General features: G+C 49.3%; 3 protein-coding genes across 6 annotated transcripts; 2 read left to right on the forward strand and 1 right to left on the reverse strand.

Annotated features, from left to right (window-relative positions):
- The first annotated feature begins 1,012 nt into the window (after positions 1 to 1,012).
- GAA (alpha glucosidase) lies at positions 1,013 to 19,652 on the forward strand. 4 transcript variants are annotated; one of them, XM_053567849.1, is made up of 20 exons: positions 1,013 to 1,038; positions 3,018 to 3,576; positions 4,219 to 4,364; positions 5,380 to 5,545; positions 5,624 to 5,720; positions 6,115 to 6,234; positions 6,320 to 6,438; positions 6,523 to 6,654; positions 7,747 to 7,857; positions 8,584 to 8,697; positions 8,791 to 8,875; positions 9,792 to 9,909; positions 10,291 to 10,424; positions 10,618 to 10,769; positions 10,905 to 11,053; positions 14,850 to 14,991; positions 15,460 to 15,609; positions 15,959 to 16,123; positions 16,360 to 16,512; positions 16,886 to 19,652. In XM_053567849.1, exons 2-20 carry the CDS (start codon positions 3,049 to 3,051, stop codon positions 16,943 to 16,945), a joined length of 2,841 nt encoding a protein of 946 aa, XP_053423824.1. In that variant the 5' UTR covers positions 1,013 to 1,038; positions 3,018 to 3,048; the 3' UTR covers positions 16,946 to 19,652. The 4 variants fall into 4 exon arrangements, with proteins under 4 accessions (XP_053423824.1, XP_053423823.1, XP_053423825.1 ...); XM_053567848.1 differs by lacking the exon at positions 1,013 to 1,038 and adding an exon at positions 1,045 to 1,191; XM_053567850.1 differs by lacking the exon at positions 1,013 to 1,038 and adding an exon at positions 1,117 to 1,226.
- Positions 19,653 to 24,471: 4,819 nt separating this feature from the next.
- Positions 24,472 to 49,601, reverse strand: EIF4A3 (eukaryotic translation initiation factor 4A3). Its single transcript, XM_053567853.1, has 12 exons — positions 49,399 to 49,601; positions 47,364 to 47,436; positions 46,760 to 46,826; positions 45,417 to 45,479; positions 44,391 to 44,523; positions 44,104 to 44,184; positions 40,468 to 40,609; positions 39,683 to 39,821; positions 37,979 to 38,094; positions 25,015 to 25,122; positions 24,794 to 24,921; positions 24,472 to 24,689 (listed from the first exon to the last, which is right to left on the reverse strand). The coding sequence occupies exons 1-12, from the start codon at positions 49,565 to 49,567 to the stop codon at positions 24,673 to 24,675; spliced, it is 1,236 nt and encodes a 411-aa protein (XP_053423828.1). The 5' UTR covers positions 49,568 to 49,601; the 3' UTR covers positions 24,472 to 24,672.
- Positions 31,390 to 33,139, forward strand: LOC128569621 (elongation factor 1-alpha 1-like). Its single transcript, XM_053567851.1, has one exon. The coding sequence runs from the start codon at positions 31,454 to 31,456 to the stop codon at positions 32,840 to 32,842; it is 1,389 nt and encodes a 462-aa protein (XP_053423826.1). The 5' UTR covers positions 31,390 to 31,453; the 3' UTR covers positions 32,843 to 33,139.
- Positions 49,602 to 51,418: the final 1,817 nt, after the last annotated feature.

The following is a 51,418-nucleotide window of genomic DNA, read 5'->3' on the forward strand; positions in this document are numbered from 1 at the left end:
GATTATTAGTCTCCCTTATTATAACTATAGAGAAAAGCAGGATAGAGGTAAGTGGTCCTTTTGCTTACCACACAGATCCTCTATCCCTGTACAGGCCACTAAAATACGATACCGGAATTTCATCTTCAGTAGATTCTTGGTCTAGGTCAGCAGTTCTCAACCGGTGGGTCGAGACCCACAGGAACTGTATTAAAGGGCCCGGCATTAGGAAGGTTGAGAACCACTGGTCTAGGCGATTGGAAGAATGAATCAAGGGACCACAGATCAGTGGTAAGACTGGCTTTATTTTACAGAAAAGAATACAAAAACACCAAAGCTCCTGGCAGAGAGAAACAACCCAAGTGGGGAGAAGGGTGGGAAGCTCTCTCTCTGTCTCTCCGGGCTCTTTGTCCAGGAGTGTATAGCAATGAATGGATTTGATCTCTTTGGTTCCCAGGCCTAAGAAACCTACATGAAATTGACCAGGCCAGGGAAAGCGGGGTTCCCTGCTCAGCTGCAAGTGCCAGAGGAGGAAGACACTAAGGTGCAGGTGTCTCCCCAGCAGCTGTCTGGCCCCTCTGACTACTGCAGTCTCCTGCTGCCCCCCGCCCATGGCCCCCTACCCTCCAGCCCGCTGGTTCCTCGCCTGGCTGCAGCTGCACCAACACCACCAGGGCGAAGGCCGCAGGTCCTCCCCTCAGCTCGGCAGAGCTGGCTGGGGCGCCACCTGTCCTCTACCACCACGGCTCACTTCCGGCTCCCAAGGAAACGAGACCCAGTAGGACCGCGCCAGCAGGCGACACATCGACCCATCTCCCGGATGGGGGGCTGGGGAGGCCCTGAGTCCGCGCCAGGACCCGCCGAAAGCTCCGACTCGCTATGCGGCAGCCGCCACGAGGGGGCGCAGGAGGGCCGCACACTCTCGCCCGGGGCCCCAGCGCTGGCGGCCAAGTCACGTGATCCTCCGTGGCCCCGCCCCGGCCCCGCCCCGGCGTGCGCCCTGCGGTCACGTGTGCGACCCCGGAGTCTTTCGGACTGGCTGGGCGCGCGGGAGTGGAGGTGAGCGGAGCGAGGACTGCCGGGCCGCGCCGACCCGGCCTCTGGCCCTGGGTCGTTCCGTTGTCGGCGGCTTCCTGATCAGAAGTTGAGCAAGTTATAGCCGAAGCCGCACGGCGGCGGGGGAGGGGTCCCACTGGACGAGGCCTCGACAGGGTAGGGATCCCAGTACCGCGGAGGGTCCCAGAAACGTAGGTTCTCGGGCATCCGCGCAGGCCTCAGTGAGGAATGCTCTCTGTACGTTCCGCATCTCACGGGGAAGGGGAAACTGAGGCCCGGGAGGAGACACCTGACCTCTGCCGGGGCTGCCAGTGGGCACCCCAGAAACGGGGCCGAACCCGCGTGTTGGCGCCGTCCTGCGCCTGGGCAGAGAGGACTGGAGCCCTTCCCTGACCTTCAGCCCTTTCCCACTTCTCTGGGTGGTCAATTGAGCTTGGTCTGAGCTGGGAACCGCCCCGCGTAGGGCTGGAGGCGCCTGTTCCCCATTTCTAGGATCTCTTTTTCTTTTCAGAGGGGCTATGTAGAGGTCAGTCCTGGCCATGACCCTTGCCCCCTGATGCTCTGACGAGGTGCCTGGACCCCGCCCTATCCTGGGTCTGAACCCGTAGCGTGGGTAGCTCCACATCCCAGGTGTGGACTCTGGGACTAGCCCTGACCTCTGTCTGTATTCGGTCTTGGTCCCCGTTAGTGAAACCTTTGAAACTGAGTGAGGAGAGTGCCTTTTGTTGGCTAATGACATGGCCTTGTCTAGGTCACCTAGGAAGACCAAAGACCAAGGCCTGAATAGAGGGTTGGGACTCCCACCCCACCTCCAGGGAGGGTGAGGGTCTGCAGATTGCCTTAATCGCCAATGGCGATCCTTCTTGCCTGTGACCGGAACACAGGGGTCAGAGAGCTTCCAGGGTGGTGAACAGGGGACAGGAAGGGAATGGAGGCGCTGCCCACACACCTGCCTCATGTACCTCTGTCATCTAGAGTCCTGTCCTTTGTAATAAACCAGCAAATGTAAGAAAAGCACTTGCTGCGGTTCTAGGAACCCCTAAATTTATAGCAGGTCATCAGAAGTACAAGCGACAACCTGGGACTTGTGACTAGCATCTGTAGTGGGGGCAGTCTGTGGGACTAAGCACTGAAAGGTGGGGCTTGTGCTAAATCCAGGTAGTGCTGAACTGAATTGAGTTGTAGGACACCCAGCCTACCCTGGGGATATGGAAAATCGGTTGGTGTGAGGCAGAAAACCCTGCACATCTGGTGTCAGAAGTGTTGAGAGTGTCACCTGGAGCCCAGGTCTGTATAATCCAGTGTCACCTGGGCTCTACTGCTGAGCAGAACACTCCCACCCCCACCTTTTGTGACAAAAGCAGATCAGACCCCCTCAGGGCCCTGCGTTCCTGTCTAGTGTGTGACTTTTCCCCAGTACTTAAGCCCCGTCTTGTCTTATGGGAACCTCACATCCTTGCACCTGCACCTGCCGGGCTCCAGGTGCAGCTACTGTAACAGGTCTGTTTCTCCCTCTGTTCCACAGGCTAGGAGGGTCTCAAGTCCTTTCTGTTACTTGGTTTTGCCACCATGTGCTGCTCGTCAGCAGAAAAGGGTCTGAGGGAAGGTGGAAGGTGCATAAGTGTCTGCAGTTGCCAGAATCACTTTCACTTACACCTGTTGGCCAAAACTTAACTACAGCCACAACCTTTATGCAGAGGTGGGGCTCCTCCATCTGCTGTTGTGATTGGTCCTTTCCTTCGTCAGCCTGTCCTGCTGAGCATTGTAGAGCACTTTAGAAGCCGCCTTAGTTCGAGTATTCTGCAGTCTCCTATTTGGGGTTTTCTCTCTTTGCCTTTTGCTTCATGCCCCCCACCACCACTCTAATCCGGCTGCTGCACCCTGCCCATCTCATTCCACCTTAGGCACTGTGAAGTGAGCAGGTGAGCGGCTTTGAGTGAGGCCCCACCTGCCCGCCAGTTGAACCTGCTTCCTTCTTGCAGGCCCCCAGCTGCGGTCCTTGCTGCCCTGGCCATGCATGTGAGGTGGCTGCCCCATGCCTGCACCCTCATCTGTTTGACCACCGCTGCCCTCCTGGGCCACATCCTGCTTCATGATTTCCTAGTGGTCCCTCAAGAGCTGGACAGCTTCTCCCCTGACCTGGGGGAGACTCAACGAGCTGCCCAACAGGGAGCCAGCTGGCCAGGGCCCCGACAAGCCCAGGGGCCTCTAGGAGATCCTGCAGCAGCACTCCCACAGTGCGATGTGCCTCCTGACAGCCGCTTCGACTGTGCCCCCGACAAGGCCATCACCCAGGAGGAGTGTGATGCCCGTGACTGCTGCTACATCCCCACAAGGCAGAACCCACGGGGCACCCAGATGGGGCAGCCCTGGTGCTTCTTCCCATCCAACTACCCCAGTTACAAGCTGGAGAACCTGAGCTCCTCTGAGATGGGCTACACGGCCACGCTGACCCGGTCCAGCCCCACCTTCTTCCCAAAGGATGTGCTGACCTTGCGGCTGGACGTGCGGATGGAGACGGAAAGCCGCCTCCACTTCACGGTGGGCAGGGGGGGCACTTCACCAGGGGTGTGCCTGGACCTTCCTGGGGCGGAGGGGTGAGCAGACCCAGTGGCTCCCTCAGGGAGGTGGAGACACACCAGGACAGGTGCTCCAGAAGGCAGGAAGGACTTGGGCTCACTTATTTTTATGGAAAGGTAGATTAGGGAGAATGGGGTGTTGCCAAATGTAGCAAATAAAAGGACATGCCTGTAAATCTGAATTCCAGATAAACAAGGAATTTTTTTTATTATTGGAGAAGATTCATTGAGAGTACAAATGTTATACTGAATAATAAAGTTCCTATTATAATTGCGTCCCGCCCCCAAGAGGTATACCATACACTGTGACCCCCCCTATATCCCCTCTCTTCTCTCTCTGTTCCCTTGAAATTATTTTTTATTATAGAAGGTATAGTTATTGGGAACATACTTAAGCTACAAAACTATTTTTTGTTGATTTGAAACTCAAAAGTTGCTGTACTTTACCTGCAACCCAGTGGAGGGTCCTTCTAACTCAGCAGATGAGGAAACTGAGGCCCAGTGTGGGTGGCTGCTCCAGGCCTGCCCTGGGTGCTGGGGCAGGATGCGCTCTAGAGGGGGAGGCAGGGCGGGCTGGGGGCACTGGTACAGCTCTCTCTCCTAGATCAAAGATCCCGCCAAGAGGCGCTACGAGGTGCCCTTGGAGACCCCACGTGTCCACAGCCAAGTGCCGTCCCGGATCTACAGCATCGAGTTCTCAGAGGATCCCTTTGGGGTGATTGTGCGCCGGAAGCTGGATGGACGGGTTCTGTGAGTGCACATCTGTATATTCTCCCTCAGTTGGAGTGGTCCCCACCCATCACAGACCACACTCCCCCTCAGGGCCTCCTAGCTGTGCCAGGACTCCCAGCTCATGCCCACCTGGAGCGGTCCCCACCCCATCACAATCCACCCTCTCCCTCGGGGCCTCCTAGCTGTGCCAGGACTCCCAGCACATGCCCACCTGCTACATTTGGGAAAATCTGGCAGTGTCAGGAGGCGTTTCTTTGTGGCCTAAGGGTATTAGTAGCACCCAGGTCTGAGACTGGGGTGCTGCTGGACATGCTCCAATGGCCAGGGCAGCCCCCGCAGAGGGTGGTCCATGGTGCTGCAGCTGAGAAACTGGCTGTTCTTTTGGTTGGCACAGATAATTAAGAAACAAAAAGAAACTCTGGCCCAGTCTAAAGTGTACCCCAGTCTAGGTGTCCTGATCTCATTTGGTTTTATTTTCTTTATCAAACGTCTACATAGCACTTTTTACACACTGGGCAGTGTAATTATTAACTTAATCCCTGTGACAACTCAGAAGTGGGTGCTATTGCCACCTCATTTTACAGACAAGGAAACTGAGGCACAGGGCCACAGGTGGCTCCAGCATCCCTGCTGGGCTGGCATCTGTGTCCTGTTGGCCTGTGTGGATCAGTGCTTACCTGGGCTGCAGCAGGAACCCCATTTCCCTCACTCCTGACTGCAGCCGTGAGCCCTGGATCACACCCTCACCTCCAGGGCAGTGTGGTCCCTGCCTTGCCCTGCCCCAGCATTGGGTGCAGCTGAGCGTCCTGGAGTGACACCCATCTGGGACAGCATGGCCAGCCAGGCACTGCCTCTGAACGTGGCCTTGGTGCCTTCCACACCTGGTTTAAGGTGCCAGGCTTATTAGACCTGGTGTGGCTTCCGGGCCCAGGGTCAGCATGTCAGAGCCAGCCAGGCCACATCAGCCTCCCAGAACGCAAGGGCCTGGCTGCTGTCAGGGAGGCCGTGAGGGAGCCTGGCTTCTGCCCTGCAGGCTGAACACCACTGTGGCGCCCCTCTTCTTCGCTGACCAGTTCCTGCAGCTCTCCACTTCCCTGCCCTCCCAGTACCTGACGGGGCTGGCTGAGCACCTGGGGCCCCTGATGCTCAGCCCCAACTGGGCCACAATCACACTCTGGAACCAGGACATTGCCCCCAAGGTACAGGAGTGACAGCCACAGACGGGTTGCAGGGTCTGGGATCACAGGGGCTGAGGCACCGTCTCCCATGTGTCCTAGCCCGGCGCGAACCTCTACGGGTCCCACCCTTTCTACCTGGCCCTGGAGGATGGAGGGTTGGCACACGGGGTGTTCCTCCTGAACAGCAATGCCATGGGTGAGCTGCTGCCACTGGGAGAGCCCAGGTGGGGGGGCTGTCTGCCTGCCTGGGGTGGGAGGTCATCCTGGGCACAGGCTGGGCCTCCTGTTCTCAGGGAAATGGGTTCCATGGGTTTAGACTTCTCTGTGCCCTTCGGTGCCCCAAAAAGGGTTCTGGGACCCTGCTTTGGAGGTCAGCAGAGGCCGGGAAAGAGAGTCTCAGGTCCAGCTGCTCCATCTGTGTCTTGGAGCAAGTCCAAGTCGGGCTTGGCAGAGCTGTGCTCTCCCCACCCCATCAGGCCACACCTGCTCCCTGTAGGGGAGCCTCACTCTCTCCCCACAGGTGGCCCTTTGGTGAGTGCCAGGTCTCCGGGTGGGGTGTTTGTCCCTGAGCCTCAGGGCTGTCTCCCCAGATGTGGTCCTGCAGCCAAGCCCAGCCCTCAGCTGGAGGTCAACAGGCGGGATCCTGGACGTCTACGTCTTCCTGGGCCCAGACCCCAAGAGCGTGGTGCGGCAGTACCTGGACATCGTGGGTAGGGCCTGCCTCTGCCCAGCCCCCACCCGGCCCTCACCTGCCGCTGGTTCCCTGTCCTTCACAACAGTGTCCCTGACCTGCAGGGTACCCGTTCATGCCGCCATACTGGGGCCTGGGCTTCCACCTCTGCCGCTGGGGCTACTCCTCCACCGCCATCACCCGCCAGGTGGTGGCCAACATGACCCGGGCCCACTTCCCCTTGGTGAGTGGGGGGAGGGCAGGAGAGGCAGTGGGCTGAGGGGCACGGCTCCCAGGCCCCAGCAGCAACCCCTGTGCCCTGGTGCAGGATGTCCAGTGGAATGATGTGGACTACATGGATGCCCGGAGGGACTTCACCTTCAACAACGACACCTTCAGAGACTTCCCGGCCATGGTGCGCGAGCTGCACCAGGGCGGGCGGCACTACGTGATGATTGTGGTGAGCACTCTCCCTCCTGAGCAGTGGGGCCTTCGTGTTGGTCTTCCTCACACCTGCGTGGTCCTTGGCAACGATTTCTGAGGGTCTTTTTTATATCGAAGGAATACCTGCCAAAAACAGGCGGGGGAGGGCGGCACCTGTGGCTCAAGGGAATAGGGTGCCAGCCTCATGCCAGAGGTGGCAGGTTCAAACCCAGCCCCGGCCAAAAACTGCAAAAAAAAAAAAAAGAAGGAATACCAAGAAGTTTTCGGGTTTGGCCCCTGCTGTCCATGGAGGCTCAGTTCAAGGGTCCCTGGAAACGTCTTTTTCTCAGGCTTTGTTACTTGTAGGTTACTCGAATTGCCTTAAAGCAAAAGGCAGGCGCACAATAAGCTGATGTCACTCAGCACTGGAAAGTACCAGGGTTGTAGGGACAGCTGGGACTGTAGAGCAGGCCTGGAGCAGCCACCCACACTGGGCCTCAGTTTCCTCATCTGCTGAGTTAGATGGCTCCATCTGGCCTGGCCTGGCTTCATCTGCCCTCAGGCCAGCTCTGTCCCCGTGGAAAGGAGGGCATTTCTGGCTGACAGCTCTGTGCTGGCACCATGTAGCTGAGAACTCTTCCCACCCAGTCCCATAGTGGGACTAGAGTTGCCCAGCAGAAAACAGAAGCTTCCCTGGGCCAGCCCCCAGCCAGGAAGATACGGTTTCCAGCTTGGTCCTGTGCTAAGGCTCCACTTTTCTGTCATCACTCCCCTCTAAGAGCCGCAAACATGGGTGACTACTCAGCAGGGAGGGGGAACACAGACCTTTTCTTTTTCACATTTTTTTTATTATGAAAGAAATAACTGATCACTATAGAACCTTCATGAAACTCCAGAAACTTAAAGGGGAATTCTCACACGCTGGCTCTCCCGTTAGCCACTGGTCCTTCCCTGCGGGCCCTCCAAGCATAGGGTGACATGTTCAGGGACACGCAGGGGCTCCCTGTGTACTGCCTGCCCCGCACCTGGCTCTCACTAGCATTGCCTTGAGGGCATTTCCCTCGTCCCAGTGATGGTGCCAAGGCTTGGGGCCACATCCTTCCCCCCAACGGGTTTCTCCCACCCCCAGGATCCTGGCATCAGCAGCTCAGGCCCCCCAGGGAGCTATAGACCCTATGACGAGGGTCTGCGGAGAGGGGTTTTCATCACCAATGAAACTGGGCAGCCGCTGATCGGAAAGGTAGGTGGGGAGGCTAGGGGACAGATGGTCAGTAAGCAGAGGCCTCTGGCCAGTGGGGGCGGGCTGGGGGACAGACGGTCAATAAGCAGAGGCCTCTGGCCAGTGAGGACAGGATAATTGTTCAGGAAGAGGGCAGAATTTCAGAAGCCTTCATGTAGGGAGGGACAGATTGGGAGATGTATTTGCAGTTGGGTGATGGTGGTTACTGACATGGAGGGCCATCTTGAACTCTTCTATCTCAGGGCTGTGGTTTCATGGGCAAGGGGCCCAGACCAGGCCTGAGCTCTGCAGACCCTCAGTGAAGCCCTGAGGCCCTCCCGTCTTCCTGGCCCCCAGGTCTCCTGACAGCTCCCAAGACCTTTCTGTTGGGGGTTCATCAGTTACACCACCCACCCCCCGCCAGGGTGCAGGATGTGAGACTTAGTGCCAGGACTTGGGTGAGGTCCTCCTCCTGACATCTCTCTGGCTCTGTAGTCTAGCGCCTGCCTGGGTGGACATGTCGGGGTGGCCCCTTGCTTTCCCAGGGCCGAGGCCCCTCCAGCCCCATGTCAGTGCTGGGGGGGAAACTGGTCACTGCCCCCATGGCCAAGTCTCAGGTTTACCAGTTTAGGCATTGACAAAGAGCAGGGCTGCTCTGTTGCTTACGGCTGGGACATGCAGGGCCTCGGTGCATGCTCAGTTGGGGGTAGGCCTGGGATCTTCCCTTTCTGGTCTCTAATCGTCCAGGTGTGGCCTGGATTCACTGCCTTTCCTGACTTCACCAACCCCGAGACCCTGGACTGGTGGCAGGACATGGTGGCAGAGTTCCACGCCCAGGTGCCCTTTGACGGCATGTGGATTGTAAGAGCAGATCCCCACCCTGGGCATCCTGCCCCCACCCCCACCACCACCATGCTCTGGTCAGGGATGCCCACTTCAGGGCTTCTCTTATAGGACATGAATGAACCTTCCAACTTTGTGAGGGGCTCTGTGGACAGCTGTCCTATCAATGAACTGGAAAGCCCACCCTATGTGCCAGGTGAGTCCTGCAGCCTGCCCGGGGTACTGTTGGCTCAAGTCAGGGCTTTCCATACCTGGTTTGAAAGGCTCAGCACTCGAATTCCTGAGAGGAGAGCAAGGGGACTCCCCCCTCCCCCAGGAGGAAGGTGCAGGTTGGGGATATGCTAACTAACAATGCAGACATGTGCAGGCACAAGCCTTGCTCAAGAAAACTGTCTAGTGGTGCAGCAGGGGGGCAGGGACCCCTGCCATGGTCTGGGCGGTGGGAGAGAGAGAGGGCTCAACACTGGCAAGTGGGAATTTATAGCTGAGGAGTGGTGGGGTCAGTGGGTGGGAAATTACCCAGAAGAGCCATTGGAGTTGAGGACTCTGGCAAAACAGGCCAACAAGAGTTTTCACTGAGACAGCCCAGGGTGATCAGATATTCCTTGGGGTGTAGTGAAGGGTGAGGAAGCTGATACATGGAGGAGGCGTGGACATTGAGAACAAGGACTTCCTGCTGACCTGACTTACCGGGTTCTCTGCTAAAACCAATTTTATGAGGATGTGCACAGACGGGTGGGGGCCAGGAGCCTGAGACGCCACGGCCATACAGATGTGGGGGTTTTAGGGTTGGCTAAACAGGCAGGGGAATGCTTGAGGTGGGTCCATAGATGGTGTGACATCTGGGGTCTGCAGGGCCACCCTCGGTGCCTGCCTCGAGCTTGTCTTTAGGAACAGTGGAGACTGCACAAGGAAATGCCTGAAGTCCAAGGGTGATGCCATGAGCAGAAAAACTTGGCTTGACAGGCGTGGGGAGCAGCTTCAGGACACACCTCCAGGGACTGAGGGCCTAGCCAGAGGAGACGGCCGCTGGCAGAGGGGTTCCTGGGGTTTGGAGGTTACAGCAGGACTGCTGGGAGGGAGCTCCTCAGAAACCAGCCCCTGTCTTTCAGGTGTGATTGGTGGTAGTCTCCAGGTGGCCACCATCTGTGCCTCCAGCCACCAGTTCCTGTCTACACACTACAACCTGCACAACCTCTATGGTCTAACAGAAGCCATCGCCTCCCACAGGTGAGGCCCTGCCCAGCCTGCCAGGCTGTTCCCCCTTCCCCTCCCCTTCCCCACACCCTGACCAGGCTAGAGCCCTCCTTTCCACTTCATGCCTGGCACCTTCAGGGGAAGAATCCTAATGTTGCCAGACAAGGGAGTCTGCACCAGCGGGGCATGTGACCCCTGCAAGGGTAGGGGACACAGCTCATCTGCAAGTGTAGTCAGGGTGGTCCAGGTAGCACTGACATGCCCAGGAGACAGTGGCAGGGATCTGGCCGCCTTCTGCCCCATCTTCTGTCTCAGCCAGTTCCTACTCCCAACTCCACCAGCTGCTCCACCCAGGCATGTGGTGACAGGATTCTTGGGTGGCCCCACTCACTCAGGTGTCCCCTGTTTGCCCAGGGCCCTGGTGGAGACTCGAGGGAAACGCCCCTTTGTGATATCACGCTCAACTTTTGCTGGCCATGGCCAGTATGCTGGCCACTGGACAGGGGACGTGTCGAGCACCTGGGATCACCTTTCCTACTCAGTACCAGGTGAGCGGCTGCCAGGAACGGTCTCACTGAGACAGCCCAGGGTGACCAGATATTCCCTGGGGTGTGGTGAAGGGTGAGGAAGCTTATCAGATATGGAGGACATACCATCAGATGTGGAGGTGTGGACAGAGCAGATGTGCCCCGAGGCTGGCCCTGCTCCAGCCTGAGGCCCGGTCTGACTCTGCTCTCCCAGAAATCCTGCTGTTTAACCTGCTGGGGGTACCCCTGGTTGGGGCTGACATCTGTGGCTTCCTGGGCAACACATCAGAGGAGCTGTGTGTGCGCTGGACCCAGCTGGGCGCCTTCTACCCCTTCATGCGCAACCACAATGACCTATACAGCCTGGTAGGCCGGGGCGGGAGGGCAGAATGGGCTCCCCCAGACCCTTCCCCAAGAAACCCCATCCCCATACTGGGTGGCCAAGGAGTGCCAAGTCTGCAGGGTGGAGACTCCAGGATCCCTCTTTGCCACCGGCCACAGCCCCAGGAGCCCTACAGGTTCAGCGAGCCAGCCCAGCAGGCCATGAGGAAGGCCTTCACTCTGCGCTACGCGCTGCTACCCTACCTCTACACACTGTTCTACAAGGCCCATGTCAGCGGGGAGACCGTGGCCCGGCCCCTCTTCCTGGAGTGAGTGACCTGTGTAAGGGAGGGTTGGCCCCACGTGCCCTGGGAGATGGGCTGATCATGAGCCCATGACACCCAGGGTGGCCTGTTCTGCTGCAGATTGCAGCTGAGTGAAACCCGACCAAGACTTGGCCCTCCCCACCAAGGTGCCCCTGCACTCCCAGTCCTTTGGGGGCCAGGGCTGGGGCTGGGGCATTTGAGGTGTGGGAAAACCCAAGATGGGATAACCGAGTATGCACCAGGCCTTCTCAACAGTAAAGCAAGTGCTAGAACCCTTGAGATTGAGTCTGCAGGGAAAGGAGGGTGAAAGAAACCTCACGGTCTCCCTCCAACAGGACCTAGTACACAGAGCACTTGTGTGCTAAAAGTGACACCTCAGGTCAGTGGTGTAAGGGAGAGGATGCTCCAGTAGTAAGGTAATTCAATAACCGTCAGCAATAATTAACTTATTTTCCTTTTGTGCCATACACATGTAAGTTCTAGGTGGATTAAATAGTTACATGTCAAAAAGTAAGCTGTAGAAAATCCCACAGAAGGGACTGGGGACCACATCTCTACCACGCTCTGGCAGGAGGTGTCTTTCTAGAATCAAAGCAAAAAGAAAAGGGAAGAGATTTAATTTAGAAAAAAGGTAAAACTTTGAAAATTATAGAAAAAATGGAAAATTTGTGAGTATGAAAAACAAAAATATTAAATCTGCTTCCAACGTAGCTTGTAATGGTAAACAAATTAGAGAAGGCCTTGTCAGTAAAATGACGAATAGCCACTCTTCCTAATATATATAAAGAATGTGTGCTGTATCTGTAAGACTAAGAAACAAATAGTCTGGGTGCCTGTGATCTTAGCACTCTGGGAGACCAAGGTGGGAGGATCCCTTGAGCTCAGGAGTTCAGACTGGCCTAACAGGAGTGAGACCCCATCTACTAAAAATAGAAAAACTAGCCAGGCATGGAGTCAAGGCTGTAGTCCTGGCTACTCAGGAGGCTGAACCAGGAGGATCTGTTCGAGGTTGCAGTGAGCTACAATAATGCCACTGGGGCATTCTAGCTGGAGCAACAGAGCAGGACTCTGTCTCCAAAAGGAAAAAAAAAAAAATGCAATCTGTGTACTATTTTAATTACTTTGTAATTTCCTTTACCTATATTTTTTAGTATTTTTTTTAGTGGTTGCGCCAGGCATTATAATTAATATCTTAATTTATAACAGCCCAGTTAGAACTAATACCAACTTAATTTCAATAGTATAAAAAAAACTTTACTCCCTATATCTATATTCCCCTTCTCCTTTGTGCTGTTAGTGTCATCAAATCCTATCTTTAGGCTCGGCACCAGCCACATACACCAACGCTGGTGGGTTCAGATCCAGCCTGGCCCAGCTAAACAATAATGACAACTGCAATAAAAAATAGCTGGGCATTGTGGCAGGCTCCTGTAGTCCCAGGTACTTGGGAGGCCGAGGTAAGAGAATCGCTTATGCCCAAGAGTCTGAGGTTGCTGTGAGCTGTGACGCTACGTTACTCTACCGAGGGTGACATAGTGACACTCGGTCTCAAAAAAAGGAAAAAAAATTTTATATGTTACGTGCCCATCCACATGGATTTATAATGACTTTTAAATAGAACGGAAGGGTTTATAAACAGAAAGACTTTTTATATGTCTTTTATATTTACTTAGTAGTTACTACCTTTACCAGCACTTTTAAATTTTCTTTATGTGGATTTTAGTTACTAACATCCCTTCGTTTAGACCAGGACTCCCTTTCTTGTAAAGCAGGCTGGTCTGCTGGTGATGAATGAATTCTCCTAGTTTTTGTTGATCTGGCAGTTTCTTGGTTTCCCCTTCATTTCTGAAAGATTTGCTCAGTGTAGAATCCGTGATAGGCAGTCACTTTGTTTTGGCACTTTGAGAACGTCATCCCACAGCCATCATAGTTTCAGATGAGTAGCTTCTGCCCCAATTCTTTGAGGTCCTTATCTTTGGCGTTCCAAGGTTTCATTGTGCTGTGTCTAGGTGTAGGTCTCTTTGAGTTTATCTTACCTCAGGTAGTTGAGCTTGAATGTATACATTAAATTTTCATTGAATTTGGGGAGTTTTCAGCTATTATTTAAAATTGGTTGTCTGCCCTTTACTCCCTTCTGCTTCTGGGTTCCTGTTACGCATGTGTTAGTATGTTTGATGGTGCCCCACAGGTCTCTGAATCTCTGGTCAGTTCTTCACGTTTTCTTTCTGTTCCTCACATTGGGTAGTCTCACTTGTCTTCAAGTTCACCGTTTCTTCCTTCCACCTATTCTATACTGCTGTTGAGCCATTCTAGTGAATTTTTTCATTTCAATTGTAGATTTTTCAACTCCAGAATTTCTATTTCATTCTTTTAAAGTGTTGTATCTCATGGATAGTCCCTATTTAGTGAGTCATGTTGTCACACTTCCCTTAGTTCTTTAGATATGGTTTCCTTTAGTTCTTTGAACATATTTAAAGTAGCTGATATAAAGTATTAGTCTAGTAAGTCCATCATCTGGGCTTCCTCATGGACAATTTTATTAATTAGTTTTTTCCTGTATGTAAGCCATACTATTCTTGTTTCTTTGCATATCTCATGAAGTTCTGCTTTACACTAGACATTTTCAGTGTGGCAACACTGGTAATCAGATTCTTGATCCTCCTGGAGCTTTGTTGTTGCTCTTTTTTGCTGTTGCTGGTTGGTTGTTTAGTGACTTCTCCTGAACTAATTCTATCAAGTCTATGTTCTTTGTTGTGTGGCCACTGAAGTCTCTGTTTGGTTAACTTAGCCAACAGCTAATCATTGCACAGAGATGCTCTTAAATATCTAGAATCAGTCAGTCTCCCAGCCTTTGCCAAGTGGCTGTGTGTTGGAGCACGTCTTCAGCCTATAGGTGGGTGTTTTTGCTGTTCTTACAGAGATTCTGCTGTTTTTCTTAAGTAAATGCAAGATTTACTTGCAGATTGTTGCAAGCCTTTCGTTAGTTTATAGGGTCCTAAAAAAGTTGATTTCTCACTATTTTTGCCTATGTTCTTGCTGCCTTTACAGAGAAGATTTTCAGAGGTCCTTATTCCACCATATTTATTAACATCAGTCCACTTGAAACAGACAACATTTATTTTGCCTGCAAATTAGAATGTATTTTAGAAAATGATAATAACCCCCTGTGGCAAGCATGCATCCTAACAGGGGGTTGGGATACTGCAAACTGGCACCTTCGTGAAAACCAACAGTACCTATCAGTGATGTTTTTGACACTCTTACACTGACATGTTAATTTCACAAATAGGAATATGGCCTAAAGAAGTCATCTGAAAAGACAGAAAAGGTTCATAAATGTATCCATTGCCATGATAATAGCCCAGAATTGGAAGCTACCTATGTGTGCAGGGATAAGGAAACAGGCATGTATAAAGTCCCAGCGACAAGACAATCACAGACCAAGAAATAATTGAAAGACAGTCAGATGTTAATAATTTAATAATAGGGGGTTGTGTTTTTCTAAGTATGTGAATGATGACTACTTTGGTCATCAGAAAATAAGTGAGAAAACAAAGTCAAGGGCTGGCCCCTCTCCGATGCCCAGGCACAGGCTCCCCACAGCGTCAGACAGGGAGGAGGTCATTTCGGTGCTGTGTTGACTTCAGTCCACTGGAACCTGCCCTGAGGTGTTAGCCCAAGTCCTCTGATGCCCTGAGCTCCCAGGGGGTGGGGATTCCACTCTTTGTGAGCCTCCAGCCAGTGAGTGTGCCTGCCTCAGCTCGTCACCAGGCCCATCTCCCACCCCTCCCATTTGAAGGTTCCCCGAGGACCTCCGCACCTGGACTGTGGACCGCCAGCTCCTGTGGGGGGCAGCTCTTCTCATCACCCCAGTGCTTGAGGCTGGGAAGACTGAAGTGACAGGTTACTTCCCCTCAGGCACATGGTACGACCTGCAGACGGTGAGTCTGGGGACCCTAAACTCTGGCTAGAGAAACCAGGGCTGTCCCCCCTCTTGCCCTATTGCTCTGAGCAGGTGGTGGAAAGAGGGGTGTCTGTTGAGTCCTGGCCACATGCCAGGCCCTCACCTGGGTGCTCCCCACACATCATCCCTTCAGTTCCTTGCAGCATTCCCATTTTCCAGACAAGGAAACTGAGCAGGTAACCTGCCACAGCTGTCACTGAGGCTAAGCCGTGCTGGCGCGCTCTGCCCTGACCCCCCACCCTGGACCTTCTCCAGACTCTGTCCCCACTGAGCGGCTGGGTGGGTCCCTGCAGTGAGCCCTGAGTCTGTCCTGAGGTCACAGCCCTGCTTGTCTGTGCCAGGATTCCTGAGCTTACACAGACTGGGAAACCGGAGAATGTGGCTCCCAAGGACGTTGGGGTTTGCTGCTGCCTAGGACCTTTCTCAAGGCCATATCTCCTTCCAGGTGGCAGTAGAGGCCCTTGGTAGCCTCCCCACTCCACCTCCAGCATCCCGCAGGCCAGCCATCTACAGCCAGGGGCAGTGGGTGACGCTGCCGGCCCCACTGGACACCATCAACCTCCACCTCCAGGCAGGGCACATTGTCCCCCTGCAGGTACCCAGGCTGGGCACTGTAGTAGAGGTGTGGAAGGCACAGTAGGGTGCTAGGGAGGGGCCCCAGGTGGGAGGAGGCCAAGGCCCTCAAGGGCAGAGCACAGCCTGGCAGTCACTCAGCAGATCTGTGTGTTGGATGCTCTGCCAGGGCCTGTCCTCCAGTAGCTGTGGGTGGCACTTGAAGTGGGGAGGGTTTGGGGCCCACCTGATGGGCATCAGCAGAGTAATCACCACAGGCATGCAGCCCACTGGGAGGTAGCTGGTTCTACAAATCCTGGCTTCCCTTAGCTGGGGCCGTCCCACCCTAGCATTCCCCACCCCCCAGCCCAGGCATCCATGTCCCTTTCCAGGGCCCTGGCCTCACAACCACAGAGTCCCGCAAGCAGCCTATGGCCCTGGTCACGGCCCTGACCGACAGTGGGGAAGCCCAAGGGGAGCTGTTCTGGGATGATGGGGAGAGCCTGGGAGTGCTGGAACGTGGGGCCTACACGCTGGTCACCTTCCAGGCCAGGAACGTAAGTCCTAGGACCGCCCAGGCTGACAGGGTGGGGACATCTAGGGTGACTGTCCTCATCTTGTGAGGGGAGCCAGGTGCTCTGCTGGGCAGGCAGGCCAACATCCTGTTGTCACCTCTGGGCCACATATCTCTGCCCTCTGATCTGCACAGAGGGAGGCCTGTCCCTGATCTCACGGCCAATTCTGAGCCACCTGCTGACACCTCCCCACTCTTCCACCCCTCTGCTCTGGCCAGAATACAATCATGAATGAACTGGTGCACGTGAGCACAGAGGGAGCTGGCCTGCAGCTGCAGAAGGTGACAGTCCTGGGGGTGGCCACGGCCCCTCAGCAGGTCCTCTCCAATGGAGTCCGTGTGTCCAACTTCACCTACAGCCCCAACACTAAGGCAAGAAGGGCCTCGTTCCAGGGTGGCCAAGGGGCAGGGGCACTGGGACCTCAGAGGGCAGAGAGGATTGTGCTGGTCAGGGAGGAGCAGGAAGGGTCAGGCCACACAAACTGAGCCTGTCCTCTCCCATTGGCCTCTGGCGGGTGATGGGGCCATGACGATGACCCACCAGCTGTGTCCCAGCAGCACCACATTACCAAACCCCAGGAAGGCAGCTGATGTCAAGAGCAAGGGTCCCCATGCCTGCCGGGAAGGAGCAGGGCAGCAGCCTCCCAGGGCCAGCAGCCCCTCTCACACCCATCTGTCTCCCGAGCACCCAGGGGTCTCTCACTGGGTGGTGTTTGGTGATCACTGCTGCTTCCTTCTTTTCCAGATTCTGGACGTCCCTGTCTCGCTGTCCATGGGGGAGCAGTTTCTCATCAGTTGGTCCTAGCTGGGTGGCAGCAGGGTGACCCTCACGGGGGAGGCTGATTTCCCCGTGAGGCAGAGCCTAGCACTTTATGGCACCTATGTGTCTCCCTTGGGTCCCCTGAGCCTGGCACCTGCTGTCCCCTGAACCTCCTGGGGTTGGGACTTTGGTCTCCTGACACATCTTTGAAATGTTCTCCCCAGATACCATGGCTGCCCCAGGGGGTGCTCTGTTGCCTGCCCCAGCCTGTCAGTGGCAGGTGTCCCTGGCACCAGAGATACCAAGGTGGGGAGTGTTGCCTCTGCACCCGAGGTCATGCCCCGGCCTGCTGTGGCAAATGCGAGGATGGTGCTCTGTGGCCCCCACAGCTCCTCAGGGAAAGCTGCCCACTAGGCCAGCCAGAGTGAGCCTTGAGAATTCACAGGCTTGAGACTTCCTTGATCTGCTGGAGTGCAGTTAGATACAGTAAAGAGGCATTCGGAATGACGCCTCCGCTGATCCTTGTGGCTGGGGGTGAGGGGGGTGTGCGTCTAAGGGAAGGCAGCCCCTCAACAAGCCCTGGATGTTCCCAGGGATGTCTGTCCTCCACCTCTCAAGCCAGAATCCTTGATGTCCCCATGTCATGCACATTGCACCATGTCCTCATGTTATTCCACGTCCCCACCTCACCCCATGTCCCTAGGTCACACAACCCCATCTCATGTCCCTACCTCACCCCACCGCCCCCAAATTGCCATGTTACATCACATCCCCACCTCTAGCATCCCAACTTCATCCCACATCACCTGCGTCCCTCATCACCCTGTCCCCATCTCTGTCAGCCACGTCATGTCCCCACCACCCCACATCCTCAACTCACCCATGCCCCTTTGGGCCTCATGGCCCCACATCACCAATCTAAGCTGACTAAAGGATGTCCACCTGGGCCTGATGTCATAGACAGAAATGACAGGCCTGCATGGACCTGAGGACCTCAGTAGGCACCTAGGCAGAGGCAAGACACCTGTCCCCAAGTGATGTGCTTAGAGATGGGCTCTGGCCCAGGCTCTGCTAGCAAACCCTGGAAAGGGACAGAGGGCCATTTTATTGGGGAGGTAATTGTGCCAGTCCAAGTCACTGTTAGCTGGCCAGACCCTTCATCTTACCAGAGTTGATGGGACTAGAGTAGGGTCCAACCTCCAGTCCCCTGATAATGGGCTATTTTGTCGCCTTCCTGAAAACCAGGAGCAGAGGGCACAAGGACGTGCCCCCACCAGCATCCCCCGTTTTCAGGGTCAGGTGCACAGGCTAGGCCCAGGTCCTACAAGCCACTTACACTGTCCCAGTGGGCATGGTCAGTCCCATGACACCCCAAACTCACCTGTGGGGTGGACATGGTGGTGATGGCAATAGTAGGTATTGACTCATGCCTCGTCCTAGTTCCCTGCAGGGCTGAGCAGTAGAGGCATTTTCATGAGGCCAGTCCAGCTGGACAGCATGGAGGGGCAAAGTGGAGCAGGTTTGAGGGGCCCAACCCATGCTTCCTGGGAAGCCACGTGGAGCAGGTGATACACAGGAAGAACATGGGAGCTGCCCTGTGTGGCAGCCTGGGCCTCAGTGCTGAAGGTGTCCTGCCCCTAATACCTTGCCAGTGATCAGGGAGGGCTGACAGAGCATGGTGGCCTCTGCTAGGCCAGACTGGCTATCTGGGTGCTCATCTTTTGTGCCATTGCCCAGCCCAGAAGGGCTGCCGTGGCCTCTGCCTCTCAGGATCTGTCCTTGGCTGTGGCACCACCACCCTGGGCCTGGCAAGTTCACACACAGCTTCTCACAGGTCTGGAGGCTGCAATGCCAAGGTCAGGGCAGACACCGTCCCCGGTGAGGGCTGCGCTCCACCCTGTAGATGGTGCCTGCGGTGGAGGGGGCGAACAAGCTCCCTGCCCTAATCTCCCCACTGACCCCACCTCTCACCACCACCCCACTAGAGACCAGGTGTCAACACAGGAAATGGGACACAGCCTCAGCCCCGGCACAGGGTAACAGAACTGGGCAAGGAATTTGCTTGGTGTGGGACAGTACCCACCAGGGGCAGGGAAAGGAGTCAGCTCCCTCTGCTAAGGAAACGGGGGTCCACCCCCTCAGATTCCACATGGCACAGCCACACATAGGACACCAACACCTCCAGGCAGCATCGTTTTCCACCCAGTGCAAGGTGCAGTTTATCAAACACAGGTAAAGACTCCAGCAATGTGGGCATGACCACCAGGGAGACATCCTGGTGCCCAGGGGCACTCCACCTGCCACCCCGTGTCCCAGGTCTCTCGGCTCAGCCCTGGCTCTATGCTTCTTGACCCCAGTGGCCAAAGTTCCAGGCAACGAGTTAGTGCCTGTGGCTACCTAATTCCACTTACCTCCCTCCCTAAAAAACCCTTATGGCATCACTCTTCACTTCTGCCAATTCTGCACCCCACCCCCAGCTTCTGGAAACCACTACTTTGCTATCCATGGGCTCCACCTGGAAATTCCATGTGACTGGAATCTGATCACGTGTGGCCTTTTTGGGCTGCTTTCACCTGCTGTTATTTCCAGGGTTTGTTCATGTTGTACCAGGTGTCAGCACTTCATTCCTTTTCATTCCCAAATAGTATTCACTGTATGGACTGACCGGAACACATTTTGACCCGTTCCACCAGCTGATAGACATTCGGGTTGTGTCCACTTTCCAGCTGTTATTATACTGCCATGAACATTTCAGGTTTTATGTGGTTTTTTATTCTCTTGTGTATACATCTGGGAGTGGAGTTGTGCCAATGAGGGTCCCGACTTCTCCACGTCCTTCCAATACTGTAGATCAGGTTGTGAAAGTGTTTATCTGAACTATGCAGTCTCCAGTCCATGAACCTGGGATGTCTACGATTCTAGGTTTTTAATTTGACAATTTTTGGAGTCTTCACTGTGCAAGTATTGCACTTCTTTTGTTAAATTATTCCTAAGTATTCTATTCTGAGGCTGCAGGTGGAAATGTCATTTCATGTTCAGTGTTCATTGCTAATGTACAGAAACATCAACTTTTCTGTAGTGACCAAACATCCTGTTACCTTGCTGAATTTATTTACTGGGGCCAAGATCTGTTTTTTTTTTTTTTTTTGATTCACCCTGGGTAGACAGTCATGGCGTCACAGCTCACAGCAACCTCCAACTCTTGGGCTTAAGCGATTCTCTTGCCTCAGCCTCCCAAGTAGCTGGGACTACAGGCGCCCGCCACAACACCTGGTTATTTTTTTGTTGTTGCAGTTGTCATTGTTGTTTAGCTGGTCTGGGCCAGGTTTGAACCTGCCACCATCGGTGCATGTGGCTGGCACCGTAACCACTGTGCTGCAGGCACCAAGCCGGTTGTTTTCTTAGCGTGCGAATGCCTCAGGGTTTTCTATAGGTAAAAGTCACGTCATCTGTGACTAGCATAGTTGTGCTTCTTCCCTCGGTTCTGGATACCTTTTATTTTCTTTCTTGCATAATTATCCTGCCTTTTAACTTCCAGAACAATGTTGAACAGAAGTGATGGGAGCAGACATTCCTGCTGACTTGCTCCTGATTTTAGGGGGAAGCTTCCAGTACTTCACAGATAAGTTTATTTTTATTTATTTATTTATTTTTTTTTTTTGAGACAGTCTCACTTTGTCACCCTTGGTAGAGTGCCATGGCATTATAGTTCACAGGAACCTCAAACTCTTCGGCTCAAGCAATTCTCTTGCCTCAGCCTCCCAAGTAGCTGGGATGCCCAGCTATTTTTTTTTTTCTAAGAGACAGGGTCTTGCTCTTGCTCAGGCTGGTCTCAAACCTGTAAACTCAGGCAATCCACCTGCCTCCGCCTCCCAGAGTGCTAGGATTACAGGCGTGAGCCATCGCACCCAGCCTTCATGGATAAGTTTAATGTCAGCGTGGGTTACACAAACGCTGCTCATCTGGTCTGAGGAAGTCCCCCTCCCAATCCTACAGTAGTTTGACGAACACTTTTTATCTTGTGTTGGATTCTGTCAAATGTTTTGGGTTTTTTTTTTTTTTGCCTCTGTTGAGATGATCATGTTTTCACCCTTTATTCTATTGAAAGGTCTCCTTGACAGATCTGTGGGTGTCAAACCAGCTTTGCACTCCTATGACGAACCCCACTAGTTATGGTAGAACCATACAAAAGGTATAGTCTTTTTTATGTTGCTGGACGTGTTTTGCTAGTTCGTTGACACTCTTCCATCTACTTTTGTAAGAGGGATGCAGTTCTCCTTTCTTGTGATGTCCTTTCCTTGGCTGGTACCAGGGAATGCCAGCCTCACAGGAGGAGTTGGGTAGGGCTCCCTCTTATTTTTTTGAAAGAGTTTCTAAGGATTGATAATTCAAGCTTTAATGGAATTCACATGCCTAAGCTTTTCTTTGTGGAAAGTTTTTTTATGTGTAGGTCTATTCTGATTTTATTTTTATTTTTATTTTTTTTTGTAGAGACAGAGTCTCACTTTACTGCCCTCGGTAGAGTGCTGTGGTGTCACACGGCTCACAGCAACCTCCAGCTCTTGGGCTTATGTGATTCTCTTGCCTCAGTCTCCCGAGCAGCTGGGACTACAGGCGCCCACCACAACGCCCGGCTATTTTTTTGTTGTTGCACTTTGGCCGGGGCTGGGTTTGAACCCGCCACCCTCGGCATATGGGGCCGGCGCCCTGCTCACTGAGCCACAGGCACCGCCCTATTCTGACTTTATATTTCTCATTGAGTCAGTCCTGATAGTTTGTCTTTTCTAGGAATTTGTCCAGCTTATCAAGATGGATTGTTGGCATGTAATTTATAATACTCTTTTAACCCTCTGTATCCAGTAAGGTCAACTGTAATATCACCTTTCACTCCTGAATTACTTGAACCTTCATTTCTTGGTCTCTGACTAAAGACTCATCCATTTTGTTCTTTACAAAGAACCAGCTTTGGGGTTTGCTAATGGTCTGTGCTTTTTCTATCCTTTGTTTCATTTACTTCCACTCCCACTTTTATTTCCTTCCTCTTGCTTGCTTTGGGCTTAGCTTGCTCTTTTTCTAGTCACTGTCAGCGATGGACAGTCCCAGTAGCTGTGGCCAGCGATGCGCCACACGGCCTGCCATCATGCCTTCTGCCTTCTGTCCGTCCCTCTCATCAGTTCTGGTTTGTCCCCTTTTCAGGCCTCTTCTGGGCCAAGTATTGTTTCAGATTCTACCTTGTCTCCTACATTGGCTATTTCTGTTTCACTTTTTGATTGCTTTAGGGTTCATACCTAAAAATCCCTTAATTCTATATGCATTACCCATCTTTAATTCATCACAATCTGCCCAAGTGAAGAACCGTGGCAGTACACATCCTTCTCTGGCTTTGTGCTATTTTGTCATATATTTTACTTGTATGTATGTTGTTATTTTTTTTAAGCCATCTTTGAATCTTACTGTAAAAATGCCAATGGTGTAAACATTGCTGTTCTATTTCTATTCTACACCATTTCTATTTCTATGGCCAGGGTTCTGAGAACAGCCTCTATATTGAAAAAGGAATATAAATTGGCACAAACATCTTTGGCAAGTAATTTGGAAAATATGCCTTGACCCACAAAACTACATCTAAAGATTATTTATCCTAATGGACCATCAAGTACACACACACAAACACACAATCTGAAAACCGCTTCTCAAGTGAGGCATGTACGGTAGACTGGAAGTAGAATTTGTTTTAACATGGTGGAAGAGTTTAGGTACATTACTACGTGAAAAACCTGAGTTACACAGTAGTGGCAAATTGAGTTGTAATTTTTGTCACAAAAAGTACTTTATAAAAAGGCTGGGCGTGGTGGCTCACGGCTGTAATCCTAGCACTCTGGGAGGCTGAGGCCTGAGGATCCCTCAAGCTCACAAGTTTGAGACCAGCCTGAGCAAGACCTCCCCACCTCTACTAAAAATAGAAAAATTAGCTGGGTGTTGTGTGACAGATGCCTGTAGTCCCAGCTACTCAGGAGGCTGAGGCAAGAGGATTGCTGCCTGAACCCAAGGGTTTCAGGTTGTTGTGAGCTATGATGACAACACATCACTCTACTCAGGGTGACAGAGACTCTGTCTCAAAAAATATATACTTTAGTACAAATACAGATGTGCAGCATGAATGAAAACACTAGACAGTCATGAAATTATTAAATGAATTATCCCTGGGTAGGAAGATTAAGGATCACTTTTTAAAAATCAAGTATTTCTTTCTTCTGTAGCAAGATTACAGTTTTGCAATTAAGTTACAGAAACTGGGGGTTTTCTTCCTGGCTTGGCTGCCAGGAACCTCAGGAAGTCCCTCAGGGTCTGCACAGCCTTCCCAACAACTCACAAGAGACACCCCCCCCCCCATCTCCACCCTTAACCGCCCACAGGTCACGCTCACTCCCATGTGGCTCTGCAAGGCTTGTGGCCCTGACTGAGCTCTGGAACCCCACGAGGCCTCTTCCCCCACATCAACACAAATGTCCCATCACTTCCCTCACTACACACCCATGGACGGTGCCAGCAAGAGCAATGCCATGGACTTACTGGCACATTCGACATCCCAGGCATCAAAGGGAAAACTAACATTTTCACTGCTCTGACTGCCCAAGGGCCAGACTGCTCTTCACAAAGTCCCCATCTACTAACCATCAACACAAACATTTACTTCACCCTTGTTAACATTTAAAGTTAGTGGCTTTGAAATCTTTGATAATCACACACTATTTCTCAATTGCTGAACAGCTGAGCATTTTCTTGAGTTTTTCTTTTATCATCATCTTGCCCGGACAGCAGGTGAGGCAGGTTTGGCCCATTTTCCTTTTGTTTCCTGCCATCCCCGCCCTCCTCCATTTAACACGGTGCCCTTCTTAATGCAGAATAATTTGTACAAGCAACAGAAGCCTTTTCTTCCTGCATAAAAACCCAGCCCCCTTCTGGCTGTGGCGAGTCTGACAGCAAGTCCTAGAGAGGCCGTGCCAGTCTCCAAGAACAGCCCAAGACGGTACCTGCACCGCTGGGGGGCACCAGCCATGACAGGTGGATGTCATTCCAGCTGCTGCTGAGTAACTTGCCCTCAACACACCTGGACCTAGTTAATCACTCCTTGCCAGAACTCAGGAACTGGCCTCTCCCACCGCAGGGGCACGGGGACCCTGGGGATCTCCCTAACTGCATGTTCTCCCTCAGCAGGGCAGGGTGGAGCTGAGCACCTGAACTTCTAACCATTCCCTGGAGACGTGGCTGGTCCACCAGCCATACTCCAAGTAGATGACCCAGTCCCAGTATCAGTAAGAGGCAATGCCATTCCCAAACTATACGATTTCACATGCCTGAAGCCAGAAACACCTAATGAATTTCCAAATATTTCCACCCTACCCCCATCTTGGACATTGAGATTATCAGTACCAAGCTAGCAAGGAGAGGAGCCAGGCGGTTTCACCATTTCCATTTCAAACATTAGAACACAAAGTAAGATGAGCTCCCCACGACTACACAGCAATCACCAGAAAAGGGGGTAGCACCTTAAAAACATAAATTGAGAGTTTGTGGCAAAAGTTTTAAATGTTTACTGAAAAAGACTTAAGAGTAATGCATTATTTACACGTGGATAAGAAAAGACAAGAGAACCCGGGGGGGGGCACTCTGGGGGTAGGGTGGGGACGGGAGAGTTCACACCAACCCGTGGCAGCTGCCCCAACCGGAGACAGGAACTGGGGAGCAGCTTCAGCCCCTCGGCCGCTTCCTCAGATCAGATCAGCAACTGTAAGTGAAGAACAAATAGCAAGTGAAGAACAAATAGCACAAGGTGAGACGCTCGGGTGCGGCGGGGCTGGCGGGGCTGGCGGCGGCCGCGGCCCTGCTCACCATTCATGGGCATCTCGTCGATCTGGGTGGAGTAGTACTGCTCGATGTCCCTCAGGATGCGGATGTCGTCATTCTTCACAAAGTTGATGGCCACGCCCTTGCGGCCATACCGGCCCGACCTCCCAATTCTTCGAGAATACAAAAGTTACATTAGTAAATATGGCAGAAAAGATTTAGCAAATGTACCAACAAAAGAGACCCCCAACGAACAGCTGCCCTACCTGTGAATGTACAATTCTCTGTTATTGGGCAGGTCATAGTTAATGATGAGCGACACCTGAGGGACGTCCAAGCCCCGGGCCCAGACGTCGGTCGAAATGAGCACTCGGCTGCAACAGGAAAGGGCATGGGAGTCAGGCCCCTGCGTCATGAAGCATAAGACCCGACGACTTGCTCCCAATACTCACCTCAGACAAACCCAGGCTGTGAGTCCAAACACAGCAGGCCACCCTCACACAGGTGGTCCCCAAACACCACGTGTGAGGGGCGGCAACAGAAAGACCTTGCCAGGGGGTGGGGGCACACTTGTAACAAAAGAAAGTATGTAAACAAAATACCTGTACCCCTAATATTCTGAAATTTAAATTCTGAAAAACGAAAGAACAAAGACCTGCTCAGGGGCATTTGGTCTGTTCACTCTAGTCATCAGATAAAAAACATTAGACACCTTGGCTCGGCACCTTTAGCTCAGCAGTGAGGGCGCCAACCACATGCACCGGAGCTGGTAGGTTCAAACCCAGCCCAGGCCTGCCAAATAACGACAACTACAACAAAAACACAGCCGGGTGTTGTGGCAGGTGCCTGTAGTCCCAGCTACTTGGGAGGGTAAGGCAAGAGAACTGCTTAAGCCCAACAGTTTAAGGTTGCTGGGAGCTGTAATGCCACTGCACTCTACTGATGGCAACATGGTCAGACTCTCTTAAAAAAAAAAAAAAAATTTTTTTTTTTGACACCTTTTACCATATGATGTTTGTTTAAAGCCAGTCTCACAGGTTTAAACCCTTGGAAGTTTAAAGCATCGTGCAAGAGACATTGGGAGAAATGGAAGAAATATTTCACTTCTGCCTAGTGACACTTCAATAAAGAATAGCGACCTCAACCAGGAGCAGTGACTCACACCTATATCTCAGCACTTTAGGAGGCTGTGGCGGGTGAATCCCTTGAGCTCAGGAGTTTGGGACCAGCCTGAGCAGGAGTGAGACATCGTCTCTAAAACTAGCTGGGGGCGGCGCCTGTGGCTCAAGGAGTAGGGCGCCTGTCCCATATGCTGGAGATGGCGGGTTCAAACCTAGCCCCGGCCAAAATAAAAAATAAATAAATAAATAAAAATAAAACTAGCTGGGCATTGTGGCAGGCAGCTGTAGTCCCAGCTACTCAGGAGTCTAAGGCAGGAGGCTCACTTGAGCGCAAGAGTTTGAGGTTGCTGTGAGCTGTGACACACAGCGCTCTGCCCAGGTCGACAGAGTAAGACTGTCTCATAAAGAAAAAAGAAAAAAAAAGTTGATTCTGGTTCAGTGGCTGTCCCATTTTCAAATCTGAAATTCTGTTCACACCACTCCTTCACAAGCAGCACCTGATAACAGAGCTCTGACGTCCACCACAGGCCAGAGCCCCACATGCCACTGAACACCTGAACGTGGCTAGTTCCAAGTGAGATGTGCTATAAGCTTGAAACACACACATATTTTGAGGACTTCTCAGTACAAAAAAGGAATGCAAAACATCTCTTATTTTTAATAATAATTACATGTTGAAATGATGTAGTATCTTAATTTACATAAAATATGTTATTAAGAATAGAGCCCAGGTGAGTGGCTCCCACCTGGAATCCCACCCAGCACGTTGGAAGGCCAAGGTGGGAGGATCACTTCAGCCCAGAAGTTTGAGACCAGTCTGGGCAACATAGTGACCCCCCTCTCTACAATAAACAAGAAATTAGTTCTAGCTATTCTGAAGCTAAGGCAAGAGGATCACTTACAGGAATGGAGGCTGCAGTGAGCTATGATCATGCCACTGCATCCCAGCTAGGGTGACAAAGCCAGACCCTGTCTCTACAACAAAAACACACAAAAAGAATAAACTTTGCCTGTTTCTCTTTACCTAATTAATGTGGCTGCTAGAAATGCTAAAATTACACATGTAGTGTGACTTCAGAGGCAGTTAGAGTATTGAGGGAGAGCAGAACAGGCGACAGAAGTTCAGAAAATGGGGCCCTGCTAGCAAAGCACACACCGGGGGAGTCCTAGAGGGAGCCAAGAGAAGCAAGGAGGTTAAGAGGACTCAAAATGAGGAGGCTGAGATGATCCCAAAGTCTACAGATGCCAGCAGGAGGCAAAAACTAAATCCACATCCAGACGTGCACAGTAAGAACTGAAAACAAACCTAAAGAGCAATGCACCAGAGACACTGTTTGCAGAGGGACAGCCGGGCCAGACAGCACCAGACCAGACCAGACGGGCAGCGAGGCCCAGGGCAGCCAAGGGAGCCAAGCCCAGCAGGGAGCAGCAGCATCAAACTAGAATTCTGTCTCTGCGAGTGTCTCCCTTCAAGACATCTGAAGGTATTTCAGAGCAGACATTTTCAGAGAAATTAAAACAGATAAATATCACTAGCAGACCCAAATTAGCATAAATACAAAGGACATTGTTTAGGCAGGAAGAAATTCATCCCAGATGGAAGTTCAGAGAAAAGAGTAACCTATGTGGTAAATGTGTATCTAAATCTACATGTTGTTACAGAAACTGCAAATATCTTTCTTCATAGGTTTAAAAATATATTAACACGCACGACTACACTAAGTTTAGGGGATGAGTGAAGTCAATGCTTCAAGGTGCTTGCTTGTCTGTGAAGACAGTAAATTACCAATAACAGACGCTGAGGACACAAACAGTATGTTACAATCAAAAGGGTAACTGCTAAATAATACGAAAACACACACGTTCTCCAAAATATGAGAGAAAAGGAATAGGAAAAAAAGGGACCACAGAACAAGTACAAGTGAACTTATAAGTGGTTTTTTTTTTTTTTTGCAGTTTTTGGCCAGGGCTGGTTTGAACGGTGCCCCACTCCTTTAGGCCACAGGCGCCGCCTGCAAGATGGTCATTTTAAAATCAAATAGTCACTCATCAGTTAACAACAGGGATACATTTACATTCTAAGAAATGTGTTGTCGGGTGATTTTGATAAGTGAAATCCATGCACTTGCACGAGCCCAGATGGGGGCTGCGGTGACCCTGGCTGCATGCTGTGGCCCAATACTGCAAACCTCCACAGCACGTTAGGCTACAAACACTGCAGGCAACTGTGACACGGGTAAGTTGTATGTGTCTGAATGTGGATAAGGAATAAAAACATGGTACCATATAACCTTATGGGCCACCATGGTCTTACAGGGGGTGCAGCCCACCACCGTTCACAAAGTTGTCACGCAACACGTGACTGGGCGTCAGCACTCACATCAGACAAAACACAGTAAATGCTCCAATTAGAAGATAAAGGTCACCATAATCATTAGACAGAAACAAAACCCACAACTCTATTTACACTTACGGACACAAAAGAGAAGTAGAAACATGACAAGATGCACCAAGCACACAACAACCAGAACAAAGGTGGTGTGGCTCTCAGATCAGTAGATTTCTAGATGAAAAGCATCACCTCAGGAGGAGCAAGATGGCGGCCGAGTAACAGCTTCCTTGCAACTGGGCATGGTGAGTCTGGGGAGAAAAGACTCCAGGCATCTCCGGCTGGTGGGATCCGCCCAGAAACATCCCTTTGAGGGCACAGGGAGTCAGTGAGAGACTTCTGGACCCCATGAGGAGGACAAAAGCAGTGGAGAACTGGCAAGTGGTTGCGTGTGTTCGTTCAGTCTAATCCCACTGGCAGCTCTAAGTACAGCAGCAGGGAGATTGTAAACTGGAAAAGCCTTACCTGTGAGCTGTTTTACCTGTGAGCTGTTTTGGTTTTGTTAGAATTGGCATTCAGTTGAAATACCTTGGGAGAACTTGGGCAAGAGTGCCGAGGAGGACTTTAAGCGTTGCCTAGGGCCCCAGACTGAGCCGCAGAACCAGAAGGAGCAAATAGTGTTCGGCTATGGGCCTAGAAGAGCCATGGTGGGAGAACTGCCCCGGCAAGCTCCGCCCTCAGGGTCGCAGAGCAAGGATAGGGCAGGAGCGAGTAATCTAGTGACTGAGCAGCCTAAAGGCAGGGACTGAGACACCTCACAGCCTTAGCCCTCAGAGGCATAGAGTGAGACCGGTTTTGGCACACTGGGTAAGTGGACAGCCACTTCAGGAGTGATCCCAGCAATAAGTGTTTTCCTGGGAAAGCTTCTGTTTAGCCAAGGTTAGCAGTTTAAAGTGCCTTTTAAGAGGGCTGAGGAGAGATTTAGGTTCTCTACCCTGTGGGGTTTGAGAAATCAGCAGAGGCCTCCAGTCTCTATCTCGTACAAGCGTATCAGAATTGTGATTAATGTCCAAGATATATATACTACTTTGTTTTTGGTTTTGTTTTGGGGGGCTTTTTTTGGTTTGTTTTGTTTTTCAAGTTCAACATTTTCCCTATAGATTTTTTTCTTTTTTTCTTTATTTTTTTAGTTTAAATATAATTTCCCATCCTTGCCTTTATCAACAATTAAATCTTCATTTTTGCTGGTGTTTCCACCCCTATTATTTGGTTTTTCCCCCAATCTGATCTGTTTGCTTGTTTTGGTTTGATTTATAGCATTTTTGTCTTTCCTCACTACTTGGTGGAGGTGGGGTACTATGTTCGAACAGGCTAGCAAACAGCTGCTGACTTCAAGGGAACCACTCAACCCGGCACCCCAAGATTGGGGCTTTTTTGAAGGTTGGGTCAAAGTACCCTTCTGTACACCTATATTGCTCTGTCTCCCTCTTTCTGTGCCTCTCTTCTTTTTGTCAATATTCCCTTTTACCCATCCCCTCTCCTCTTTTTCTTTCTTTTTTCCCTTCTTGCTCTTCAATCTTCTCATCCTTTTGGTCCTGTACAAAAGGGACTCATCAAAACCCTAGCCCAGAGGCATGGCAACTTAAAGAGCAAGAGGAAGTGAAAGGAAAATTAGGGCAAGGAAACAGATAAAAGAAAACACTCATGAGGAAGAATCAGCAGAAAAATCCTGGCAATATGAAAAACCAGTCCAGAGCAACTCCCCCAAGGGACCGTGAGGTAGCTAGCTATTGCAGAGGATTCCACCTATAAAGAAATGTTAGAAATGACAGAAAGGGAATTTAGAATACAGATGATGCAAACAATGAAGGAAATGATGGAAACAATGAAGGAAACTGCTGATAAAGTGGAAAATAACGAAAAGGAAATCCAAAAACAGAATCAAATAAGAGATGAACGATATGAAGAATACAGAAAGGATACAGCAGAGCTGAAGGAACTGAAGCAGTCAATTAGGGAACTTAAAGATGCAATGGAGGGTGGCGCCCGTGGCTCAGTGAGTAGGGTGCCAACCCCATATACCGAGGATGGTGGGTTCAAACCCAGCCCCGGCTGAACTGCAACCAAAAAATAGCCGGGCATTGTGGCGGGCGCCTGTAGCCCCACCTGCTCAGGAGGCTGAGGCAGGAGAATTGTGAAAGCCCAAGAGCTGGAGGTTGCTGTGAGTCCTGTGACATCATGGCACTCTACCGAGGGCGGTAAAGTGAGACTCTGTCTCTACAAAAAAAAAAGTTGCAATGGAAAGTATCAGCAACAGGTTAGACCATGCAGAAGAAAGAATCTCAGAGGTAGAGGACAAAGCTCTTGAGATAACTCAGATAGTTAAAGAGGCAGAAAAGAAGAGAGAGAAAGCAGAATGTTCACTGACAGAATTATGGGACTTTATGAAGCATTCAAGTTATAGGTCCGAGTTATAGAAATCCCAGAAGGGGAAGAAGAATGCCCCAGGGGAATGGAAGCCATAACAGAGAATATTACAAATGAAAATTTCCCAAATATCATAAAAGATTCAGACACACTCCTTTCAGAGGGATATCGGACCCCAGGTTGTCTCAACTCTAACCGAGCTTCTCCAAGACACATTTTGACAAAGTCCAAAGTCAAGACAAAAGAAAAGATTCTGCAAGCTGCCAGGAGTAAGCACCAGTTGACCTACAAGGGCAAATCCATCAGGGTGACGGCAGACTTCTCTAATGAAACTTTCCACGCAAGAGGACAATGGTCATCTACCTTTAATCTACTTAAACGGAACAATTTCCAGCCCAGAATTCTATATCCTGCTAAGCTAAGCTTTAAAATTGATGGAGAAATCAAATCATTTACTGATATACAAACACTGAGGAAATTCACCACATCAAGACCAGCTCTACAGGAAATACTACTTCTTTTTTTTTTTTTTTATTTTGGCCCCAACTAGGTTTGAACCCACCACTTCCGGCATATGGGACCGGCGCCCTACTCCTTGAGCCACAGGCACCGCCCTACAGGAAATACTTCAACCTGTTCTACACACTGACCATCACAATAGATCAGCAGCAAAGTAAGAACTCAGCAATTAAAGGACAGAACCTAACTTCCACACTGATGCAAAAGGTAAAACCAAGCACATCTCACAAAATAAGATGAATAGAGCTTTTTCGCAACGGGTTTGCCGCCAGAACACAGGTGTTGTGAAAACCGCCCATACTATCCAAAATGGGGAAGGAAAAGACTCATATCAACATCGTTGTCATTGGACACGTAGATTCGGGCAAATCCACCACTACTGGCCATCTGATCTACAAATGTGGTGGCATTGACAAGAGAACCATTGAAAAATTCGAGAAAGAGGCTGCTGAGATGGGAAAGGGCTCCTTCAAGTACGCGTGGGTCTTGGATAAACTGAAGGCTGAACGTGAGCGTGGTATCACCATTGATATCTCCCTGTGGAAATTTGAGACCAGCAAATACTATGTTACTATCATTGATGCCCCAGGACACAGAGACTTTATCAAAAACATGATTACAGGCACATCTCAGGCTGACTGTGCTGTCCTGATAGTTGCTGCTGGTGTTGGTGAATTTGAAGCTGGTATCTCAAAGAATGGGCAGACCCGTGAGCATGCCCTTCTGGCTTACACACTGGGTGTGAAACAACTAATTGTTGGCGTTAACAAGATGGATTCCACTGAGCCGCCCTACAGCCAGAAGAGATACGAGGAAATCGTTAAAGAAGTCAGCACTTACATTAAGAAAATTGGCTACAACCCTGACACAGTAGCATTCGTGCCAATTTCTGGTTGGAATGGTGACAACATGTTGGAGCCAAGTGCAAACATGCCTTGGTTCAAGGGATGGAAAGTCACCCGGAAGGATGGCAATGCCAGTGGAACCACGCTGCTTGAAGCTCTGGATTGCATTCTGCCACCAACTCGTCCAACTGACAAGCCCTTGCATCTGCCTCTGCAGGATGTCTACAAAATTGGTGGTATTGGTACTGTCCCTGTGGGCCGAGTGGAGACTGGTGTTCTCAAACCTGGCATGGTGGTCACCTTTGCTCCAGTTAATGTTACAACTGAAGTAAAGTCTGTTGAAATGCACCATGAAGCTTTGAGTGAAGCTCTTCCAGGAGACAACGTGGGCTTCAATGTCAAGAATGTGTCTGTCAAAGATGTTCGTCGTGGCAATGTTGCTGGTGATAGCAAAAATGACCCACCAATGGAAGCAGCTGGCTTCACTGCTCAGGTGATTATCCTGAATCATCCAGGCCAAATTAGTGCTGGCTACGCTCCTGTACTGGATTGTCACACAGCTCACATTGCCTGCAAGTTTGCTGAGCTGAAGGAAAAGATTGACCGCCGCTCTGGTAAAAAGCTGGAAGATGGCCCTAAATTCCTGAAATCCGGTGACGCCGCCATCGTCGATATGGTTCCTGGCAAACCCATGTGTGTTGAGAGCTTCTCAGATTATCCTCCTCTGGGTCGTTTTGCTGTTCGTGACATGAGACAGACAGTTGCTGTTGGTGTCATCAAAGCAGTGGACAAGAAGGCTGCTGGAGCTGGCAAGGTCACCAAGTCTGCCCAGAAAGCTCAGAAGGCTAAATGAATATTATCTCTAATACCTGCCACCCCAGTCTTAATCAGTGGTGGAAGAACGGTCTCAGAACTGTTTGTTTCAATTGGCCATTTAAGTTTAATAGTAAAAGACTGGTTAATGATAACAATGCATCGTAAAACCTTCAGAAGGAAAGGAAAATGTTTTGTGGACCATTTGTTTCTTTTTGTGTGGCAGTTTTAAGTTATTAGTTTTTAAAATCAGTACTTTTTAATGGAAACAACATGACCAAAAATCTGTCACAGAATTTTGAGACCCATTAAAACAAAGTTTAATGAAAAAAAAAAATAAATAAATAAGATGAATAGAACACTACCACACTTATCAATTTATCTCAATAAATGTTAATGGCTTGAATTCCCCACTGAAGAGGCACAGATTGGCTGACTGGATTAATAAAAAACAAAAGCCATCCATTTGCTGTCTGCAGGAAACACACCCAGCTTCAAAAGACAAATTAAAACTCCAAGTTAAGGGTTGGGAGACAATTTTTCATGCAAACGGAATTCAGAATACAAGAGGAGTTGCAATCTTATTTTCAGATACATATGGATTTAAAGTACCTAAGTAAAAAAAGACAAAGATGGTCACTTCATATTGGTCAAGGGAAAAATACAACAAGAAGATGTTTTGATTCTGAATATTTATGCACACAATTCAAATGCTCCTAGATTCTTGAAACAGACCTTACTCAGTCTGAGCAATATGATATCCTATAACACCATAATAACAGGGGACTTTAAAACTCCTCTTACAGAGCTGGACAGATCCTCTAAACAGAAATTAAACAGAGATATAAGGGATTTAAATGAGACCCTAGAACAACTGTGCTTGATAGAGGCGTATAGAACACCCCATCCCAAAGATAAAGAATATACATTCTTTTTTCTTTGCCCCCTGGAACATTCTCCAGAATTGATCGTATCCTAGAACACAAAACAAACCTCAATAGAATCAAAAGAACTGAAATTTTACCTTGTATCTTCTCAGACCACAAGGCACTAAAGGTGGAACTCAATTCCAACAAAAACGTTCAACCCCACACAAAGGCATGGAAATTAAACAACCTTCTGTTGAATAACAGATGGGTGCAGGAAGAAATAAAAGAGGAAATCATTAACTTCCTTGAGCATAACAACAATGAAGATACAAGCTACCAAAACCTGTGGGATACTGCAAAAGCAGTTCTGAGAGGAAAATTTATCGCTTTAGATGCCTATGTTCGAAAAATGGAAAGAGAGCGCATCAACAAACTCACAAGCCATCTTATGGAATTGGGAAAAGAATAATCTAAGCCTAAACCCAGTAGAAGAAAATAAATATCCAAAATTAAATCAGAGATCAATGAAATTGAAAACAAAAGAATCATTCAGAAAATTAATGAAACAAGGAGTTGGTTTTTCGAAAGAATAAATAAAATAGATAAACCTTTTGCCAGACTAACTAGAAATAGAAAAGTAAAATCTCTAGTAACCTCAATCAGAAATGATAAAGGGGTAATAATAACTAATGCCACAGAGATACAAGAGATTATAGCTGAATACTACCAGAAACTCTATGCCCAGAAATTTGACAATGTGAAGGAAATGGATCACTATTTGGAATCACACCCTTTCCCTAGACTTAGCCAGGAAGAAATAGAACTCCTAAACAGACCAATTTCAAGCACTGAGATTAAAGAAGCAATAAAAAAACTCCTACCAAAAAAAATTCCCTGGTTCAGATGGCTTCACACCAGAATTCTATCAAACCTTCAAGGAAGAACTGATTCCCATACTGCAGAAATTATTCCAAGAAATTGAGGAGGAAGGAATCTTCCCCAACACGTTCTATGAAGCAAACATCACCTTGATAGCAAAACCAGAAAAAGACCCAACTAAAAAGGAAAATTTCAGACCAATTTCACTAATGAATATAAATGCAAAAATTTTCAACAAAATCCTAGCCAATAGATTATAGCTTATCATCAAAAAAGTCATACATCATGATCAAGTAGGTTTCATCCCAGGGATATAAGGCTAGTTTAACATACGCAAGTCCATAAACATTATCCACCATATTAACAGAAACAAAAAATAAAGACCATATGATCCTCTGAATTGATGCAGAAAAAGCATTCATAAAATCCAGCATCCTTTTCTTTTTTTTTTTTTGTGGTTTTTGGCTGGGGCTGGGTATGAACCCACCACCTCCGGCATATGGGACCGGTGCCCTACTCCTTGAGCCACAGGCACCACCCCCAGCATCCTTTTCTAATCAGAACACTGTATAGTATAGGCATAGGTGGCACATTTCTGAAGCTGACTGAAGCTGTCTATGACAAACCCACGGCCAATATTTTACTGAATGGAGTTAAACTGAAAGCTCTTCCTCTTAGAACTGGAACCAGACAAGGTTGTCCTCTGTCACTATTACTATTCCACATAGTGCTGGAAGTTCTAGCCAATACAATTAGGCAAGACAAGGAAATAAAAGGAATCCAAATGGGAGCAGAGGAGGTCAAAAATCTCCCTCTTTGCTGATGACATTATCTTATACTTAGAGAACCCCAAAGACTCAACCACAAGACTCCTAGAAGTCATCAATAAATACAGTAATATCTCAGGATATAAAATTAATGTCCACAAGTCATTTGCCTTTGCATACGCCAATAACAGTCAAGATGAGAGGCTAATAAAGGACACAACTCCCTTCACCATAGTTTCAAAGAAAATGAAATACCTAGGAATATACCTAACAAAGGAGATGAAGGACTTCTTTATTATAAAGAAAATTATGAAATCTTAAGAAAGGAAATAGCAGAGGATGTTAATAAATGGAAGAACATACCATGCTCATGACTGGGAAGAATCAACGTTGTTAAAATGTCTATACTTCCCAAAGCAACCTACCTATTCAATGCCATTCCTATTAAAATACCAACATTGTACTTTCAAGATTTAGAAAAAATGATTCTGTGTTTTGTATGGAACCAGAAGAAACCCCGTATAGCTAAGGCAGTTCTTAGTAATGAAAACAAAGCCAGGGGCATCATCATACCAGATTTTAGGCTATAATACAAAGCTATAGTGGTCAAGACAGCATGGTACTGGCACAAAAATAGAGACATAGACATTGGAATCAAATAGAAAACCAGGAAATGAAACTAACATCTTACAACCACCTAATCTTTGCTAAACCAATCAAGAATATACCTTGGGGGAAAGACTCCCTATTCAATAAATGGTGCCAGGAGAATTGGATATCTACATGTAAAAGACTGAAACTGGACCCACACCTTTCTCCACTCACAAAAATTGATTCAAGATGGATAAAGGACTTAAAATTAAGCATGAAACAATAAAAATCCTCAAAGAAAGCATAGGAAAAACACTGGAAGACATTGGCCTGGGGAAAGACTTCATGAAGAAGACTGCCATAGCAATTGCAACAACAAAAAAAATAAACAAATGAGACTTCATTAAAGTGAAAATCTTCTGTACAGCTAAGGAGACAATAACCAAAGCAAAGAGACAACCTACACAATGGGAAAGGATATTTGCATATTTTGAATCAGACAAAAGCTTGATAACTAGGATCTACAGTGATAATTAATTAAATTAATCCACATGAAAAACGCCAACAATCCCATGTATCAATGGACAAGAGACATGAATAGAACCTTCTCTAAAGAAGACAGACGAATAGCTAACAAACATGAAAAAATGCTCATCATCCCTAATTATTAGAGAAATGCAAATCAAAACCACCCTGAGATACCATCTAACCCCAGGGAGAATGGCCCACATCACAAAATCTCAAAACTGCAGATGCTGGCGTGGATGTGGAGAGAAGGGAACACTTTTACACTGCTGGTGGGCCTGCAAACTAGTACAACCTTTTTGGAAGGAAGTATGGAGAAACCTCAAGGAACTCAAGCTAGACCTCCTATTTGATCCTGCAATCCCATTACTGGGCACCTACCCAGAAGAAAAAAAATCCTTTTATCATAAGGACACTTGCACTAAACTGTTTACTGCAGCTCACTTTACAATCACCAAAATGTGGAAACAGTCTAAATGCCCACCAACTCAGGAATGGATTACAAGCTGTGGTACATGTACACCATGGAATACTATTCAGCCATTAAAAAAAGTGGAGGCTTTACAGCCTTTGGATTAACCTGGATGGAAGTGAACACATTATTCTTAGTAAAGCATCACAAGAATGGAGAAGCAATGAATCCTATGTACTCAGTTTTGATATAAGGACAATTAATGACAATTAAGGACATGGTGGGGGTGAGGGAAGGGGACAGCAGAGAGAGAAAGAAGGAGGGAGGGGTGGGGAAAAGGAAGAGCAGAGAAAGGGAATGAGGGAAGGGGGTGGGGCCTTAGGTGTGTGCCACACCTTTTGAGAGCAAGACCGGATTGAAAGAGGGACTTTACCTAACAAATGCAATCAGTGTTACCTGGTTTCTTGTACCCTCAATGAATCCCCAACAATAAAAAAATTAAAAAAAAAAAGAAAGAAAGAAAAGCCTTACCTCAGATAAAGACACTTGAACAGTGGGTTAAACTCTTCAGAAATACCACAATTCTACAGTTACACAGTCTTGGACTAGATAAAGCACAACCAGAACCAGCATGAAGAGGAGCACCATGTCCGCATGCTCTCGGCACCGCCAACAGAGCTGAGAAAAGTGGGAGTGCAGATGACAGACGCAGCAGCAGCTGGAGCTGACAGGGACATGTCCTATTCACACATGCTCAGCCACCTTTTAAACTGGCCAGAAGTTGGCCACAAACCACATCTGAATAAAGTTCAAAGGAATGAAACCCTACAAACCCTGCGGAATTAAACTAAGAACTAATTATGAAGAGATCAACAGGAAATCTTGATGTATTTGGGAATAAAATCCACCTCTCAGACAGACAGGCAACCGAGCTGTTAAGGCCGGGGGTCTCCCCAGCCCACCATCCCAGTATGAGGCTCCCCCTGACTAGAGGGCACGGCCATGAGAGGAGGGATCAGTGTCCCCAGATTTTGGAGCAACAGGACCAGAGCAGTGGGCAGGACGCACCCAACACAGTGAGGCCCCCAGGACCGGCACACTTAGAACCAGGCCCCATGGCGCCGGCGACTGACCTGGCACCCGAGCGGAACTCCTTCATGATGGACTCGCGCTCCTTCTGGGGCATGTCTCCGTGCATGGAGGACACAGTGAAATTGGCCTCCCTCATCTTCTCCGTCAGCCAGTCAACCTGCAAATCAGACCAGCAGATGCTTCTGGAAGCTCATACACCAAACCAGAGACGTGTACTCAGGGCTTTACTGGGATCTGCAGAACCAGTGTGATGGTCTGAGCTGCTCTCACTGCTCAGACTGACCTTCACTGATGTGTGGAAAACTCACCTTTGTCCAGCAGACGTTGGAGCTCACTTATAAAACTCTCTTAATTCATTTGTTTCATATGGTAATTCTTTTGGGGGGCATGTTTGACTATTCTCATTTGCAACTTAATTTCCAGTCTTGTTAGGACAAGGTCCAACTCCTCCCTTCTTCCAGGAGAGCCACCAGTGACTCTTGGAGCACTCCCAGAAGCTAACGTGAGCTGGGGACCGCATCCTGTCAAACCAACTGAACATGAACCTTTAGGGACAGGACCAGTGTGGAGTACGGACTGTGAAGTGGAGCCCAGGAGGTGTGTTCAAGGAACGACTCCCAAACTGCTTCTCCTCCCTTCCTAAGAGTCCTTTCTCCTTGCTACCTCTGCCAGAAGTCATGTAGCTTTTGTATATCTTTTGCCTAAAAGCACATAGCCTTCTCTCCGTAAAGTTAATCTCTACCCCATGTACTATTACTTCTCTTCAACCTTATAAGATGAAAATATTCCCACTCCCTTTCCTTTTTAATTTGCAACACTGTTAGTATAGCAACCTAGTTTAAGTACTATGTAAATAAAGCTGTTCACTGGTTCAGTGCTGGCTTCAGCCATCAGCTGTGTCAGACCTTCCGATCCCATCCTCATCTCCTGTGTGATCTTTGTCTCTTGTTTTATTTCTTCATCCCCCACCATTCCCACTTTGGTACGTTTACTCTTCGCACTGGCTAGCAAAAAGACCATGATTGATATTTTTGTAAATAAAGTTTCATTGCGTTTGAACAGGGCCAGGAATGCCTGTGTTGCCAGAAAGCCTGATGTGCACGACTTGGCCCTGCACAGAAAAGCTTGACCTGGGCGGCACCTGTGGCTCAGTGGGCAGGTCGCTGACCACACATACCGAGAGTGGCAGGTTCAAACCCGGCCCGGCCAAACTGCAACAAAAAATAGCCAGGTGGCTCAGGACCTGTGGCTCAAGTGGCTAAGGCACCAGCCACATACACCTGAGCTGGCAGGTTCAAATCCAGCCCAGGCCCGCCTTCAACAATGACGGCTGCAACCAAAAAATAGCCAAGCGTTGTGGCAGGCGCCTATAGTCCCGGCTACTTGGGAGGTGGAGGAAGGAGATTTGCTTGAGCCTTGAGCCCAAGAGTTGGAGGCTGCTGTGAGCTGTGATGCCACAGCACTCTACCCAGGGTGACAGCTTGAGGCTCTGTCTCAAAAAAAAAAAAAAAAAATAGCCAGGCGTTGTGGCAGGCACCTGTAGTCCAAGCTACTCGGGAGGCTGAAGCAAGGGAATTGCCTAAGCCCAGGAGTTGGAGGTTGCGGTGAGCTATGTGACGCCACGGCACTCTACCGAGGGCGATAAAATAAGACTCTGTCTCTTAAAAAAAAACCCTTGACCTAAGTCATCCAAAGACTCCACATTCGCCTTCCCCACAACAACGTCACAGTGAAAGGCAGCCTACCTTCCTTTTAGTGTTGCAGAAGATGACGGCCTGAGTGATGGTCAGTGTGTCGTAGAGGTCACACAGGGTGTCAAACTTCCACTCTTCTCTTTCCACTGCCACAAAAAACTGTTTGATGCCTTCCAGGGTCAATTCATCACTTGTGGGCAGAGAGGGATCCTGTTATGCCCTCGGCCTTGACAGGAACTTGAGGAGGAGCTTTGGAGAGGCCACACCACGCTCTCCTGCAGCTCTGCCAGATAGGTCACTATGCCCCACCCCACCAGCCCCAGCCGTAGTCTTATCTGGTCCCCATTTCCACCACACGGGCCTGAGTTCTGGATATGTCTGTTCACAATTTGTACCATCTCAAATATGGTTCTAAGCAAAATACACCAATAACTAAACACTTGAAGCTAATTTTTTTTTTTTTTTTTTTTTTGCAGTTTTTGGCCGGGGCTGGGCTTGAACCCTCTACCTCCTGCATATAGGGCCGGCACCCTACTCCTTTGAGCCACAGGCGCCGCCCTGTAGCTAATTTTTTAATTTGGAATTAATAGGTCAAAGGAGAATAAGCATTACAATAGCTTGTTTTTCAGAAAAGAAAAGAATTTTCTTAGAGCCAGGCGGCAAGAAAATCACTTAAGCTCAAGAGTTTGAGGTTGCTGTGAGCTGTGACGCCACAGCACTCTACTGAGGCTGACATGATGAGATTCTGTCTCAATAAAAAAAAAAAATTCATGCTGTCAAATCCTTTACGAACACAACCCTGTACTGTTGTGAAGCTGAGAGGAGGGTGCTCTTACCGCTTCACCAGGATGCGGATGGGGTCTGTCATGAACTTGTTGGTCATCTCCAGAATCTCGTGGGGCAGCGTGGCACTGATGAGGACCACCTGTGTGGCTGGAGGCAGGTACCTGTACACATCGTAAATCTGCTCTTTGAAACCTGCAGGAGCAAGACACCAGCGGCGGTTAGCCTGCCCCTGTGGGGATGGAAGCTGCCAGAACAGGATAGAACCCATGCACTCTCTCTGCTACTCTCCACCCAACTGAGGTGTCTGCTGGTCGAGGGAACCTTGTTTTCCCCCTTGGTGTTTCTTCAATCTGAGTTGCTCTTGGGAGCACAGACCCACCCCAAGAGCCCTGGATGCCAAAACATCAAAAACAACAGAAATACCAGCTGAGTCACCCCCAATTCCAAAGCTTGCAGAGTAGTCTCGACTTAGTCCCACTGCTGCCCTGTGGGGATCTGCACTTTAAAGTCCAGACAGCTGGATTTTTACACAAAATCTCCTAATTAAAAAACGTCAGCAACAGAGACCCAGAAGAACAGCCGAGAGGGCTCTCCACCTGTGCTGCTGCTCACTGCTCAGAAGCAAACCCTCCTTTGCCGTCGCGCTGCCTCACTCAACTCGGGTGACACTAGTCCCTGTCCTAGAGAACTGCTGTCACCTAGGGATCTTCACATAACTGTCCTCATTTTGGGAAAATATATGAAAAGTCTAGAAAGTATACCTGTGAATCCTATAAATGTATTTTAAAGGGTGAAAACTGGAGACACTCATATGGCCATACGAACTGTGAAACATCCCTCCAACACAACACCTTATTGCTGTGTTTTTCTTATCATGGATAGATGAGCTTTTTAAGATTATAAAACTGTATACACAAAATGATTCCAAGTTTGCTAACTAAGCTGTATACCAAAAGGCCTGCAAATAATTTAAAAAATAATAATAAACAAAAATCAAAAAATATTTATGTCTGCACAATCAATATATACTGTACTTACTTATATATATAATGAAAAAATATAAAAGGCATTTGCCAAGAGCTTGGAATCCCTCTGGTCTTGTCCTCATCAACTCCCTAACTCCGGGCTACTTCCATCCCACACACATCCCCTTTCCTCACTGTTCTCAACATGTTCCTCCGCCCGCCCAGTCCTGTCTCTTGTGCCACATGACACACTTGCTCTCAGCACCACGCTCCCCTCTGAAGTGTCCCACCCACTCTCCCACGGGACCCAAACACAGTGGGGTCACACAATGCCACATCTTCCTTCACACCTTGCCCGCACACGTGGCTGTCAGATGTGCACCTCAGGCCAGACCCTCCTGAGTTCCAGAGTGGAGGACACATCCTCAAGGATGCCCTACAGCTCTTAAAAGCTGAGGTATCTCAAGTTTAACCTCTGCTCTACCCGCCTCACACCCCTACACCACCCCCATGCCAGCCAGACGCACCTGCGCCTCTCTGGTCTACCCTCTGCCTTGTCAGCCCCCTCCACCTTCCTCAAACCTTGCCTTCCTTCAATCCACTCTCTCCCTAGGTCCCAGTGCTACACAGTTGAGGCCACCACCTCTCACTTGGTCACTGTAAAAAGCTTCCTGCAGTCACCATGGCAAAGCCTGGTGTCTACAAGGTAGACTCTAACTTGGCACAACAAATGGCCTTCCCCCAGAGTGGCCCTTGACATGCCACCCCAGGGTCCCCTGTTGCTTCCCTCTCGCCCGTCGCACTCAAGCCATAGCAAGGAGCTTCCCTTTCCCTCCACTCTACAATTTTCACATACCTTGCCCCCCACCCGAGTGCCCAGCCTGGCAGGAGCTAACTTCCTAAGCCTGCTCCAGGGCCCCAGGCAGAACCAGGAGTCTGCTCTGGGCGCCCACCCCCGCCTCCCAATCAAACACTCCTGTTACAGCCAGTGCTCCCAAACTGCTGACGGCTCTGGTCTGTGGAGTGCACTAGCACACACTGCTTTCATCTTTACACTGTAGCTCCCAATGCGTGGTGCATGCTGGGCTTCCAATCATTCTGGAAGGAAAACTCACTCAAGTTTGGCAAAGGAGAGCAGGGAGCAGGATAAATCCCTGGATTTGGAGGGAAAAGTAAAGTGTACACAGGGAATGTGACCTTATAGGCTTACAAGACGGCCATTATAGGTGGCACAGTAAAGAAAAACCTCAAAAAATTTAAGTCAGGGTCTGTCACCTGGGGATCTTGAGAGAGTGAGTAAAGCCAGGACCAAGGAGATGGTCCCCTGAACCACACTCTTGAGCACTACGGCCAAAGACCACATCTAGGAAAACAAGACTGCCTGTCACGGTCACCCAGCACCTCTATCGGACCCTCCAGTCCTATCCCATCTCTCTTTAACAACAGTTTCTACTCTACAAAGACAAAAGCTTAAAACAGAAACACTACGAAAAGAACTAAATTTACTCAAGCTGAAGTGTCTGTATACAACAAATAGTTGATCTTGCTGGTTTCTTCTTTCTTCTTTTTTTGTGGCCGGGGCTGGATTTGAACCCACCACCTCTGGTATATGAGGCCGGTGCTCTACTCCTTTAAGCCACAGGCCCCACTCGTTTCTTCTTTCAAAAGCAAAGCACTCATCCAACAAGTGAATGTGACAAATAGCTGATCTTCTCCACTCATTAAGAATTTAGAGAATGAGAAGACACAGACCCTGAAGGACAGTGAGGGTAAGCACAAAAGACAGAGCTCAGACTGCCCCAAGATCACAGAGTTGCCCCAGCTGGACCTGGGCAAAAGAATGTTCACTTCCACGTAAAACCTGAAACCAGCACACACTGGCAGACAAATGCAAGGCAAGGACGGCAACACTTTTGTCTTTCACAGAAGGAAGCCTGAATACTTGTGTACACACGGATCTACTTTACACACACTATACACCCGTCTAGAATGAGGTTCACCAACTGTTAATGACAGGATTTCTAGTGAGATTCAAAGTACTTGTTTTCTTTTCATGGGAAGAGGTAAACTTTTCTACATCGCCAAAATTCTTCAGAAAAGTTTTTTACTCACATTTCATTAGCTTTAAATAAATAGTAAGTTTTTTTAGAAAACTGTATTTTTGCGTATGTATTTTTTAAAAATTATATGCATGGGCACTTCTGTCCTTTGCAACCTGCGCAGGGGAAGAGCCGCTCTGCCCCCAGGGCAAACGAGTGCCTATTAGGAGAGGTCTAAGCTTTTAAAACAAACCCTCTGCCGTACACATTTGCACACCCCCACCCACCCACCCATGCCAGGCATTCCCAAAGCTACATACTCAACTGCACTCATGTACCAGAGATGCAATTTACAAGGCTGTAGCGGTCTGGGCTGAACCACTGCTGTCCTGGTTGTGATTAGGATCAAAAACCCCCACCATAAGAAAAATCAAAGTAGGGTGGCGCCTGTGGCTCAAGGAGTAGGGCGCCAGTCCCATATGCCGGAGGTGGCAGGTTCAAACCTAGCCCCGGCCAAAAAAAAAAAGAAAAATCAAAGTAGAAATCTTATATTCACAATTGCCCCCCAAGGCACTAGTGTCTTCCCATATTCAAAACACTTCCATTAGCTACAAATTTCAATTTTGTGCTATGAAAACTTAAAAGGAGTTATGTCAATAGGGAGCTATTTTGTTACTCATACCTTTATTCAACATTTCATCAGCCTCATCCAAAACTAACATCTTGATAGCTCGTGTCCTTAAACTTCTCCGACGAATCATATCTGTAAAATTAGATTTTGAAATAATTATACCTGCAGCTCCAAGGAAAGAGCTGGCCATTCCAGATGGTTTCACAGCACCTCAGAGGCCACCCCTCTCCTACCATGAATCACTATGCCACATGCCAAATTCAAAGCTCTCCTTCATTGGCTAAGCACTTCTCACAATTACTACTTGCAGCACAATTTTTATAGACAAAAGCACTTACCAAAGACACGCCCTGGTGTGCCTGCGACAACATGCTGTCCATAATCCAGTTTCCTGATGTCCTCACCCACATTGGTACCCCCGATGCAGGCATGGCACTGGACGTTCATGTAGTCACCAAGAGCAAGCAGGCCCTGCATCGAAACCCAGGTTTATGTCCAAGGTATTATAAAGTCAGAAACATCTGAATCTTCCAAAAATAAAGATCGTTTCTACTCTAAAACGATCACCAATTATTTACATCATTATTTATACCATAAAACCACAAAATTCTTTTTTTCTCCAAAAATGAAGTTAATTTTGCTGGCTTTACATTATTAAAGCAATATATATTACAGAAAAGATATATAAAATTCATAACCCTATGCACCAAAGGCAACAGTATTAAAACCTTAATATATGTATCCTTCCAAAATATGTAACATGCAATAGAAAAGTTACAATTGGCTTAGTGCATGTAGCACAGTGGTTCGGCACCAACCACATATACCAAGGGTGGCGGGTTCAAACCCGGCCCAGGCCAGTTAAACAACAATGACAACTGCAACAAAAAATAGCCAGGCATGGTGGCGGGTGCCTATAGTCCCAGCTACGTGGAAGACTGAGGCAAGAGAATCGCTTAAGCCCAACACTTTGAGGTTGCTGTGAGCTGTGATACCACAGCACTCCACCAAGGGCGACATAATGAGATTGTCTCAAAAAAAAAAAAAAACAAAAAAAAGAAAGAAAGAAAGAAAGAAAAGTTACAACTGTTTTTATTAAAGTGGATTTTTGTTGCAAAAGTTATATTCTTAAGGCTGCAAAAATCTTTAAAACAAAAGCACACAAGCTACACTAAAAATGACTTAATACAAACCAGCAATTCATGCATTAATATACACTCATTTATAGCAGAATATTAGGAATCAGAAAAAAAATTTTGAGGAAACAAAGAAACAGGATTAGATTAAGTAAAGCAGTTGATGTTTTATACGAAGCACAAAAGCAACACTTGCAAACAGGACGCCACCACCTTCAACCATCTCACCTTTTGGATCTGTACAGCCAACTCTCTCGTGGGAGCCAAGATCAAAGCTTGGGTTTCACGAACCTGGTAAACAATTGATCAGAAAACAGAATCCTCAGTATTTTCAAGGTGGGCTGCAGTTAACTCAAACTATCTATTTTACACATCATCTCATATTAACCACATCCTGACTTCCAACAGCAGTAAGCAAATCTTTTTTTTTTTTTTGTAGAGACAGTCTCACTGTACCGCCCTCAGGTAGAGTGCCGTGGCATCACACGGCTCACAGCAACCTCTAACTCTTGGGCTTACACGATTCTCTTGCCTCAGCCTCCCAAGCAGCTGGGACTACAGGCACCCGCCACAACGCCTGGCTATTTTTTTGTTGTTGTTGTTGCAGTTTGGCCGGAGCTGGGTTTGAACCCGCCACCCTCGGCAAATGGGGCCGGCGCCCTACTCACTGAGCCACAGGCACCGTCCAAAATTAAGTGATAAGTTTTTTTTGTTTGTTTGTTTGTTTTTTTGGTAGAGACAGGGTCTCACTTTATGGCCCTCGGTAGAGTGCCATGGCCTCACACAGCTCACAGCAACCTCCAACTCCTGGGCTTAAGCAATTCTCTTGCCTCAGCCTCCCGAGTCGCTGGGACTACAGGGGCCCGCCACAGTGCCCGGCTATTTTTTGGTTGCAGTTTGGCCGGGGCCAGGTTTGAACCCGCCACCCTCGGTATATGGGGCCGGCGCCTTACCGACTGAGCCACAGGCGCCGCCCAGCAGTAAGCAAATCTTAATGTTACTTAAACTGCAAATCTAGCAAGAAACACGACCTGTCAGTCAGGATTCTTATTTGCTGACAGGAATTTCCTCCAGTTTGTAAAAAATATTCCCCGTTTAAAAAAAAGGAAATTATAAAGGATATGAATTAGTTTACATATTAGTGGGCAATAAAGATTTTCCTAACAAATTTATTAAGTCAATATAACTATGGAATTTTAAATATGTACTTTTTCCACACTGTAGTTCAGAGGTAAAATCCCAGGATGAAAGGGCAACTCCAAAGGCCAGGCCCAGTGGCTCACACCTGTAATCCCAGCACTCTGGGAGGCCAAGGTGGGTGGATTGCCTGAGCTCAGGAGTTTTGAGACCAGCCTGAGCTAGAGTGAGACCCTATCTCTAAAAATAGCTGGGCATTGTAGCAGGTGCCTGTAGTCCCAGCTAGTCAGGAGGCTGAAGCAAGAGGCTCACTTGAGCCCAAGAATTTGAGGCTGTTGTCAGCACTCTATCCCAAGGCGACAAGATAGGGGAAGGAAAGGGAAAGGAGAATGGAATGGAAGGGAAGGGAAGGGAGCTCCAGAGGGGCAAATTACCTGGATATCCAAGCACTGGAGGACTGAAATGCTGAAAGTGGCTGTTTTGCCTGTGCCAGACTGAGACCTGGTCAAGAAAACACAGTATGTAGGATTCGGGGGCCCATGCCGCCACCCACCACTATACCCTCGCTCTGGGAGGACTCCAGAGGCACTGGGCACACCTTTTACATCTCCACAAGGACAAAACATGTGGCTTTTGCATCCAGGGCCATATACTTTTTAACTTAAGAAGTGTTTTAGAAGTGGCAGGAAAACGGGGCCTCTCCTTTATATAAATGCAACTCTTTTCCATGACTTCAGGCTAAAAATGTCCTATGAAACATTTTTGTAAATGAGTGTTTTTAGCAATCAAGCAAATGTGGAAAAAAGCTATTAAAAGAGCATTATACACAATTCCACAAGCAAAGCTGCCTTTAAGAAAAAAGCCTTCTACATTAGAGAACACAAAAATAAAATAAAATCCTGTGGCTAAAGTCAGGGAAAGAGTTAGTACCAACCGCCCAGAAATCAAGGAAACAGAGCCGTCTTCTCAAAGCATCTACCTGCACTGTGCTTCCCCACTGAGGGCCTAGTCCCTCTTCCAGGCAGCAGGGCAACTTACTGTGCAATGACGTCTCTCCCTTTAATTATCTGTTTGATTGCTCGCTGTTGGATTGCTGAGGGTTTTTCAAAACCTGCAAGACAAAAGAAATCAGTTCTCACAATGATGACAGCATTAAAACCACACACTGAAAGCTCTGAAAGGTGTTTTTTTAACCACCAGCCCTGCCCCGCAACCCAGTATTTGTTACAGTAAGCTGTCAAGGCACCAGTGCTCAGTGAATTGGGCTAAAGTAGATTTTATACTCATGTGGTACATTATTTGTAAACGTAAAATACTTGTAAAAAGAACATTAAATCACAGAACATATAAAGACCCCAGTTTTTTGTTTTTTGTTTTTTCTTTTTTAGAGACAGTCTCACTTTATCACCCTCGGTAGAGTCCTCTGGCGTCTCACAGCTCACAGCAACCTCCAGCTCTTGGGCTTAAGTGATTCTCTTGCTTCATCCTCCCGAGTAGCTGGGACTATAGGCGCCCAATACAATGCCTGGCTATTTTTGGTTGCAGTTTGGCAGGGGCTGGGGTTGAACCCCCACCCTCAGTATATGGGTCTGGCTCCCTACTCACTGAGCCACAGGCGCCGCCCAATACCCCTTTTTTTTAAAAAACAAGAAATCTCTGGGGTTTGCCAGTTCAGGAAGTAGGGGCATAAAACATTACTGGTGGTTACTGCAGCAGACCAGGGTAGGGAAAGACTCACTTTTTATCCTATTTCTGTACTATTTGATGATATCACAAATAGCCTGTATTAATGATCCAAACTGTTCATGAAGTACACAAATGGGAAACCAATAAAGGTGTCTTAGAGGAGTGATGTCTGGGTGACAAGAAGGCATGTGGAGCTGTCTGCCACCTCACTGTGAGGGCTGCCTGGGAAGCTTCCCTGCCATCTCCCATCACTGCAACTTAGATTCATTTTGCTTAAAACTGCCTTGGCATCGAGAAGTGTTGGATAAAAGACGTTCCAGGCAGTAAACATTAAACACAGTCAATGCTGGTAATTCCCATCTACATCCCCAATCTGTATTCTTTCCAAAGCTCTCAACTTTGTAGACACCTTCCTGCTGGTCGTCTACAACTACATAGCTCACAGACCTGAGACAGACCAAGGCAGGGCCCCCAACTCTGCCTGTCCCAGGAGCTGCTTGCCTGAATAGACATCTGCAACAGCACCCACCCAGTTACTGAGGACACTATCCAATCAGCTAGCAATGACCATGACTTCTCCACTGGACTGGAACAAAAGCTCCCAACTCGTCTCACTGTAAATCTGATTGCACTGCTTGCTTTTCTGTTAACACCCTCCTGTGGCCTTGCCCTCTGCACTCAGAAAGGAAATTCAAATTCATCATTCGACTCACGTCCTTATGGATCCTCCCTAGATGGACCCCTGACTACCTCTCCGAAAGTCGACCACAGGAAGCTTCTTTCTGTCCTGGAACGCCCGGGCTAAGGTCGGCAAGACCCTGGCACCATCTGTTCCCTCGGCCCTGACTGCTCCCCCCTCTGCTCACAACGGGCTCCCAGTCCAGACCTCATCAGGAATGTCATCCCCTCCTGACAACCCCCTCCCAGTGTATCTGCTCCACTCATCCTCTTCCCCGCTCAGTCCTACCCTATTCAAACGCCCCGCCTTATGTTCGCCATAACAACGACCGCTGCCTGAAGCAGCGCTGGTTTTGTGGCGTCCTCTCCCCCAATTCAAGCTCCGTCAAGGCACGAACCTATCTGGTTTACCCGCAATGTCCAGAGCAACCAACACATCCAAAACAATCATCTGCTGAGCGAATGACTCAGAAGTGCCGGGAACGCTCTGCAGCCCCTGCTCGATCCAGCTCGGTGCCCTCCCCGCACTAGCAGCCGCTCCAAACTGTCACGAACCAGGTGTGGCGACCGGGTGCTGGGGGCAAGGGTCACACGTGTTGGGGCCCCGAGCCCCGGCCCCAGCCCTCCTGAGGGACCAGTCTCCCGGCCCGGTGCCAGCCCGCGCCCTCGGCGACCCCCGCTCTCCCTCCCACGGCCCGCGGCCCCTGACCGTAGGCGTAGATGCCGCGCAGCAGGTCCTCCCGCAGGCCCATGGTGTCGAACGTGGGGGTCACGTCCACCTCCTCGCTGGTCTCGAATTCCACTTTAGTCATGTCCTCCTCTTTGAGCAGCCGCTTCCGTGCCGAGCCCGAGGTAGCCATCGTGGCCGTAGCCGCCATGATTGGGTCCGCAAAGAACAGAGCGCGCGCAGCGGCGGAAAGCGGAAGTAGGCTCGCGCCGCCTCCGTCGAGAGGAATGACGCCACCGCGCGCGCGAGTGTGGGACGTGCGTGCGCGCGCCCGAGCCAGGCCGTGGCGGGGGCGCGGAGCGCTCTGTCAGGTGAAAGGGGAAAGAGCGTTTGCCTCAGGGCAAGGGGCGGTGTCTCTGATCTCGCGCGGTACGGAGCTCCCGCAGGGTATCGCGAGAGTCTCGACCCACGTACCGCCCTATAAAGCGTGCGGCGGCGGCGGGGCTTTCTGGGAGGTTTTGGGGTTTTTTGGGCTTTGGGGTTAGGGCTGTTTGTTGCGTGTGTGGTGGCTTTACTTGGGTGAATGTCGCACTAGAGCCCGAGGACCAGGCTGAGGGCCCGGCGACGGCGCCTCTACCCCATAGCGGGGTCTCCAGGCGGTCATTAGCGCCCGGATCTCTGAAATGTGTAAATTCGCTCCTTCGTTGGTTTCTGGCCGGAATGTCGGTGGCCGGCGTCGGCTGGGAGCCTGCGGGGCCGCCCGGGCGATGGCGGCCTGGCGGGAGTCCTGGCGGGCGGGCCGGGCCAGGACCCCGGCTTCCGCGCCGTCATGTGTTCACGGAGCTGGGCTTCAGCGTAGGTGCCGTGCAGTTCTTAGGTCTCATCTGCGCGGGGAGTGCTCGGGGCCAGCTCGCGGGTTTGCAGGCCGCGCTCTCGGGCTGCGTTGTACGGGAGGCGCGGGTCTCCCTGGGGCTGCAGCCCGAGGCCCGTCGCGGAACAGCCTCGGGGTGAGGGAGGTCGCTCCGGCCGGGCCTCCAGCTCGCGTGCAAAACCCATCAGACTTGCTCCGAAGCTGCAGGAAGCAGTCGCCTCGCGGTGTGGGGTGAGAGCACGTCTGGTCACACACTGCAGAGGCACACGCTGCCCCAGCAGACGTTATGGGTAGGAAGAACCAAGGACGGGTAATACGCGACTGGGAGCCGCGCGCTCTTCTGCCTGGTCTGCACCGCGTCCCCCGACAGCTGTGCGCCGTCCCAGAGCCGGGCTTGTGAAATAACTCTGGCAAGTAGATGATTGCTACTTTGTCTCGCAATCTCATTAACAATTTCCATGTTGGCTGTGTTTTAGATATATTGGGTTAAATGAAATGTGCTATTCAAATGAACTAAATGATTCTTTTTACATCTTTAAATGTGGCTGTTAGAAAAATGTTTAACTCTGTTCCTATTTCACTGCTGCTCTGAGTTAACATTTCCGGAAGTGTGAGGAAGGTGAACTGAGGATTGCTAACTGCCCTCTCCTAAGTGCAAAGAGGATAATTGCCTCTTTTGCACCTGTTCAAAGTTTTTAAATCTTATTCATCATCTTCCTAGACTGGTGGTTTCCCTTCCCATTTTTTAAGTAGGCAGTCTAACATTTAACAACATTTTCCTGGTGTTACTGTTTATCCCGTGTCCAAATACTCATCTTAGAAACCTTCCCTTTTGGAGAGCCAATAGCTTTTTAACCCAGAGTCCACGAAAATGACAAGAGCTGGGACTCAGTGCAGTCTCCTGGTGAAAAATGCTGTCTACGGAAACAGACATGGTTCCTCCCTCCTTGAGACTAATTGGGTGAGATGACCACCTCTCAACATGAACTTTGGGGGAGGTGAGGTGCCAGAGACAGAGGAGTGCTGTACATGAAGTGCAATGGACCTGTCCTAGGTAATCAAGGGGCCCTGGGAAAATACGGAGTGTAAATCCTTTGGAATTTGTTTTTTTGGAGGCAGTCTTGCTCTGTCACCCAGGCTAGAGTGCTGTGTCCTCAGCCTAGCTCACAGCAACCTCAAACTCCTGGGCTC

The sequence above is a fragment of the Nycticebus coucang genome, chromosome 18 (assembly GCF_027406575.1).
Source record: "Nycticebus coucang isolate mNycCou1 chromosome 18, mNycCou1.pri, whole genome shotgun sequence".
Classification (NCBI taxonomy): Eukaryota; Metazoa; Chordata; class Mammalia; order Primates; family Lorisidae; genus Nycticebus; species Nycticebus coucang.

What these genes read in the sequence shown, in the direction of transcription:
- EIF4A3 (XM_053567853.1), bottom strand. Translation starts at nt 49,567, where the DNA reads ATGGCGGCTACGGCCACGATGGCTACCTCGGGCTCGGCACGGAAGCGG. An exon ending in GGGAGAGACGTCATTGCACA is followed by an intron (nt 46,827 to 47,363) that starts GTAAGTTGCCCT and finishes TTTCTTGACCAG; the next exon opens with GTCTCAGTCTGGCACAGGCA. An exon ending in TGGCTGTACAGATCCAAAAG is followed by an intron (nt 44,524 to 45,416) that starts GTGAGATGGTTG and finishes GTTTCGATGCAG; the next exon opens with GGCCTGCTTGCTCTTGGTGA.
- GAA (XM_053567847.1), top strand. An exon ending in AAGCTGGATGGACGGGTTCT is followed by an intron (nt 4,365 to 5,379) that starts GTGAGTGCACAT and finishes TCTGCCCTGCAG; the next exon opens with GCTGAACACCACTGTGGCGC. An exon ending in CCCGGGCCCACTTCCCCTTG is followed by an intron (nt 6,439 to 6,522) that starts GTGAGTGGGGGG and finishes GCCCTGGTGCAG; the next exon opens with GATGTCCAGTGGAATGATGT.
- LOC128569621 (XM_053567851.1), top strand. Translation starts at nt 31,454, where the DNA reads ATGGGGAAGGAAAAGACTCATATCAACATCGTTGTCATTGGACACGTA.